Below are 72089 nucleotides of genomic sequence, written 5' to 3'. Positions count from 1 at the left end.
GAAAAACTACACAAGATTTGGAAATCACATCATTTGTGGAACTGACTTCATGCATTTAGTATTTTACTGACAGGAATTTGAAAACGAACCAATCAAAATCAAATGTCATCAATTTCTGCCTAAGACCAAGGGAATTTGCAAGGCAACCTGCTGTATTTGTGGACGATGTCCTTTTAGAGGAAACTAGATCCACGAAATTCCTGGGGATGTACATTGATCAAGGTCTGACCTGGGACGACCACGTTAACAATATATGTGCTAGAATTACTTCTGGCATATTTGCCTTGCGAAGCCTAGCTAAATACTGTTCCCCTGAAGTCTTAATGACGGCATATTTCGGTCTCATATATCCGCACTTTGCGTATGGCTTGAGACTGTGGGGGGGCTGTGCCAAACACAAGATGAAACGCGTTTTCAGGCTTCAAAAAAAGGCAATTAGAATTATTGCAAAGTTGAATTACAGAGAGTCGTGTAGGGACTCTTTTAGGGAGCTAGGTTTGCTGACATTGCCCTGTCTCTATATGTTTCATGTGATCCTGTACTGTCAATCGAAGTGCACTTTAGTCCGGGGCAGGGACTTTCATCAGTATGAAACTAGAGCCAGGGACAACTTTAGAGTCCATAGTCATAGACTGGCGGTATCTCAGCATTTACCGCATCAGGTTGGCGTCGGCTTAATCAACAAGCTCCCTGAAAGTGTAAAAAATGCAACTAATCAAATCCAATTCAAAACTCGTCTCAAATGCCTGTTGGTGTCAAAAGCATTTTATTCGCTAGAGGAGTTTATGATGAGTCGCTGGGATATCTAAAAATATCTTAAATTACCAAAATTTAAAATCTGGATCCAAAGATAGTGTGAATGAGTGAAATCTAAGTCTGACTGTGTGTGAGTGTGTAGAGTATTTGCTGTTTGAATATATGACGACTGCTATACAATGTTATATATTGTCTAAAAGCATTAAAGAAATGATTTGATTTGACAGTAGGTCAGGTTGCTGTGACAGCAGGTGTCAGGTCACTCACACTTGCACACCAGCTGTCTGTCTGTAGGCCTGCCATCTTCACTGTTAATGAGTTGGAGGAATTAATTATGTGTTGGCTTATGTGGTATGAGTTGGCTCTGACAGCACTTTTCTTGAGATATTTTTATAAAATGAAGTTTGTTATGACATATGTTTTTTGCTTTAGATGCCTTAAACAGTTTTAGTTACTATATTTTTTTGCTTGTAAAATTCTTGGATATATAAATATATATATATATATATATATATATATATATATATATAATATATATATATATATAATATATATATAAAATTATATATAATATATATATATATATATATATATATATATATATATATATATATATAATATATAATAATTACTTTTTGTGATTCAATGTTTATTGAAATTAAATTAGGCTATTGCCAGTTATACAAATTTAATGAATATAAATAGAAGTCATTTGGCAGGTATTTGGTCTTCCGACCATATGTTAGTTTGGTTATTTAAACACATATGTCACAGATACGGCCAAATACAAAATAATTGAATCGTAAAAAGTAAGGGTTCTGTGGTGTAATGGTAGCACATTCACCCGGCAAGTGAGACATCTGGGTTCGAGTCCCGGGGAAGCAAGTACTTTTTGTGAGATTCAATGCTTATTGAAATTAAATTAGGCTATTGCCACTTATACAAATTATATATATATTTATTTATTTAACTGAGCTTAATATTGAAGGTGTAAGATACTTGAGTGGTTGTGAATGTTATGAAAATATTTATATATTGTCTTCTTTGGTGAGTAAATCTTGCTTAATGACCTATGTTTAGAAAATCTCAACTATAAACACAAGTTTAGTTCTACAAGTATAGACAAAATACTCAGTCGGATTCTGAGATAAATTTTGAGGACTTAGTTCTATTTAGAATACAGAATAACATTTTGAACAATCTTATGCACAGAAAATAACAGTTTTCCTAGAGTAAAGAATTATGCTGAGAAATTTTTTAGACAGAAAAATCTATACTTTATTGTTTAATGCAAAATATATAAAATATCTGGAAACCAACATAAGATATAGTGTTTTATTCCAGAGAGATAATATTGTATGTTAAACTAATATCTTTACTTAAACCAACTAATCACGATGAAAACTTCAATAATAAACTTACTGAAAAACATACACAAAATTATGATTATCAGTCCATTTGTTTACTAGGAATATTATATACATGTACAGACTTTTCAATGTTTAAAGCACTATCTCCTAAAAATAATCATATTGGCAAACAAGGATGTGAAGTAACTGGGGGCCAGATCAGCTTTTTTCTTTGATGTTAATCCTGGATGAGTAAGTGAATGTGTGTGCTAATGAATTGTGTGAGGTGTGTAATATCGACACAACAAAGTTGATTCTTGATGACTATATCCAGGAGTGGGAGCTACATGCTTGGAATTAGCGTTCATATTGTTACCCGATCAAGAAAATTGTTGATCTTCTTCAGTCAAAACTATTTATTTAAATTCATAATAATCTACTTCCTTTCTAAGATATTCCTGACGCAATTTACCTTTTTGTTCTGCTCAAGAAAGCATGTACATACATTTATCTGAAAGGTCTACTTCAGCCAAAAAGCTACTACTCCCGGCCATTGTAATCTACTTCTGGTCTAAGGAATTTTAGATGCTGTAGTAGATTTTGCATTGTTGCCCTAATTAGGAAAATGTTAGGTCTGAAAAGTTTACTTTGGCCAAAAAACGTCTACTTCCGGCCATTATAATTTACTTCCTGTCTAAGGTAAGTTTGGTGTCATAGTAATGTTTGTTGCCCTAATCTAACAAATATATAAATAAATGGTCTGGTAAGTTTTTTCAGTAATAAATGTGCCTGCTTCCGATTATTGTTATCTTCTTCTAAGGTAGTTCTGGCACTGTGATAGTGTTTGCCTACTTATCCCAAACAAGAAAGACACACACTCACAAATCTGAAAAGTCTACTTCGGTCAAAAAACAACTGTTTCCAGAAAAAAGAATACAAGAAAGAAATTTAAAAAAAATAAAGAAGAACCTAGAGAAATGTTTGCAAAAAACATAAACAGCATACCAGAGGCTGCCAGGCTTTTAAGAGGGGTAACAGCAAGGAAATGTCCTCATATATGCCTATATTTCAAATCAAATCAAACTTTATTCACAATTTGTACATTAATAAACATATAAACATTGAATGGTGACATCACAGTTTTTGCTAATCATTATTTACAATAGACTATATTAACAATGCCTTAACTATCCTATGAAATTTCATTAGAAATCATCAAAATAATACAAAACCTTTTCAATAAGATATAGTTTCAATTCTTTCCTAAACGTAAAATCATTATTTATACCTACAATATGTAGTGGCAATTCTTTATAAAACTGTATACCTGCAACCAGTGTTTTTTTCTTGTAAATTGATATTTGGAGCTGCCAGTTGGTTCCAATTTCCTGTTAAGTAATTATGATAGGAGCCAAGTTTTGGTAATCTATCATTGGCTTCCCTTACTGCCACAATGGTTTCCATAAAGTAAATGCCATAAATTGTTAAAATACCTAAACTAGAAAAAAGATCTCTTACACTGTCTTATGGTTTTAGAGCTGAAATGATTTGAATAGCGCTCTTCTGCAATAATAGAATATTTGGCATATTTCTATTACTAGTCGAACCATAAAAAACTGCATCAAATGAGATGTGGGAGTGAGTATGAGAAAAGTGTACCATTATTAGTGTGTCTGTCTACTTGCGGAATTTCTATCATCGATTCCAATGGATGGTTTTAGTTTACATTTGTTTTGTTGAGTCTGGAATAAAATAAGTGCAAAGATACAATAGGAAAATCCAAGAGCTAGAGAATGAAAACAAAGAAAAATTTACGCACATGTCGATCTCTTATGTGCCAGAATCAACGGAGAAAATTAGAAGATAAGGCAGAAAATATAATATTAAAACCGCTTTTAGAACACAAAACATTATTAGAAAATGTCGTAAAAACAAAAAAAGACATATAAGACTCAAAAAAACTGTTTTTAGTATAACATGTTCTTGTAATAGGGAGTTTGGCATGGCAGAAAGACCACTAAATGTGAGAATTAAAGAAAACAAAAATAAAAAAATACAAAAAAGGACCAGTGAAAAAGTTTAAAACTGCTCAACATTGCTGGTCTGGACATCATCACGTGAAATGGGAAGAAGCCAACATAATACACTGCGAACCTAAAACTAGGAAACCTAAAAAGATTATAACAACTAAACAAACCTCAACCAACAAAATTCGTACATACTCCACGACACTAAGGTCTAGTACCAAAACATAGGGCTGGAAGCGGCTTGCCTTTACCTCTTCCCCCTTCTGACCATCGCCTTCCTGTCTCATTGTTTCAGATGACACGACAGGGTGCCAATGAAAGAGCCGAAATCAATATTCTTGTTAGTATCCCACTTCGCATGTATCGGTATGATGTGTGATTGTGATTCTCATACTCGTGACTTGTGCTCGGGATGCAATCTGTGCAGAGGAAATCAACAATTTTCATACATAAAAAAACTCCTCAGTCGGTAATATAAACAACCCTCAAAGTAAATCACTCCATCTCTATTCATAAGTCAGTTGGTAGGGGGTAGGACTTTTTCCCAGATACCCAGTATAACTGAAAGTTTTGAAACATCAGAAACATATATTTTTGAACAATACATTATTATACATGGTCATACTATGATGGGAACAGTGAAGAACCACACAGTCACTTTGGAACTGTTTCACAAGACAACTACGTACTTACAGGTGCTTGTCTTTCTCACTCTCACTTGGAGGCTTGTTTAGTTGTGTTGTCCTCAAAGAGTTAAATCTGCACACAGTCACTTTGGAACTGTTTCACAAGACAACTCTACAGGTGCTTGTCTTTCTCACTCTCACTTGGAGGCTTGTTTAGTTGTGTTGTCCTCAAAGAGTTAAATATGCACACAGTCACTTTGGAACTGTTTCACAAGACAACTCTACAGGTGCTTGTCTTTCTCACTCTCACTTGGAGGCTTGTTTAGTTGTGTTGTCCTCAAAGAGTTAAATATGCACACAGTCACTTTGGAACTGTTTCACAAGACAACTCTACAGGTGCTTGTCTTTCTCACTCTCACTTGGAGGCTTGTTTAGTTGTGTTGTCCTCAAAGAGTTAAATCTGCACACAGTCACTTTGGAACTGTTTCACAAGACAACTCTACAGGTGCTTGTCTTTCTCACTCTCACTTGGAGGCTTGTTTAGTTGTGTTGCCCTCAAAGAGTTAAATATGCACACAGTCACTTTGGAACTGTTTCACAAGACAACTCTACAGGAGCTTGTCTTTCTCACTCTCACCTGGAGGCTTGTTTAGTTGTGTTGTCCTCAAAGAGTTAAATCTGTGTTTAGAGCCCTAAAATTAAAAAATAAATGAACAAAAAAATAAACATAACAGATCTTCACAGAGTTAAGTTTACGCAGTAGATATTTTTTAAACATACATGCCTCACAATTTAGCTTCTACCTAGCTATTCGGTAATAACAACAAACTGCACATAAAGTAGCTATGGTGGGGAAGGTTGACTCAATGTGAATGTTCAGTTCCGCTCCATTTCTTCACTAAATTGTGTACCTGATGAGACACTGAGAATACCTCTTCACCTATATTACACTATATTTTGTAGTCTAAGTATATCTGATGTTGAAACATAGTAAACAGTTCGTTTGAGCTTCTTTGTCACTGACTTTTTTGGATCTCCTCAGATGAACGTGACTCCAGAAGACGAGTCTGTACCAACATCAGATTCTAGATGTTGCACTAAGAAGAAGGTGAACTGGAGCTCAACTCAACAACACCATACTATTTTAAGTATTAAAACTAAAGTTTGTTTTTGAAATGACAAAAAAAAATGTTGAGTGATTCTACTACTTTCAGTAACTATTAGTTCAATTGAAACTTAATGGAATAATTCATCTATATACAAACCACAGGCGTCGCCACCATAGGGGACATGAGGGCGCGTCCCCCCAATATTTGAAGTCAGTTTTGTCACCCCCCTAAATTTTATAACACTTTGGGGTTTTTTCAGTTCCAGTATACCTCCTTTAAGCAAGAGGTCAATTTGGATTGTTATACAGTAATGTACTGTAAAGAGAGACAAGTCTACAATTTTAAAGTTAATGTTTACGTTGTGATGTGATAGACCACATTTAATAATAGTAGTATGTGTAAAATAAAGCAAATTAAACCTGATAATAAGTTTTTATATAATACGGTACCTATATATTTTACTATGAGTTTTCAATTATATTTTTACACGTGTTTTCAGTAAAACATTGTTTCAATGAAGAACCTGCTTATAGAACTGTCATTTCAAAGTCAATATTTTTCAAAAATTTTCCTGGGAAGGACTCTCCACGTGTTCCCCCCTCCAAAGTTTTGATACTAATGACAAAGATTATATAAACTGCAATTGACATTTTTAATATAATGAATTTGAATTGAAATCTGTCAGATTACATGAATGGCGTATTTTCAATGATATTTTGCACATGGGTGTAGTTTAAAAATATTTCCAGAATGTTACTTTTTAACATTGTAAATGTTTTCAAGTTTTTGAGTTTGAAAATTATTATTTCAGCTTGAATATCAGAGAATAAATAAATACTATAAGCTCACATTCCTGTGATTTAGAACAATACATTGCACACTTATAAATTAGAATTCAGAAATTTACAAAACAATTGCATGAGTCAAGTAAATTGTTTGTCACAAGATGAAAACACCAAAGTTTTATCAAAGTATTTTTAATATTTTGTAAGTTGGTAATAAACAAATGATTTAAAATATGAATAAAATAAAAAAGTAATGGAGTATTACTGTGAATATGAACACTGATTTAAGAATAAGCATTGTGGAATACAAAACATTATGTATCTACTTACGTTTCATGATTGTGGCGGAATTACACATTTGTTCATACGATTGAAGAACGTACAAGGACAGTGATAACAGACTTTCTTGATAATGTTTTCCAGAATCAACCAATATTTGTTTAATATTACTAAAGTAGTGTATGCTAGTCATCTTGTTACCTAGTGAGCATAGTTCTATGGTTATACAAAATGTATTGTTCAACTCAACATTAATCAACATAAGAAGCAATTATTTTAGTTTATTACTTCACTGTCCACTGAAGTAACTATTTCTTCATATTTAAATAATGTAGTAATGATCAATCGGATGCAACTTATACTGAAAAATGATATTATTGTATTAAAGTAATTTTTCAAAAACGTGTTAACGATTTGCTTGCTTAATAGTTTTCATTTTTATTTATTAAGTTCAATAAATATTTATTTGATCTTAACAGACACACTTAACTACTTGTATTTCAGAATGACGTAACTGAATGCATCATCACAGTCAGTGTGATGTAATAAATGTAGTATTAGGTGACTTGGAGTAATTGGTGTGAAGATACAAGGTTGTATCTTGTATCTTGAAGATACAAGATACAACCTTGTATCTTCACACCAATTACTCCAAGTCACCTAAAGTACATTAAAGTAAGTTTTAAAGTACATTAAGTTTCTTTTAAAATTAACATCTGGTTCCCCTTACTGGAATTTTTATTATTTAAGCACTGCTCTAAAACCTAAATCAACGAACAAAAATGTGAATGTATCTTGATAAAAATCAGACTTTAAATTTTGCATGAAACTTTATTTCTACATAAGGCAAGAATAAGTTCCTATAATGGTGAATATCCACCCATGGAGTTTGGCTGACCTAATGGTATCGTGTGTTGAAGCCATTCTCTAGGTTGACACAATTTTGCATGAAACTTTATTTCTACATAAGGCAAGAATAAGTTCCTATAATGGTGAATATCCACCCATGGAGTTTGGCTGACCTAATGGTATCGTGTGTTGAAGCCACTCTCTAGGTTGACAAAATTTTCTTTTTTCTGCCAGGATGATGCAAAATTTCTCTTCGGTAGGATGTCTATCTGTCATCTCGAGAATGAAATGCTGTATGTAACGTTAGCAAAGCCTTTTATGCGACAAACGGTGTGGTAATAAATAATAATAGGTAAATCAAGAACAGGTTATTTTAAAGGGAAAATGTATACTAGGGCTTGGCCAAGAGAATCAACAATGCAAATGAACTGCTCGTGAGTGCATGATAAACTTTTGATTAGTTATATTAAATTAATTAGAAATACATTCAAATGTACATATAATTATTAAATTTACAAGAGATTTTCAGCTTAAATTGCAGGCCACTGAATAAGTACCATCTGCACAAAGAAATGCTGCTTAGTTTCACTATAATGAGGGATTTTGATTTGTTCGGGAAACATTATTTTTTCAAAGAGTCTTCAAGACGTTTTCATGAAACTTGGCAGATTTGTAAACCAGTGTTAGCAAACAAAGCTGGGACTGCTAAATTTCTATTAAAAAGTTGAAAAACTATTGTAAGTTGTAAATTTTTTAAAACCTACTAGTTTTTATTGGATTAAAGTTAAAATATTGAAATGGCTGTAACTGTAAAATAAAAAGGTAAATATTTTTGGATATTTTAGATACTTGGGTTAGTAAGATTTCTTCTGCTAAGCCTCATAAAAATATCTTGAAGGTTTTTGAAATCTTGGTTTTTAACAATACAAAATAGCTGATTATGAATAAACCAAGCCAAATTCAAAACAATTCTCTAAACATTTTTTACTATTTTCACCTGCAGAGTATTGTTCTGGATAGCCAACTAAGCTTTGTGTGTATATACTCGTAAAAGGACACCCACACCCACAAAACAATTCTCTAAACATTTTTTACTATTTTCACCTGCAGAGTATTGTTCTGGATAGCCAACTAAGCTTTGTGTGTATATACTTCGTAAAAGGACACCCACACCCACAAAACACTCACATATTAATAATAAAAACTATTTCTATTTTATATAGACCTTATTTTATGATTAAATAAAACTATGAAAAGGCAATAAATGATTTAAAATTGGCTAATAAGTGGTTCGTAGATATCACTTGCACAAAGAAGTGTGTACTAATCATTTTACTGTACCTTTCAGAAATGATTACGTAAAAATATTTTTAAAGTCAATTTCCAAATACAATACACACTTTGTCTAGAACTTGTATTGTACTGGGAAAAAGTCACACTATTCTTCAGCAATTCAGTCTCTGATAAGGAAATTAGATCAGTGTCTAAATTACGTAGATATGAATCGTAGACAAGTTATCTGTGACAGGTAATGTCGAACAGAATGGTTCCTCCACTCTTCAAAACCAAACCTCTCCGACACAAAGAATTACCTAATTAGGAACTGCATTATAAGAACAATAGCAAAATTATCGTTTATATTTGATTTACCTCTTATACTATATTAAACATTTCAAATATTTATTCGTACAATATCTAAACTAAAAGTAATAGATTATTGCAATACAAGTTTCAAAGATCTCTTTGTTCTAGCACTTTCCATAACTGTATATTAATAATAGAATAGAACAGTTTTTTAAAATGGAATGAGCAGTTCTATTCTACACTGCTAAGGCAGTACAATTGTCAATACAATTTGTAATAACATATTGTTGAACACAAAATTTTGTTTGATCAACAATTTGGTTTCAGACCAGGAAAATCAACTTTTGGAGCAATCACACAACTTGTAGATTTTATTGTAGAAGGCTTTGAGACTCATCAAAGAACACTCAGTGTCCTTGATCTCTCAAAGCATTTGATACTGTTAATCATGGCATATTACTATACAAGCTGGAATGCTGTGGTGTACGGGGGACAGCACACCAGTGGCTCCACTCATACTTGAGCAGCAGAAGTCAATGTATTCAGGTCCAGAATGCAGTATCAAGTAGTATTAAAATATACCAAGGAGTCCCACAGGGATCTATCTTAGGCCCTGTCCTTTTCTTGATCTATGTGAATAACATCCATGTGTCAGCTTTTTATGGGAAAATCATTCAATATGCAGATGACACGACTCTGTTTCCGGGCTGATTCTCTGACTTCTTTGGAAATTCAAACCTTCATTTATCTTAATTCCTGCATTCCAAATTTTCTGGTAAATAATCTCAAAACCAATCATAAAAAAACAGATTATATCAACTTCTGTATACGTGGGTTGAATGCTTATCAAACCCCAACAGTAACGGAGGATAACATTGTTCTGGAGGAAACTGATTATACTAAATTTCTAGGAATACACCTAGAAAAAAGGGTTGACTTGGAAAGTTCATATTGAAAGTGTATGGGCCAAATTGGCAACTGGAATTTCTGTACTTCAAAATTTATCAAAGCTTTGTACGTCTGATGTTTTAATGATAGCTTACTATGGATTAATATTTCCATACCTGTTGTATGAATTTCTCTGTGGGGCAGTTGTGTCATATCAAACTGCAAAAAAAAGCTGTTCGAATCATTGCAAAATTGATCAACAGAGAGTCATGTTGAAGTGCCTTCAGGAAGCTCAACTTGCTAACTCTAACCAGCTTGTATATTTTAGAGACTTCATTTAACTGTCAATTTCAGTGTATATTGACACAGGGCAGTGATATACACAGATACGAGACAAGAGCTCAGGAGCGCTTTCGAGCCCGACAGCATAGAACATCAGCATTTGAATGCCTCCCTTCTCAAGCTGGGATCAAATTCATTAACAGTCTTCCTAAAACACTAGATTTATAAACAAATCTAAAAAAATGTTAAACACTACCTGGTGTCTTGTGCTTTTTACTCAGTTGGTGAGTTCATGGAGCACACTTGAGATTGATATTCGGGGTGGTGTTGATCCCACGAATTTTGTTTCTTTGTATGTGTATGAATGTGTGTCTGCATGCAGCTGCATGGAAAGTCGAGTGAATGGATTTAGTTTTTAAGATAAATACAGTAAAAAATTGGTATTATTGACTATTGCAATACAATGTAATATGTATTGTAAACATAATAAATATATTCTATTCTATTGATATTAAACTCTTTGAAAATTAGTTTTGAATTATCAATGTATGTGTTTTGGAAGTCTGATACACAATAAAGTTCCTTTTCCAACAGAATATTTTTCATCTTGTTTTCAAAGTTCTTTTGTGGTAGATGTTTTATCCTTTCTGGTAGAAGGTTGAACAGTCATACTCCAATTTAGGAGTCAGTTGTCTGTGTCTTGGTGAGTCAGCAATGGGTCACATCTAAATTATTTCTTTGTCTGGTTTTGTAGCTATGTATTTCACTCCCGACTGTCAAAAATAATGGGTTTTCTTTTATATGGGTGATCAGGGTCAAAGTGTACAGGGAGGGAAGAGTAAGTGTCTCCACTCTTATGGCTCTCTATGACTCAAACCACATAAAATGTGTATTGCAGTTTCTTGGATATTAACTGTCTGTATATGGTGGAGATCCCCAGGCTGTGCAGTATGACAATCTGCTAGAGAAGCAGGCAAAGTAAACTGTGGGAAACACCTCATATGAGGTGGATCAGGCCAGTCTGACGCATAAAATTATCTTCTATATGTCCGCACCAGGAAAGACGATTATCAAGAGTAACATATTATGACAGACTCGACACCACCATTTATACAATACTAACATGTCTGTGGGAAGATGCTGTTCACTTACTTACCTAATACAACATTAATGGCACTAAACAATGAAAATTTGACCTTGATTTTCAAATCAGCACTATTTTTAGCATAAAATAATAACCAATATTCTACTCAATTCTCATTTAATATATAAAGAAGTGCACCAACTTTCTGAACACAAGAGGTTACGGCAAGTTTCTCATGAGTAATTTTTCTATTACTCGTTTTTCTTTGACGGAAAATCATTAAAAACCCCTATGATTAGCTATTTCTACTGTCTCTTAGCATACACTAATTTATATACTCTATATACAAAAATCTATATGCATAAAACACATCACAAGTACTGTACAATATGATGCAACATTTTCAATACGGCAAAGGTTGCATGTGAGCAAATTACTGTATGTAAATTTTTGTATTAAACATTTGTTTATAATATAAAGGAAAATGTATCTGATAAGATAATAAGTTGCAAACCTGAACTTGAATTTATTAAGTAATTGTTATCATAAAGTAAAATTTATTTTTGAGGAAATATTGATGAATAACTGAGTGCAGGAGATTAAACATTTCAAATTATATAAAAACAAAGTGGACAAAAAACCCAAAAGATATCAATGTCACATAAAAATATATAAGAGGAGATAAGACAAGCTTTAAAGCTGCTTATCATAATATTAGTAGATTCAGGAAATAGCGACAAACAACCTCTTGCATGCAAATTGTAACTGAAGTTGATTTATCTGATTGTTCACCCAATTTTCATCTTAGTTTCTACAGCCAAGAAGTATTGATTCATGATGGTGTTAAGTAAGTAAAATATACTATTAGTGAGATAAACAGGATGAAGATAGACACAAATATATATGATAAAACAATTGTGTTAAATAGAGACTTTAAACTGGTTCTTTTTAATTACAATCATCATCATCATAATCATTACTATCACCTTCACACCAGCCGTGGCTTGTTGCCATAATCATTAGTTTTACAATATTCATCAAAATCATAAATTTCTCCACTTTCATTGGAACTATCACATGAGCTTTCAGAGCTGGAACTACTGTCAGAGCAGTTACTGGATCCGGAACTGTTACTTTCAATGATCTCAGAACTGCTCTCTTCTTCAGCTTCGTCTTCATCGGAGCAGATCTCTTTGGATAGCCCTAATGTTGTTGTTGATGGCCTTGGTTCTACCACGAGAATGTGGATAAGTATGAGAATGAATACTGAAAATAAAAAATGTCTTATGATATATGAGTAGTTAAATTATAAAGCCATTCAGAGTTCAAGGCTTTTGGTCACAAACAAAATGGCTGACTGACTACAGTCAATGTGAAGTGGGTTCCAGTTTAAGTGTTCTAAAGTGTGTATTTTTACAACAGACATTTACTCACTCATGCAGAAACTAACCTAGAGTTATTGTAAATCCATTCAATAAAAAAAAAAAAAAATACAAGAATATTTATTTCTGGAAGTCAGGACTAAATATATACAGTACAGTAGATTTTTGACCTACTTAAGATAGGAATCCAGGACAATATATTTTATTGAATTTAGTCTTAGTAAGCACAAAACTTAGATGTCTCATGGTAGATAGACTAAAGTGAATATATTTTTCTACAACATGAACAAATTAAGTCATATTATTTTAAGCACTAATTACTGAAAATCACTAAATATGGTGTGATGTCATAGCCAACCCACTCAGATTTTATTCCAAGTCTACAGAGGATATATTTCTCAGGATATCTTGCCACATGATATATTGACACCTTTGTTCGTTAAGAAAGGTTTCACAGCAGTGTTCAAATAATAAAAGTTTCGGTGAGCTATGATTGTCTTGTTACTGACTTTCCGCTCTATTATTTTTCTTTTTACTCTATGAATAAAAAATGTCACGTATTATAATCTACAGACAAATGTATTTATTCTGCTATTTTCTCGCCGCTATCATGGTTATCCTTAAAACAAATGTAAAAATAATTGCAAACGCTCAGCTAAATGCCATGGAGTGACATGCAACATACAAATTAAGTGCATAAAGTCAGCTTGTTTTTAACATCTAGTGGACAGACGGATAGAACTTAAGTGATAGACTATCTAATTTTGTTAACTCACTGCTCATAAAAATGCTATATAAACGGTGTACAGCATGATTGAAGTGATCTAAGATTGTAAGGTGAGAGTTTTGACACTGCCAAAAACATATCATCAAGAGCAATCCCTATACCTCTGTCCATCAGTGCATGAACCAGATTGTGTGAAGGATAGTTCACTTACCTACATTTTCCCTTTATTGTCGGTAAGCATGAAATGCAATAGACAGTATTGTAACTAATACATAAATTATAAGTTTGTTCAGTCTACAGACTGTGCTAGGATCTGGCAGCACTTAACACATGTAGTGAAGTGAGAAGTGTACAGATCGAACGGTAGAAGACCAAGACAACTTCCCTGAGGTACTTAGGGAGGCAGATGTCTCACTCTCAACCTTGTAACCTGTAGTAAGTATTGTACTCGTAGAATCACAATTTTTACCCCAATTTAAATATAAGGAGGAAAGTTTTGTTTAAATTCTAAATTTGGGTAAAAATATTTGTATTATATGAAATAACCATATTCTTATTATGTTTATTTGATAGACTGTATCAACAACTTTTTAATAATTCTACAGGAAATTTTTATTTTATTTTAGCAAAAATATTAAACCTACATCATAAACACATTTGTATAGTTATCTCACAGACATATGGACAGTATAAAGCCGTTGTTATTAATAGAATAATTGTCTATCCAGAATAAATACATACAAAACAGTTTAGAAAAATAAAACTTTAATTAGTTATTATTTTGTTTATGAACCTGAAAATCTAATATTGTTGATACTCGTGTAAGAAACAATATGATTCATTTTAGTATATATTTGAATACCTATGTCAAAAATTTTATCGTTGAGTGTTAGCAAAGCCTATAACGCAGGGGACAGGAAACATTTTTTGTCTTGAGTACTAATTGAAGTTATATTTGAAATATACGATTCTTTACAAACAAGTAAATAAAGAGATTTGTCTATTGTCCTCTTCAGTCTCTCTGTCTTCCAATGGATATTTCAAGAATGAAGTATATACTCGAAATTTCGAATGAGACTTTAGAAACACATGGTCTGGTGTGCTCCTATTTTTTACACCTTAAAATGTATGTTTTCTAATAATGTCATGAGACAAAAGAGACTGACTACAGCTACTTGTCTTATTATACAGGGTGTACATAAAGTCCTGCACAGGTATAATATTTTCTGGACGATAACAGATAAATCAACAAGATTTGGTACATCAACACTACACCTAAAAATCTACTTTTTGAAGGAACTATCAGTTTTCTGTATCATCATGGGGACGTCCCGCAAGGAGTCAGAAGGAAATCTTAAATAGGAGCATAGGTCAATATGCACATCATTTTAAAGGGCTTATCTAGCAGAGTTTAATGCCGCAAACCGCACTCAAAAAGATTGATTCAGTACAAAATGGCGGCTGTTCAAAAGTTTTACTTGGTTACATTTTATTAGTAGCCATAACCCCAGTAAAGTAAAACTGCAACCAAACGAATACTGCACCTAAATACTACATTATGCTTGTCAGTTGTACAGAAGTGAATTATGATGTTAGTTATCCTCAAGGGTTACAAATTTGGTCCTAATATATTGATAACGGGGAAAACCTGATAACAGTAACAATTAGAAAGCTCTTATCTTTGGGTCCCAGTTTGGACTTTCCTATTAGCCAGTCTATTCATAGAAGCTATTCTAGTTTTCTTGTTTTAGTAGTGCTGTCCAACCTTTCTATCAGTGCGCTTTAGTACAAAAGAGTTTATCGTATTGCTTGTAGTTCTTCAACTACACTATATCGCTTGACGAACGTGAACATATAACACTTCTTATTATGGTTGGTTGGGGAAACAACAGACGATCACACGAGGAATCGCGGTTAGAGGCGAGGTTTAGTTATCTGTCGGTTGTTTTAGTCAATATATATCTGTTTGACCATTCAAAGTTCTCTGCTTGCTATCCTCTGTATCTATATTGTAATTAGACTGACTACAGCTACTTGTCTTATTATATATACAGATGAGATCTGTAAGGGTTAGAGGCGAGGTTTAGTTATCTGTCGGTTGTTTTAGTCAATATATATCTGTTTGACCATTCAAAGTTCTCTGCTTGCTATCCTCTGTACCTATATTGTAATTAGACTGATTCCAGGCATTATAATTTGTCATATTTAGACACATAAAATTAATATTGTGCAATATTAAGTATTTTGTTAGAAACCACGTTTAGTATAGAACTAAGAAAGCATGTTGTTCATACAATACACATTATTGTACATGTCACTGACATTTATTGCATGTTTGCAATAATTAATGACAATAAAGAATCTTATCTTAAAACCCCCATAAAATACACCTACACAGGGTTATGGTAAATAAGTACGCATTAAAAAAAAAATTTAATTCAGCTTCTACCAAATTATTCAGTAATTACACCAAACAATTTCAAATTTTAAAACTGGTTAATAATTTTTATATATATATATATATTTTTTTAATGGCTGAAATTAAAACTTGTATGATTACATATCTACTATCATCAATACTTATTTGTTCATTAGAAACTTAATGGCACAATCTCAATCTGTTAACATTTTTTAAGATATAAATTTGAATTAAATCCTTTCAGATTAAACGGATAGTGTATTTCTCATGAGACACTGCATGTGGGTGTAATTTAATAATAATTCCAGAGGAATGTTCCTTTTGACATTGTCAAAGGTTTCAGATTTTTAGATGTAGAAAATTATTATAAAAGCTTAAATACTACAGAATAGAGACTGTAAGCTTATATGTTTCAGAGATTTAGTAAGATTCATGGTGGCAATGGTAGTTTAGTATTAAGAAAATTCCAAGTGTAAATTGTTTAGTAAAAAGTTTTAAAATTCAAAGTATCTTTAAAACATTTCTAATATACTGTCAGTTGGTGAAAATAAATGTGATTTTATGAAAGAATAAAAATAAAAAAGTAGTATGATTTTTACTGTGAACATCAACATTGACTAAGGAATAAACATCATGGAACTCTGGAATTCTAAATGGGCCGACAGTCTGGGACAGTACAACTTCAGAGTATTTTAATAGAATATTTAGAATCAAAAGGCCATCAGAATTATTAGTAAAACATGTAATTGAAAATTGCAAACCTTCTTTAAAACCTTACAAAAGCATGACTTTACCAAGCACATATATTTTTGGGATCTGTAGGGTTTATTTAAAAAATAAACATACATTCCTTTTTTGGTTAGAAAATGATTTTGTTTATATTGTTAAGTCCACATTGTTTAATTTTAATATATTACTATATGCATGTTTCATTGTGTATGTTAATTTAAATTATGTATTATGCTATATTATGTATGTTGGTTTTTTTACATAATTTATTATTTGTATGACAATTCAGGATATGTTTTAGCCAAATAGGAAATACTAAATAGTTTAAAGTTCTAATTCTGTAATATAAAACATGATGTATCTACTTACACTTCATGACCATAACTGCATTACAATTGCTCGTAGGATTGAAGGAACACACAAGAAATTGATAACAGACTATCATGATAATTTTTCCAGAATAAATCAATATTTGTGAAATGTTATTAAAGTAGTCTTTCTCATATGCACGTTGGATATCTCACTAACCTAGTGAGCATGGTTCTATGGCCGTACAAAATGTATTGTACAAGTCTTTACTAAATCAACAGAAAGAACAGTTGTTGTGAATTCAGTTGATTATTTCACTAAGTAACTTTTTCTTCATATTTTAAATAATATATTATAGTAATGATCAGACACATTAAAAAAAATTAAGTACAGTGTGTTGGGAGTTTACTAGCATAATATTTTTTCTTTGTATTAAATTCAATAAATATTTATTTGATTAAGATATTCACTAAACCATACTTTCCAGTATTATTTAATATTAATTCATCTGGAAAATAAGAACATTTATAATTTAGTAGTTACATGTGTCTTAAGACTATTTAAATTAACATACATCTAGATTCTAATGGCATTACTAATACTTTGTCCACAGTTTTACATTAGCTTATATCCAATTTCTTAAATGGGAGTACTGCATTATGCCTATGCCGTGCTTATTAAGATAACATTTGATAACAAATGTAAGAAGACATCTATTACTTACGCCTTGTTGGTCCTATTTCTCTTAATACCGTCCATTATTTTATACAGGGGTACCAGATCACATAACAAGTGAAGATGGAAAATTCGATGAAATTATTTTGAAAACCAAAAACTAAAAGGCATTATTGAAAGATTTTTAAATGTTAAAAAATGAAAAGTAACAAATATTATAGTTAAAATGTTTGTTTAATTGTTCAAGCATATTTTTATACCATGATTATCTTTACATTCCTCTAAAACAATAATGTATTACACATGTAGGCTTAAAATATAAATTTATTTTCACAACATTTTTAAATATGGGTGCAAAAAATTAAAAAAATAACCTGCCAACTGGGCAAAAAATGACTACCAGTTCCATGATTGTCATATTTTGATTCAATCTTCTATAATAATTATGTAAAAAATACATTCTGTTCCCTTTTATTTATTTAAAACTAACAAATAATTTGTATTTGCAAAATAATAGGCTATTTATATTACATTGACAGTTTTGGATGTTTACACAATCTTACAAGGGGCAAGAAAATAAAAATAGCAGTTAAACAGTTAATAATAATTTTAATTAAAAAGAAAAGTTAAAGAATTTGAAAAAATAAATTAAGTGAACATATTAAACATCAGTGTTTAAATTGAGTTAACTACAAGATCAGTTAGCTAGCAAAAGTTATGAGAGTATTTAATGCATTACAAACTACTAAAGCCACTTCTGAATTCGACTTTCTTCAGGGATCTCTTTCCAGTTGGGAGACGGCACATTGAAAGTTAACCAATTAAAGTCATCGATCTCACACCATTTGTTCACTCTCCAGTCCAGCCCAGAGATACTAAAATGCTCTTTTATTCCAATATAATCCAGGTTGTACGGGGCAAACTGCACCCCTGAGGAGTCCTCGATAATGGCCTTGCTGGTGACGTGGATGTAGAAGTTGGAGTCTAGCGTAGAATGGATCCTCAGCTGTTGACAGGCCACTACGAGATCACTATCTTTACAATTCTCTACGAACACAGATGTTGACACAGGCCCACAGAGTATCTTACACCTCGATACATTACTGATGTGAACGGTAATTGGATTGCCAAACAGAAGGACAGTGCAGTTTTCTAAACCGGTCAATTCTATATCCTTCTTGGTGATTTCTTCACTATCTAACTTTAAAGTCTTATCTATTTCATTGGAGAATCCACATGAAACTGTTGAAAATGAAATCACTTTTTTTACCACTGCATCCACCACATCTATTGACTCTTTAACTTTGTCTTTATTACTTGTATTAACAGTTTTTGCCTTTTGTGCTTTGAATCCAAATTTTTTCCTCGGAAATAACTCGGCTTCCAGATTTTTAATTTTGTTCTCAACCTCTTCTACAGTTTTTAGTCCCCTCCTGACACTAAAGTTATTTAGAAATTTTGTTGAGGTTGACAAATGCCTGTTCAGAGCCTGAATATCTTTGTTGATATCATTAAAATAGTTTAATAAACATTCTTGCTTAATTTTTCCTTCTTCTACTAGTTTAATTTTTTCTAAGATATTCTGGTGCTGATTTTCAAACGAGTCATTAAAAATCTGTGTTTGGTTTGGCTCTGACAACTGTTTTTCTTCCTTCAGATTTTTAATCTTTTCTTTCCTATCTTGGTCTCTTTGAATGAGGATATCTCTCAAATTATCTCTACTATCTTGTACTACTTTGTCCATAATTTCTTGTCTCTCCACTAGAATTAAGTAATAGAATATAACATTAAGTAGTGAAACCTATCAAAAGACTACCTATACACGGTTTTAATCTTTCTTTGGAGCTTCTCCACGTAGAACTCTGTACAACTCTTCTGTTTTTTTCTGTGATTCTTGATATTGTGCCTTGGTCTGAAAAATTAGAGAATTATTTGTTAACTTGATTTAGTAAACTTTTATCACAATAGAACAACACAATACATTTGTATAATTTATTTTTATATCTATGAAAATATTTGGTAAATAAAGATTTATTTGTATATTTGATTCCACGTTATATATTAAATTAAATAACTATAAGGAAGGTACTAAAACTGGCTACAGTAAAATAAAAAAAAATTGCTGTAATGTATTCTTTTTCTTGTTTAAAAACATTTTTATTGGTTGTTTTGGAAACAAATCAAAAATATGTTTGTACGTCATCGTTGGAATATTCTAAAAACCTACACTTAAAAAAATAACTGTGTTAACATTGGCGATTCCACTTTTGTGTTCAATTGTCATACTTGTGTTAACATGTTCAAATAAAATAAATTACAGTGTTGTTTTTCAAAATAACTAAGTCAAACATTTAAAACTCACACAAACATCAGCACATACATATACATTCACAGAGTAGTACAAATAAAATAGCTAATACATTTAAAGAAAACATTTATTTAGGAGTAAAAAACACTCTTCCTCCAAAGTAAGTCTATAGGTCAACCACTATTAAAGAAACCTGCAAATTTCTGAGCAGTACCGCGCAGGAGGGGCCCTCCCTCCCGGAGTTGGGATGGGGAGTGGGACCAGCACCTTCTTGTATCTGTTTATCAGCTGTGTGGATCGTGTCTCGCTCTCACAGTCTTGTTTACACTGCAGCTACTTTACCTGTTCTATAACTATATATTTTTTTGTGTATGCATATGTGTCGCAGTCTAAGCGTAAATTATTAATTGAACAGATTAATGTAGCTATAGATGTATCCATGAAGCTTGCACTTTGTTTTGAGGTTAGCTGTGCAGTGGCAGTGGCCATTAGAGATTTGTCGTTCAATTTGAACAGGTCAGTCAAGTGAACAAATAATCCATATCAGTGTTTCAAAAGACCCGTTCACCTAGAACGATTTCTTTTCGACTTTTTCCTGCCAACTGAATAAGTTTGATACTTTTTTCAAACCAAATATGTTACTTTTAATGATCGTTAAAACTTATAATATTATTATTAAGTTCATTTAAAAACTCTTATCCATGAAAAATAGCCTAACATTATATGGAACTAACTAAAACTATAGAGTTTATGCATTAGGTTACACTAGGTCCTCAAAATTTTTTAGTCGTTACTTTCGTTCACTGCTAACCGATTAAGAATAAAACCGTAATCGTATAACTCAACAGGGGGACTAGGGAGTCTCCCCATTTGTTGGGAATAACCTTACTTATGATAAATCAAAGGCATATCAATTAACCGAGTCCAGTGATTATAAGTATTAAACATTTAAAATATTTAGCAATGTAACTTACAATTACATTTTTAAATATGTTTTAATAGATATATTTGCATTTACTAGATTCCTGAAATAATACATTTATTGTTATATATCTATCCATTCACTGAACGATATGCTGTTTCTTCCTCTATTCGAATACTATTTTATAGCATATTCTTTCGTTCACTCGGTCATTACATCCAGTCGTTCATTTTGTTCAGTCAAACACGATGACCGGTAAAACACGCTCTAGCGGGAAGGCTTGTAACTCTGTACTGACCGATTTAACTGAACAGGTCGCAGCAGTGAACGATACCGACTGAGCCAGATTAGTCAGCTGATGAAATAGAGTGAGCGCCGAGCACTGGTGGGGATGCTTGGAGGGGTGGCAAAGGGGTATTTACCCCACCTTGCGTGAACTCAAATCAACCCAGGTCTTTTTATAAGCGGTTTACCTATAAGATTGTATTTGTACAAGGCGTATCCATACGCGACTATGAGGGACTTTGTTGTATATCTGGGGGCCAAAGTATCCAAATCCATTCCTCCCCATCTCTAGCCTGTCCTGAGCACCTCATGACATCCTGCTGAGTGCGACAGTCCCTAATCTCAGTACAGGTCTGTAGCATCTCCCTGAGATAAGGTTTTCATGTCAGCGACACCTTGTGAACAAAGCAAGCTACCTGAAGCCTGAAAATATACTTCACCGGAAGGTTCCTAACTGCACTGCAATACTGGGCGACATGATCAAATTTTCTCAGATTGTTCACAAAACCATATCGTGACTCTGTATTGGTTTATTACAAATATCTAATTTGTTTGATACTTTTGATTTTCTTTTTAGTTTATTTTTCAGAATTTGCAACCAAAGCGGCCTAATCTCGACTGATTGGTTGGTCTGCCAATTTAATGTATGTATCCTCGATTAATTTCCTTTTAAAGAAATGAGGTTCCCGATGTATTATGTTATCCCAATTCATATGATGGTCTTCGGACCAACGATGGTATGCAATTTTTTACTTTTCTGTTAGACCCTTTCTTGTGTTTTCTTTATGTTTTTTTATCCTTTAGTTTAATGGTCTTTTTGTTTTGCCTATGTATTTCCTATTGCAACTACATTTTATATTGTTAACACAGTTTTTGGAATCCTGTGGGCCCTTTTTTGTGGTTTTGCTTTTATAAGACTTTTTATAAGAGATTTGTGTGGTTTAAACGTGGTTCTAATGTTGTACTTTCTACCTACTCTTCTAATTTTCTCTGATAATCCCGGCACATAAGGAATTGATATAAACACAAATTTATCATGTTCTGTTTTTCTGACTCAGGAATCATTCTTCTGGTTGCACTTATTTATTACTAATTGAGAGTACCCATTGCATCTAAGATCCGATTCAACTTTCTTAAATTCCTCTTTTAATCCATCTTTATCTGAGTATAAGCATTTGCTCTCCAAAAACAACGAGTAGGCCACTCCTTCTTTGACAGATTTTTGATGATTTGACTGATAATTTAAATATTTTCCTGTGTACGTTTTCTTTCAAAAAACTGAAGTCTTAAAGACATCCTTATCTCTTAATACACACACATCCAAAAAAGGAAGCTTGTTTTCAACTTCCACTTCCATTGTGAGGCGGATAGAAGGAGAAATACTATTAATGTGATTTAAAAATTCATTCAACTCAGTGTCTTCATGAGGAAATAGAATAAAGGTATCATCCACATACCTCCACCAAATCTTCAGTTGGAACTGAGCTGAAGCCAAGGGTTTTTGCTCAAATTCCTCCATAAAGATATAGGTGAAAATAGGAGACAGTGGAGAACCCATTGCCATCCCCTCATCTTGATGGTAAATTTGACCCTCTAACTCAAAATAATTGCATTGAGTCCATAGTTCTAACAGTTCCATAATTACTGGCATGGGAAGTTTAGTTCTTTCCTCTATAATGTTCGGTCTTATTTGAGATGTGATTCAATGATTTCGCGAGTTTCTGAAACTGGTACATTTGTGAATAGACTTTCAATGTCAATACTTACTAGTTTGTCAGTTTCAGTCAACTTCAGGGATTTTGACTTCTCTGCAAAATCCCTGGAATTTTTGATAAAATTAGTTATGATATTTTTGATGTTAGTTAAGTGTTAAAATGTCCAAAAGGACTTTAGACAATTCCCTGCAAGGTTGTCAAATTGGGCTTTGTGGGAGGAATTTTCCCGAGCAAAATGAAAGAACTAAACTTCCCGTGCCAGTAATTATGGAACTATTACAACTATGCACTCAATGCAATTATTTTAAGTTAGAGGATCAAATTTACCGCCAAGATGAGGTATATACATGCTGTTTCATCCAGTTGACATTTTCCAACACAAGGCCCTAACTTACCTTGACCGGTTCCACGCCTCTGGCTTCTGGGGTGATAGTGTACAGCAGAACAACTCCAAGGCTTACGACTAAAATACTTTGGACTACTGTCTTTCCCCAAGTATATACCATATTAAATATCTCCCTTCTCTTTCCAAACTGACTGGTCGAAGTCTCTTATGAAAGTGTCACCAGATATCGCTTCACCTGATTTATAATAACCTGCAACACCAAAATGTATGGATTAATTTCATAGACAATAAAGTCCCATTAATCCAATGAAATTGGCACCAAGCGTAATTGGATTTAAGTTCTGTGGAAAAATGTAAACTGACAGAGTAATTAGAATTGTTATAATTATACCATCGTGGTTACAACTATACCACAGAAAAAGTTTGGTTTTTATATCTACTATAATATGACACAAAGTTCTTTTAACACCAGTACAAGGCCAATTTTAAACAATAAAATTGCAATTCTTATGTTTCCAGAATGATCTAGGCTATTTATTCTCAGTAATCAGAACAAAGAGAATCAGAGGGCTAGAGTTAGAGAATATACTGTTTATGGTCCTGTTGATATAGCTGTCTAATCACCTCTCAAATCCATACTATTATCAGTTCAATCATATAAAATAGTTTAGTTCTTGCTTTCAAATGCTACTACAGGAATATGGACTTTAAACTCACCTGAACCTCAGAGTCAGAATCAGAATCATTTTTATTGTCATTTATCTTTACAGATTGGACAAAGTCAGTATATATAGACATAAATACAGTTCTCAGCAAATATCACTTTACAAATTAATTAAGTTAAAACAAACAGTAAAACTTAGCCCAACTGACAAATAAATATATAAATATATCCTATTTAAATAAAATTTCTATGAGTTTAAGAATTCTTCTACTGAATAAAAAGCTTGGCTTATCATCCATTTAGCCACTTTTGTTTTAAACTCTTTAATGTTTAACAGTCTCCATGCTTCTGGTAACTTATTAAAAAATTTTATCTGTAGATATTTATGGCTCTTAGCATATTTCTCCAACCTTACAACAGGTAAAACTAAATCTTTGGCATGTCTAGTGTGATAATTATGTACATCTGTAAATTTAATAAAGTTTGTAACATTTTCTCTGACATAAATTAAATTCTGAAATATAAAAATGCAAGGAACAGTCATTATATTGTAGCTGGTAAAGTAATTTCTGCAACTTTCCCTGTAGCCTAATCCAAACATGATTCTTAAAGCTCTTTTCTGCCATATAAAAATTCTGTCAGCACCCACACTATTTCCCCATAACATATTGGCATACAATAAATGTGAGTGAAAAAAACTAAAATATGCAGTCTTCATTAACTCTTTACTAACACAGGACTTTAATTTTTTTAGTAAGAAACACATTCTTGACAGTTTTGATATTAAATTATTAGTATGTTCATCCCAAACAAGTTTGTGATCTAACGAGACACCAAGAAGCTTTACTGGTTTGGAAATGTCATCCTCTATTTCAAAATTTCTCAATGAAAATAGTATGAGTTCAGTCTGACTTTCATTAATTCTTAAACCTAAGGAAGGCAATGAACATAATTCCAAGAATAACATGTTTAATTTATAATTTTTTGTATTATTAGACAATTGAGAAGTATTTAGTTAATATGTGTCAAATAGTTTGTCATACTAATTAAAACAAATGTTTTAAATGAAAGAACTTTTGTTGTCCTTGGGCCATCATTATTTTACACTGAGCTTTACCACGATTTTGGAGTTCAGATTATTGAGACTCAAATATATAAATAGTTCACACTAGAAAACAAATGTAACATAGTGGTAGTAACATTTATTATGTTGTCATACAAACTATTGTCTATTGTCTGTTGTCAAATATTGATGTTAATAAATTGTAAAATGAGAGGATTATAATTTTTTTTACACAAATGTTTTTAAAAAGTGACAATTTTTTTCTGTATAAAGATGAAAGGAGAATATTATCTAACACATGTGTAAGGTTTTGTAGTTTGGTTTAGTTTAAGATTAAGGTTGTGACATATTATGAGCAAGGGTTGCTGTGAGAGGATTTAATAATAGGTTAGATTAGCAGTACAATACCCTCAAATGAACCAAAACATATTTTATTTTGTGACAACATCTCATTAAATTGATTAAAAATTTTAATTAACAATTGATTGGGTCAACCGATATATTAAGTACAAATTTTAATACCTTAATACTTTGAAGACATATTTAATATTAAATTACTCATTACAATTTATTTTAAATTTAATTCATTATAACATTTATTAGTAATTTTGTAGTGTTGCAATAATTATGAGTTCATGGACTAACGTGAGAAACTTTCTTTTAAATAGCTAAACATTTACATGAATTTACATTTTCGAAACTGTGAACATTTAAATAGATATGGAATTGAAAATGATTAATGAACCCTAAAATATACTAAGTTCTTAAAATTACTTACATTTTATTCCACTTCACACCTATTACGCCTAGAGATATTTTTCCGCACACGAACACCAACACTAGCACTCCCGAACCTCGCTTTTCGACTTCCCGTCTTCGACCTCCTTGTTCTTCAGTTTTGATGTTGTTCTCCCGCCAGCTCATTGACCACGCCTCTGCCAAATCTCTCCATCATAATTGGTGAGTACCAATTTTTCATATCAGCATGACTGCCCCTTACATCGTCGCACGGTTTTTTTTTATATATAAGCATTTCCGCTGCTTAAGCAAGCATTTCCTGTTTGTTCACCATCGGCGTCTAGGCGGATGTGCGTATCCACTTACATCCGGAGGATGTTTGTCTCGAATTGTAATACAAGACTTCCTTTCCAGCAACTATCTGTACATCGATTCTATGAATTTTATTTTACTAATAATTACATATGTCTTACATTCCCCTGGCTTAATGACGATTCTACCTACGAATCGTACTTATTGTCTAATTTAATAATAGGTTAGATTAGCAGTACAATACCCTCAAATGAACCAAAACATATTTTATTTTGTGACAACATCTCATTAAATTGATTAAAAATTTTAATTAACAATTGATTGGGTCAACCGATATATTAAGTACAAATTTTAATACCTTAATACTTTGAAGACATATTTAATATTAAATTACTCATTACAATTTATTTTAAATTTAATTCATTATAACATTTATTAGTAATTTTGTAGTGTTGCAATAATTATGAGTTCATGGACTAACGTGAGAAACTTTCTTTTAAATAGCTAAACATTTACATGAATTTACATTTTCGAAATTGTGAACATTTAAATAGATATGGAATTGAAAATGATTAATGAACCCTAAAATATACTAAGTTCTTAAAATTACTTACATTTTATTCCACTTCACACCTATTACGCCTAGAGATATTTTTCCGCACACGAACACCAACACTAGCACTCCCGAACCTCGCTTTTCGACTTCCCGTCTTCGACCTCCTTGTTCTTCAGTTTTGATGTTGTTCTCCCGCCAGCTCATTGACCACGCCTCTGCCAAATCTCTCCATCATAATTGGTGAGTACCAATTTTTCATATCAGCATGACTGCCCCTTACATCGTCGCACGGTTTTTTTTATATATAAGCATTTCCGCTGCTTAAGCAAGCATTTCCTGTTTGTTCACCATCGGCGTCTAGGCGGATGTGCGTATCCACTTACATCCGGAGGATGTTTGTCTCGAATTGTAATACAAGACTTCCTTTCCAGCAACTATCTGTACATCGATTCTATGAATTTTATTTTACTAATAATTACATATGTCTTACATTCCCCTGGCTTAATGACGATTCTACCTACGAATCGTACTTATTGTCTAATTTAATAATAGGTTAGATTAGCAGTACAATACCCTCAAATGAACCAAAACATATTTTATTTTGTGACAACATCTCATTAAATTGATTAAAAATTTTAATTAACAATTGATTGGGTCAACCGATATATTAAGTACAAATTTTAATACCTTAATACTTTGAAGACATATTTAATATTAAATTACTCATTACAATTTATTTTAAATTTAATTCATTATAACATTTATTAGTAATTTTGTAGTGTTGCAATAATTATGAGTTCATGGACTAACGTGAGAAACTTTCTTTTAAATAGCTAAACATTTACATGAATTTACATTTTCGAAATTGTGAACATTTAAATAGATATGGAATTGAAAATGATTAATGAACCCTAAAATATACTAAGTTCTTAAAATTACTTACATTTTATTCCACTTCACACCTATTACGCCTAGAGATATTTTTCCGCACACGAACACCAACACTAGCACTCCCGAACCTCGCTTTTCGACTTCCCGTCTTCGACCTCCTTGTTCTTCAGTTTTGATGTTGTTCTCCCGCCAGCTCATTGACCACGCCTCTGCCAAATCTCTCCATCATAATTGGTGAGTACCAATTTTTCATATCAGCATGACTGCCCCTTACATCGTCGCACGGTTTTTTTTATATATAAGCATTTCCGCTGCTTAAGCAAGCATTTCCTGTTTGTTCACCATCGGCGTCTAGGCGGATGTGCGTATCCACTTACATCCGGAGGATGTTTGTCTCGAATTGTAATACAAGACTTCCTTTCCAGCAACTATCTGTACATCGATTCTATGAATTTTATTTTACTAATAATTACATATGTCTTACATTCCCCTGGCTTAATGACGATTCTACCTACGAATCGTACTTATTGTCTAATTAAGGTTATCCATTGGATAGTCACGTTCATGTACTGTAGGCTTCAGGAATTTTATTTTGATGTTGTTAATGTGGATGAAGTAGAGGTCTATAAAAAGAAGTTGTGTTAATATAGAAGTCCAGGCTAATAAAATGTACAAAATGAGTTCCGTGTTGTTTACTATGTTTTTGTCGTCGTGATTTAGCTGGATGTGGTGTTGTTCTTGTAGATTGTGAACGTAGTAGGTGAATGCTCAGATAGCTCGGAGAGTAGGTAGTGTTGTTTTGTTGAGAATGCTGTGTAGACATCTTCCTCGTTGTCTGCCAAGTCATGTATTTGGTGTTCTGTCGCAATGTCACAACACCGTTCGAAGAAATCTCCGTCGAACGTGAGCGATCTTCTGTTTCTATCTGGTTGTTGTCTTTGGATGAATAATGGGAGGTGTTCTGCTACCATTTGTTGATGTATGAGGGTTTGTAATGTGGAAAGGTTGTTCTGTATCTTGCAATAGGTTTGTGAGTTGTTGAGGTTTTTAGGGCAGAAATTTAAAGAGGGTTCGTTTTTAGGTAAATTTTGCTGTGTGTTGAAAGGAATTTTGTATATTATAGGTATGGAACTGATATAAGGTAGTGTCTGAGGCATTGGAGTAAAGTACGCTCCTGTGAAGATTTGTACTAGAGGCTTATTGGGTTCTTCTGTGTTGTGGGTTGATGTGCTGGCAAAGGTGGTCAAAAGAGGCATGGCATGGGATCGGTTAGAGTGCTGTAGACTGGTGTCTTGTAGATTGGTGTCTTGTAGACTGGTGTCTCAGGTTGTAGTTGGTTTTTCTGGTGTCATAATTCTAAAACTTAATATCTACAGGTTACATATACATTTTAGGTTAATATTTTATAATTAATACATATTTATGCCTAAAGTTTTTATTTACAGAAATCTTTTATTCGCCTCTCGATGTTGTGTCGTATTTCCTAAGCTCTATGTACGAGTAATAATTTTTACTAAGCATCTTAATCTCTAGTGTTCTTAAATAAGGTTCGAAATTATGTTAACTTGTTATATTACAAAACGATACTACGCACCTTTGTTTCTGAGGAATATGTAATATCCCTTCTTTGTGCTTATTGTCCATAGTCATTATTATGATCATAATATATGTTGCCAAATCAAGGCTGTATAGTTTGTTAATGAGCAATATTGCCGTGCTAATACATGATATGTTAGATGTACAAGTATGTTACTTTCCTTCAATGTTATATTAGCTATGTAATATTTAAACATGTCCTATAAGTTATTTACATAGTATTATGTTTACCCATGAAAGATATTATTTCTTTAGAGATCAACCTATTTTTAAAAAAGTAACTGCACACGTTTTTTATACAAAGCTGTGTAACATAAGTTTTGGGTAAAAGTTAGGATAACTATATATTTTTGGAATCAGCACAAAGTTTAGAATAAGATATACATAAGGCGATAAATTTGGGGAGAAGTCTTCACCTAGGCAAACTGAACTGTCCTATCAACATTCAATAAACTATACTGATGCTTATGACAAATAGTTTGTATAGTAAAACTGTTTCCAATCTCTAAAGCAGAAACTAGTGATTTCACAGCATCAACAAATGTTGACAAAATTTGTCAGTTTAATACTCAAAACTGTTCTATGTCAAAATTGTTTTGTTTCTTTAATACTCAGCTATTCATTTCTACAGTAATGGCTGACAATATCTCAATTAACTGAAACATAAAACTGACCATGCATGTGTAAGACATACGTAATTATTAGTAAAATAAAATTCATAGAATCGATGTACAGATAGTTGCTGGAAAGGAAGTCTTGTATTACAATTCGAGACAAACATCCTCCGGATGTAAGTGGATACGCACATCCGCCTAGACGCCGATGGTGAACAAACAGGAAATGCTTGCTTAAGCAGCGGAAATGCTTATATATAAAAAAAAAACCGTGCGACGATGTAAGGGGCAGCCATGCTCATATGAAAAATTGGTACTCACCAATTATGATGAAGAGATTTGGAAGAGGCGTGGTCAATGAGCTGGCGAGAGAACAACATCAAAACTGAAGAACAAGGAGGTCGAAGACGGGAAGTCGAAAAGCGAGTGCTAGTGTTGGTGTTTGGGAATGGTTTTGTCTTCTCCTATCACTGAAGGTAACGTGTTTAATCATAGGTGGCCTTTGGGTTTGTTTGGGGTAGTTTGGGCTTTCCATATGTCTATTCTGGTGAGGACTAGGTGTTCTATCATATCTTGGCTTATATTTTGAGTTTTCATACGGGGATGGAGACCTTTCGTACCTGTGGTTATGATTTGAAATTTGGTTTGTAGTTAGGGTAGCTACTAAATTGGTTAGGGTGTTAACTTCTGTTTGTAGTTTATGGATGATGTTTTGTTCATATAAGGGTGTACTATAGGGTTTGTTTGCTGCAACCCTATTGTACCTTTCTTTGTTTTTCATTTGTGTTAGAACTAGCTGTTCTGTAATTTTTAAATTATTCTCTAGATCACTTAAGGTGTCGTTTTTCAGGCCTATAACTCGTTCACAGATTTCTGGTTTTAGTCCCTGTATGATAAAATGTATAATTTGCTTGTCCTGTATTGTAGGGTCATATCTTCGGCATGTTGTTAATATATCTAAAAAATAGGTTAGTGTTGGCTCGTTCTCTCCCTGTATTTTGTGTTCTAAAATCATTTGTAGACTCTGGGTTTGTGCTAATGGAGTGAAGGCCTCTATGAAACTTTTAGCAAGTTGATCCCATTGTATGGCTTCCCCTCGTTGTTTTTGCTTGTAGTATTTGAACCAAGTTAGTGCTGTGCCTGATAAATGCGCTGGGAATAAATTAACTTTAGTGTTATCTGTTCATCTGTTTGAAGTTGCTGCCACTAGGAATTTGTCTAAAAAATCTTGTGGATTTTCGCTCTGGAGACCTGTGTAAGTCCCAGCTGATATTAGCGGTATGTTTTCCCCCATGGTTGCTGTGTTAGTTCTGTCAGGTAGTGTGAGTGGCTCGTAATGTTGTGCTAAGGTTGAGGGTGCTTGTGTCTTGATGTCCGCCTCAGGGTTATGTACTGTGTCATATAAATTAGTTCTCTGCGCTAGAAAATCCTCGATTGTAGCTAGATCCTTATAGTTTTCCCTGTCCTCTTCACTAAGGTGAGTCTTTCGTGTAGTTAAATTATTAAAGATGGTTTTAATATTAGGGTGACTTGCGCTTATACGTGTTAAGTTCTTAAGTGCCGCTAGGATAGGTCTGAGGTCAGCTACAGTGTCTGTGTCTCTAGATTGTATTCCATTTTTATTTAATATCTTTACTATGTCACTTTTGGAAGTCCTGTATGTGTCTAATGGTATTAAATCTTCATGAAGTATGGTTTCCATTTAATTATACATGTCCATTGACGTACCTAGTTAGTTTACTTGGCGTTACTCTAAATACGGGTTTGAAAATATTTTTGAGTTATTGGAAATTTAATTTATCTTTTAGGTAAAAGAAACTAAATACAAAAAAGTGTAAATTTCTCTACAAAAGTGTAAACATTTTAGGACACGAGGTATCAGGGGAAGGCATTTTATCCCAAAAACAGTCAGTAGAAGCTATCACCGAATTTAAGAGACCAACTTGTGTAAGGCAAGTGAGACAATTTTTAGGATGCTCAGGATTCTTCCGCAGATTCATCCAAAATTATGCCAAAATAGCACAACCCCTTACTGAGATAATAAAAGATTCAAATAAAAACATGGCATTTAAATGGACGGATCTATGTGAACAGGCTTTTATAAAAATCAAACAAATTTTGACAAACCCACCATTACTATCACATTGGAAGGACAACAGGGAAGCACATGTAGATAGCAGTCTGATAGGATGCGGAGCAGCGTTAGTACAGTTAGATGAAGAAAATAATAGAATGTACCCAATTTATTACATGTCAAAAAAATATTCAAATACCCAAATGCGTTACAGCAATGCTGAACGTGAAATGCTAGCGCTAACCTATGCTGTGAACTACTTCAGAGAATTCACGCTTGGTAGACAAACAACAGTTTATACGGACTGTGCCGCATTACAGTTTTATAAAAATTTTAAGCACACTTCCACTAGATTAAACAGATTAGCACTGTCATTAACAGACTACGACATTGTAGTAAAACATAAACGTGGCGCTACAAACGTGTTAGCAGACGCCTTAAGCAGAAATCCTTTAGAACAACCTTTGGATGAAGAATTCACGGACGTGTGTTTAACCGTCAATACTTTAATACAGACAAATCTACCCCTACTACAAGCTCAAGACAGTTATTTGAAACAAATACGCCTTGCGATGACCTCACCTGAGGCGGTAAATAAAAAAATCAGACGGGCCTCAAGACATTACGAAGAAATAGATGGATTGTTATATTTCAAAACTTTCAACGGACAAGAAACTAGAAACTTATTGGCTATACCCCAAAAACAAACACAAGAAATATTAAAAATATTCCATGACAACCCCTACACGGGTGGACACTTATCACATTACAAAACAGCTTCAAAAATAAAATTACGATATCACTGGCCGAATATGTACCGTGATATCCTCCAATATACAAAATCTTGTGAAGAATGTCAATTACGTAGGCCAAAAACGAACAAAAATTACGGCCTACTACAACCTATTGCACCCTCCATAAAACCCTTTGACAGAATAACAATAGACTTTGTAGGTAATATTACACAAAGTAATGGTTACAAATATATCCTAGTTGCAACCGATGCCTGCACTAGAATGGCATTTGCAACCCCTTGTAGAAATGCAGATGCGAACACGGTAGCGCAAAAATTATTAAATCTATTCTGCACTTTTGGATTTCCTAGAATTATTAATCATGACAGAGGAACACACTTTATGAATTCTGTAATTTCACAGTTACTAAATGCACTCGGGATTGAACAAAGGCCAGGCGCTGCTTATATGTCACAAGTACAAGGTGCGGTTGAAAAATACAACCACACGCTAATAAAGGCAATATCTCATTACGTTGTGGAAAAACCCCAAACTTGGTCAAAATATGTACAAATAGTTACATTTGCCTACAACACGTCTGTAAACATTTCAACAGGCTACACAGTGCACTACCTCATGTTTGGTTACGAAGCAAACTTACCATCTGATTGTATATATTTACAGGTTAATCCCGAAAAAATGGTGTTGGAAAATATAGAAATTTTAGAGCAAATACGCAAAGATATGCCGAAAATCATGAAAAAAGCCCAGGAAGCGCAAAAGAAATACTTTGACCGTGACAAAACTCATTTGGATAACTCGGCGATGAAGTCTTGGTCCATTTCCCGAAAGACCACACAAAAAAATATAGTAAATTTCAAACACCATTTAGAGGTCTTTTCGTTGTCAAAAAAAAATTAACGAAGTGACGTATGCAGTAGAAATTTACCACAGGGGAAGGTTAACAGAACAACCAATACATGTTGCTAGAATGAAATTATTCTATAAGAGAATATAAAACAAATATGAAGGGACTTTAGCAATAATAAAATATTCAAGAATAAAATATACAATATTTCTCATGAAAATCATTGTGCACTCACTGCCTTGTAGTAAAATTTTGAAGAGAGTGAAAAGTATCTTCGCAATACTTTCATAATATATGAGGTTAAAAAGCTACCACATAGTCACGCAAGAATCGCTTTAAAGAATAGGTATTATACTCCAGGAGTTGAGAGACAGGTTAACTTGATTACGGTTTGAATGATTCATTATAACGTTATATAACCTTGAGAGTCACTGAAGTAAGTGTAACAGAAATAAAAATGTATATAAAAATCTCGATGTTGTGTCGGAAAACGATAGAGAATAAAGACATAAAAGATTTAGAAAATTAAAACACCTGACTTTGTATTTTAAAGTAATTTTAGTGTAATTTAGTGATTAAGTGATAGGTTAGACGTACCAAAGATATTGGTATAGATAATCCCAATACACAGGACACTAACACAGCACACACGACACGACACGAGCAGAGCCTGTAACCCACGGTAACCGTACTTAGACTGGCTAGTAAGACTTGACCGTGACTCTGGTATGTCTCCCAGGCAGATAAGTTTTCTGCTAACTCAACTAACTTCCCACGCTATACTACACCGACTGTGTTGTGACTATGACTAGGGGGCATTGCCTTGTACCAGCGGTCTGGGTCGCCAAGGGCCCTGGTGGTTCAGACAGCTTAGTATGCAAGTAATGTTTTCCACGTACTCGTTTACTACAATAACAAAGCGTACTCTAACTTGACACAACATACATATTAGACTTACCTGAGGGATCTGTGTATATATGAGGTGGTGAGAGTCAAAGTGGTATATCTCACTTTACTACAACTTTTCAGGACAGAGTGTTTTATCCCATCAGGTCCCAAAAAATTAGGTTTCATGTGAGAAATTTTTTAATTGCTGGATGATGTTAACAAAAGTCTATTTTAACTAATGGAACAGTTGAAATTGTTAATTTTTTAACAGATAACCGTAATGATAGTGTTCAAATGAGTTATACCACTTTTACTCTAAATAAAACTCACCAAATGTAACAGGTACAAATAAGTTTTAACTACTAAACCTGTTTAATTTATATTTAGCTGATTGTATTTACATGAAAAATTGAAACAAAAATTACAGAAAATATTTTACAATAGAAGAAAACTTATTGGCTTCACTGCAAATTTTCTTTCTCCTCTGGAGTGTCCTCTTCGACATTCAGAAAATTGGTGTCTTCCGCTGTGTTCGAACTTTTTATGTTCCTGAAGTAGGCATGGTGGATTGGAGGAATATACTTTAGGAGGAAGATCATGTCTCTTTTTTTCACAGCATTAATTATTCTGGGTTCCTTGTAAAGTTGGTCTTCATCGGGCAAGAGAGACCTAGGACGACCCTTAGCTGACGTATTAGGGCGTACGTTCAAAGTACTAAAAGGTTCGTCATCATCTAGTCTTGTCTTGTACAAGATCTCAAAAGGTTTACTTTTGTCATACCGAATCCACTGAAACGATAGCCAATTAAATTTATCTCCAGCTGTGTTTTTAGTCCTCCTAACAATGGCCTTTTCTAAATTTTCAGTGGAAAGAAAATCTGGTGCTGCCATCTGAACTACTATAAAACTATTTTTTTTTTCTTTCTGACGCCATTGCGCTGTACCAATCATCAGGAACGTAGATGGATTTCATTTTTGCACATTGTTCAATGAGACCAAAATTAGAATCATTGGGCAAATAGGAGTGTCCTGATACAAGAAATTTTGTTCTACTATATTAAAAGAGGGGCTGTCTTGAACAAACTTCATCAGAGCCAGGGCAACCTTTATGTTCCGATTCTGTCCAGTGCAAGTGTCACTGTAAATTATTATATGATTTTGGTTGCTAACATGCAAAGATAAGTGTTTTAAAATTGCAGAAGTTAAGCTATTTCTTGAGATACTCGAGAAGCTGTAGCCTACATTCATCCCAAACATACATTGCAGCATTATTGTTGGCAAGGTCATGCACACCTAAGTTATAACAATACATGTTTCGCCTGTAGTACGCATCAGACACTGTCAGCTTAGGAAAGGGAAGAGCTTTCTGGAGATCTATACTTAATGCTAACAGTTCATCTTTTTTTCTTTTGCCGTGTCTCCTTCATTCTTCATTGCAGATCTAGCCTTTTCAGCTTTATGCAAATGGATTTCATGCTGAATAAGATAAATGGATTTCATTTACCTGCAGAATAAGAGCTGCTATCACTGTAGTTTGGTTGATATTCTTTATCCTTATCACTATCATATTTTTCTTCACTTGTATCTTCCATTATCAGAATATCTTTCAAATTTTTATCAACATTAAAGCTGATGGGACATTAAAGCTGATGGGATTTGCCATAAAACCGCCCAAAAGTTAGTCAGAGTGGGATAAGTCTGAGTTATACCACTTTGTTTCTAACTAAAACTAGGTTTTGTAAGTGTAAACAAACAGTGCTGCTGTCTTTATTAGAAATCATGAACGAGAATTTATCCCACTTTTACACTAAACAGAAAACATGTTTTGGGGTTGAAAACAGCTGTTAAGTGAAATTTAGAAAAAATGGAGTTATACCACTTTGACTCTCACCACCTCATATATAGCCTAGTAATAAGGAATATAAAATATGATAAAGTGTACTACATATATCATATTTATTTAAGTTAGTAGATAACAATGTAAACATAATATACCCTACAAGGACTCAATTTTCCTGAGATGCATCTCAAAGAAAGAGACATACATGTTCTATATTATATAATCCTAGGATAAACAAATACTTCAATATATGACATGTATTTATACTCATGTATAACAGTTAAAACCAAAATAAAATAAAATACTAAATTTGAATCCTGTCTTATTTACATATGTACAATATATAACAAGTTTCATCTTTCACTCAGTCACAGGATTCCACCCTGTCATAGTGTGGAGCAGATGGTAGCTCTTAGGATGAACTCCACAATTACATTCAGGACATAACAAATTGGTTTTCTTTTTCTAGTTTTTACAATCACATACAGCACACAAGTGACAGTTGTGAATAGTAACTGACAATCTTAAAATAAACTTGGTCATCACTAGAAAGAGGATGATGCAAAGCGAGCCCTCTTAGATCACATGATTTTTCTCTGAAGTTTTCACCCATAATGAAGTAATAAAATTGGTAAAAAGAACTTCTGTTTAGTCTCCAACGCCTCGGCGTGACTATAATACACATAAAACAATTATCACTGACAAACACAATTTCACATTTTATGAAATGAAAACTGATTATATGGGAAAAAGATTTCTAAATTATTTACCTGAGGAAATCAAAAAAGAAACTAATTATAACAAATTTGAAATAAAAATTAAGGAGTATCTTACAAACAAAGCAATTTATTCTATTAATGAATTGGTAGATGAGGCCAGAAAATAATTGAGGCAATAGTTTTAATGCAATAAAAGTATTAAAAATGTAAATATTAGTTTTAGAAATTATATTTCAGTATTAGTATTGATGCTATTCATATACATTTAGTGTATTGTATATTTTATGGAATAAAGATGATTCTGTCTCTCTCACTTGTTTTTCTTGTTTGTATTAATAGGAGACATCTAGTTAAATTTTAAGTACTTTTATTTTACCCACACGGATTTTTGTCTAAGTACAACTGCTTTGGTCAAACAAAAAGCAGCAACTCTGTCCATGAAAGATTTGTGATAGTTTGAAAGAAAACTAAAAATTTTACCTGTATATATGGTAGAAGTTATGTCAATATTTACCTTCTAAGATCCAGTTATGATTCTTGTACATATAAAGGCGAAAATCTGTAACAGAAAAAACATTAATGAAGTTTTATTTACCTTATTGGCATATTAAAATTCCTGCACAAGTCTTCCATTGAAAAATGCCCAAAAATGGAACAGTTTGATCTCAATTAATTTTCAATACACTTTCTCACAATTGAATACTCAGTATATACATAAAATAATACACATAGATTATTTTAGATAATGAAAGAGTTGTTAACATTAACCTCATAACCAAATAATGTCCCACCCATTCAAGATTACAGCAACACATATATAGTGCAGCTTCCTTCTATTTGTGCTTGAATGGATATTTAAAAATTAACCAAGTTGATAGAAAGAGAAAAAGATAAGTCAAATTACGAAAGTGACTAAAACAAAGAATACAGAAATGTCTAATATTAATGAATATTAACTCAACAAATAATAAATAATAATAATGAATATTTATGTGCCATATTACTTTGCTTCTTCACTCATATTGTTAAGTCCAATATTGTATCTCTCCTGGCATGGCGAAGAGACAAAATACCAATATGTCTTAACTCGTCTCAGACTGAAGTTCAAAGTTATTTTCAACTTAAATGGCAGTAAGCCTTGTTTCTGAAATTTTTTCTTACATTATTGTTTACTAAATCATTTTAAAATGAAGGATATGTCATGCAGTATTAAAATATAGTTAGTTCTCTACATATAACGTAGCTCTGGTGGGAAGGGTTGATTCAATATGAATGCCGAGTTGCTTCATCTTGCATAGAGATGCCTAAATTTGTTTATGATTTCTTCATTACCATCATGGTTACCCACGAGACCAATATAAAAATGTTCGCTAAAGCTCAGCCAAATCCCATGGAATAACATGGACTATCATAGAATTGATATTTCTTATGCACAGTCAATAATGAACAATAAAAATATTTCATATAAATCTGAATACAAACTATGGAAAATTGCATGTATTTTAATTTATCACCACTTATGTATTGGTTAATCATTTGTTTGGAGTTTCATCTACAGTTGGCTGGAGTAAGTTATATTAGTTATTATCACACTGATGTTGGAGCGTTCACTAACATGGTCTGAGCTTGAACTCAAGTAGGCCTGCTACCTCGAGGGATAAGTGCAGTATTGCACCAAGTTATTATCACACTGATGTTGGAGCGTTCACTAACATGGTCTGAGCTTGAACTCAAGTAGGCCTGCTACCTCGAGGGATAAGTGCAGTATTGCACCAAGTTATTATCACACTGATGTTGGAGTGTTCGCTAACATGGTCTGAGCTTGAACTCAAGTAGGCCTGCTACCTCGAGGGATAAGTGCAGTATTGCACCAAGTTATTATCACACTGATGTTGGAGCGTTCACTAACATGGTCTGAGCTTGAACTCAAGTAGGCCTGCTACCTCGAGGGATAAGTGCAGTATTGCACCAAAGTCCACATCGATGGCCATGGGCATAAATTGTGTTTGGTGTGACTTTTCTGTGCCCTGCCCATCAGCGCAGGCTACAGTGAGGCCTTCGGCTCCAACCTGCGCTTATGATGAAAAACTTAAAAATCCCTCGAGACAGTATATAATAAATCAAGTTAAGATCATGTGAGCAACTCACCTCTCTTTGCTATGCCTGTGTCTCAACTTAGCTTTCTGTCATTTTATATTTATTCCTTTACTTTTATATAAGAAACAACATGTTACAGTTATTATATAAACTAAATATGGAATAGTTTAAAATCATATAGTTGAATTAGTAGATGAACATCTTGGCAGATATATCTTAGGTTCGTATATAATTCATTCCATTTAATTCATCTTTGTGACACTTAAAATCATATTAAGTATAATACAATACAAAAAACTTTAACTTTATAATATTTTCATAAAGTAAGTAAAATAATCAAAGTTAAAATAGTTATTAATTATAGACAATTACAGTAATAAAAAAATAAAATAAAATCCATGCTTTCTTTAGTTTGACAGTCAACTTTTCCATACACTTTTAAATGAAAAAAATGTAAAAAACAGATAAAAGTTTCTGGAAAAAGCTTATTAATTAGCATCTGAAGCGCAGCTCAAGCTCTTCCACGGAACCAAGTGAAGAGACCTAAGCGCCAGACCTAGTTAGCAACAGCTAGGAAAGGGTCTGCACATGGCCATTAGGCTAGTGCAGGGTGTAACAGTAGCTTGGATTAGCTGTAACTATGACAATTGATAAATAACTCAGACTGAAACGATGGATTATAAAACTTAATTTGATTTGTGATAAATAAACTTACTTTATATGTTTCTGTAATCCCTCCTAAAAAAACTTTGTTGTATAGTTACTTGTAAATGTATGCATGAAAGGCTTATACCAATACAGCTGTGGATTTTATATTTTTATGGCTTATTTTAGACTTTAAGATATAGATTGAGTATTATTATTACAAGGTAGGAGTACACCACACTGTGTGTTGTATAGTTACTTGTAAATTTGAGCATGAACGGCTTATACCAATACAGCAGTGGATTTTATATTGTTATGGCTTATTTTAGGCTTTAAGATATAGATTGAGTATTATTATTACAAGGTAGGAGTACACCACACTGTGTGTTGTATAGTTACTTGTAAATGTATGCTTGAACGGCTTATACCAATACAGCAGTGGATTTTATATTGTTATGGCTTATTTTAGACTTTAAGATATAGATTGAGTATTATTATTACAAGGTAGGAATACAAAACACTGTGTGTTGTATAGTTACTTGTAAATGTGAGCATGAACGGCTTATACCAATACAGCAGTGGATTTTATATTGTTACGGCTTATTTTAGGCTTTAAGATATAGATTGAGTATTATTATTATTACAAGGTAGGAGTACACCACTCTGTGTGTTGTATAGTTACTTGTAAATGTATGCATGAACGGCTTATACCAATACAGCAGTGGATTTTATATTGTTATGGCTTATTTTAGGCTTTAAGATATAGATTGAGTATTATTATTACAAAGTAGGAGTACACCACACTGTGTGTTGTATAGTTACTTGTAAATGTGAGCATGAACGGCTTATACCAATACAGCAGTGGATTTTATATTTTTATGGCTTATTTTAGGCTTTAAGATATAGATTAAGAGTATTATTATTACAAGGTAGGAGTACACCACACTGTGTTGTATAGTTACTTGTAAATGTATGCTTGAACGGCTTATACCAATACAGCAGTGGATTTTATATTTCTATGGCTTATTTTAGGCTTTAAGATATAGATTGAGTATTATTATTACAAGGTAGGAGTACACCACACTGTGTGTTGTATAGTTACTTGTAAATATATGCATGAACGGCTTATACCAATACAGCAGTGGATTTTATATTGTTATGGCTTATTTTAGGCTTTAAGATATAGATTGACTATTATTATTACAAGGTAGGAGTACACCACACTGTGTGTTGTATAGTTACTTGTAAATGTATGCTTGAACGGCTTATACCAATACAGCAGTGGATTTTATATTGTTATGGCTTATTTTAGGCTTTAAGATATAGATTGAGTATTATTATTACAAGGTAGGAGTACACCACACTGTGTGTTGTATAGTTACTTGTAAATGTATGCTTGAACGGCTTATACCAATACAGCAGTGGATTTTATATTGTTATGGCTTATTTTAGGCTTTAAGATATAGATTGAGTATTATTATTACAAGGTAGGAGTACACCACACTGTGTGTTGTATAGTTACTTGTAAATGTATGCTTGAACGGCTTATACCAATACAGCAGTGGATTTTATATTGTTATGGCTTATTTTAGGCTTTAAGATATAGATTGAGTATTATTATTACAAGGTAGGAGTACACCACACTGTGTGTTGTATAGTTACTTGTAAATGTATGCTTGAACGGCTTATACCAATACAGCAGTGGATTTTATATTGTTATGGCTTATTTTAGGCTTTAAGATATAGATTGAGTATTATTATTACAAGGTAGGAGTACACCACACTGTGTGTTGTATAGTTACTTGTAAATGTATGCTTGAACAGCTTATACCAATACAGCAGTGGATTTTATATCGTTATGGCTTATTTTAGGCTTTAAGATATAGATTGAGTATTATTATTACAAGGTAGGAGTACACCACACTGTGTGTTGTATAGTTACTTGTAAATGTATGCATGAACGGCTTATACCAATACAGCAGTGGATTTTATATTGTTATGGCTTATTTTAGGCTTTAAGATATAGATTGAGTATTATTATTACAAGGTAGGAGTACACCACACTGTGTGTTGTATAGTTACTTGTAAATGTATGCTTGAACGGCTTATACCAATACAGCAGTGGATTTTATATTGTTATGGCTTATTTTAGGCTTTAAGATATAGATTGACTATTATTATTACAAGGTAGGAGTACACCACACTGTGTGTTGTATAGTTACTTGTAAATGTATGCTTGAACGGCTTATACCAATACAGCAGTGGATTTTATATTGTTATGGCTTATTTTAGGCTTTAAGTTATAGATTGAGTATTATTATTACAAGGTAGGAGTACACCACACTGTGTGTTGTATAGTTACTTGTAAATGTATGCTTGAACAGCTTATACCAATACAGCAGTGGATTTTATATTGTTATGGCTTATTTTAGGCTTTAAGTTATAGATTGAGTATTATTATTACAAGGTAGGAGTACACCACACTGTGTGTTGTATAGTTACTTGTAAATGTATGCTTGAACGGCTTATACCAATACAGCAGTGGATTTTATATTGTTATGGCTTATTTTAGGCTTTAAGATATAGATTGAGTATTATTATTACAAGGTAGGAGTACACCACACTGTGTGTTGTATAGTTACTTGTAAATGTATGCTTGAACGGCTTATACCAATACAGCAGTGGATTTTATATTGTTATGGCTTATTTTAGGCTTTAAGATATAGATTGAGTATTATTATTACAAGGTAGGAGTACACCACACTGTGTGTTGTATAGTTACTTGTAAATGTATGCTTGAACGGCTTATACCAATACAGCAGTGGATTTTATATTGTTATGGCTTATTTTAGGCTTTAAGATATAGATTGAGTATTATTATTACAAGGTAGGAGTACACCACACTGTGTGTTGCATAAGAGGTGTCACTAAGAATGCATGCAAAATTTCATGACTATAATAGCTAATTTTATTCTCAAGATATCATGTGGTCAGATAGACAGAAATATATAATGCAGGAAAGAAATTTTTACATTTCCCCCATCAGACAAAAAGAAATTGCATCAGCCTACCAAGTGTTTCAATGCTAAAATACAGAATAGGTCGGGTTTGTACTGTATTATAAAAAAACTCATTCTTGTCTATGAAAGATCATTTTCACTGTCAAAACTTAATATCTCTTTGCACTTTGTAATTTCCAAACGCACAGAATACTTGTTTCTGTTAAGATACCTATAAAAATGTAGAAATATTGGGAGGTCACTAACAAACAACTATACAGCTAGGCTAGCATGCCCTGGACCGGACTGAACAAATTTATAAGCAGTGGCTAACCTCAAAGGCTAGAAGTTTCATTTCATTCACTTTATTTCCAAGCAATAACTAGGGTGTCCAGAACAACTTAGCTACAACTAGGTCTAGTTAGAGCAAGCCAATTATAACTACACAAATTTTAACAGTTGCGTAGTAGAACTTCAATTCTAGCAGGTGCTAGATTTTGTTCACTTCATCTAATTTTCTATAGTTTACTACCATGAATTTTTAAGCTCTCAAAACCATATATCGCATAAAAATTAATAATATATTTCAAGAAGTATTCCTATCTAGGACATATCTTTTAATTCTAAGCACCTTTTCCGCAAATCCTCTACGGTCTATTCATTGATTATTTAGAGTTATATCCCACCCACAATGCGACGAGCGAGTTAAGTGAAATTAATGGATGGAGTTGCCGTTCGTAATTTTAACGTTATTAGCTATTCCGCTCATCCTCCTAAACAAAACATATGTGGTTTCAGGGAGTAGAGATAACAAATATCAATGGATTTTAAATATCAGAAATGGAAATGTCATTTTATGGTTATTATGTGTAATATGATTCTTGTTTTTCGTAATCATCTGTGTCCAATAACTTATCTGAGAGTTCTGTAGTCAATACAATATCAAGAACCTCTTATCTTTCTGTGTCTTCTAGATAATCATAGTGTCCATTACACAATATCTTGCATTCAACTCTAAAACATTGTTTGGTTAGAAAAATTATCTATATCGGTTACAGTGTAGATTACGTAATGGTTAAAACTTTACATTGCCGTCTATTTATGTATTAAATGTTTTGTTATATGTCAGAGATAATTTATCATTATTTATTAATCAATGTGATGTTCATAGTTATAGTACTCGTAATAGAAATAATGTAGTTGTACCAAAATGTAACTTTGCTAGCACTCAAGTCAGTTTTAGATATCAGGGAATCAAATATTACAATGCTTTGCCCAATCATATCAAGGTATTAAACAGATCAAACTTTAAAAATGTTGTAAAGAAAATGTTAGTAGATTCATGTTTGTACACTGTTGATGAATTTTTAACTGTGATAAGAAGTAAGGCTATTTAAAGTAAGCTATAGATTATTTATAATATGACGTTGTTATATACATATTTTGTATTCTGACAATAAACCATTTGAATTTGAATTTACATCAGCCCAATATGTACTTGTATTCCCTGAAGGTTATTGTGATGACAAAATTGTCTTTCTTTTGAGCCAAAAGCCTCTTGAATTCACTACATATTACTGTGATTTTAGAGTCACAACAAAATCACGTTATGAGGTAGTGCAGATGTAGAACAAGGACAAATATAGGTTTCATTCAGAGAATGATTAGGCTACATTAGGTCAACAAGCCTAATAGTGAAGCAATTAATTTTCCAAGTCTGACCATGAAGTGCCAGCCGATTTTAACTGAATATGTACTGGTGTTTGAGAAAACACTTGTAGAATCTTTATTTTCATAGATATTCTACACAAGTCACTTCTTTTTTGTTTTGTAGATAAATAGTTGGAGTACTGTGTTGTACAACTATAAAAATACATTTACACGTATGTTTCAGTATAGGAAAACAATTTTTTAAATAAGCTTTGAACACTATACACACCAATTGTGAATTTATTTATATCCTTTTCGGTGATTAATAATATAAAAACAAGAAAAATAGTGCTTGATTATTGCATCAAGTATTAAGTTCCATGTATAAAAACAAAAGAAATAACTATCACCAAAAGTGAAAAATGGCTAATCTCACATCTAAAAACTCCAATGAACAATCTTCGCATCCATTTCTTATAAATGATTAACAATCACAATGTTTGTGAACAAAGAAGGCTTGTGTAAAGAGGTTAAGTTTTAATGTTTAGTAGCCTACATTGTCATTCAATAGGCTAGGGGAATGGAATGTCATAAGTAAAATTGACAATGCTACAAAGTTATTTTATGCACAAACATTTGAACTCGCTAAACACAAAACAAATCTGAGCATTAGTATTCACTAAAATCGTGCCTTGAATCTGTTGGATGATCACATCACTGGTTTTTGAAAAATGGTATAAAAGATAAAAACGACCAAAACCAATATAGAACTATTCTCTGATGTCTTTGGCTCAAGCCTTCATAAAAAAGCCAGTAAAAAATAAGATGTAACGTAAATATCTCAATCTCATCTCAATAAGTGACGGCAGCATTTTCTGTTCAAACCTATAATCTCAAATAGTGATGCTGAAAGGGTTAATAACATGAAATTCTTAGTTTGCCATTCTGGCTGTTAATGTCATATTCACCTTGGGAGCTTCTGAGGTGACTGGTTGGCAAGGCAAACTTGGGAAGGTCCCAGTTAGTATATACTGAGCGGAATCTTAGAATTTGGTGTACAGAGTTCATAGCTAATCACTTTCATCATCTTGATTTGTCATACAAAATGAACAACCTCTAGGATAATGGAAGTTTATTTATTTATTTAAGGATTTTATGTAATAACAATGAGAACACCTCTTTAACTAAATGACACTATATTTTGTAGTCTGGATGTCCCTCATATAGAAACAATATTAGATTGTAATGATATTATACCAAATTCAAACCCAGCCAATATTGTAAATGTAGACAAAATGCTAGAAACAACACATGTTAACATTGTAAATAATTTTAAATGGAATGATGTAACTGTACTTGATGTAGAAAGATGTATTAAAAAACTCAGTAGTTCAAAGTCCGAAGATTTTTATGGTTTATCAAACTATGTATTAAAGCAATGTTACAGTGTTTTGCTATGTCCTCTGGCCTATTTGATAAACTGGATGTTTTTTGAGGGTATCTATCCTAAGTGTCTGAAAATTACCATTACAATACCTGTTTTTAAGAAAGGAGATATTTACTCTCAAAGTAATTATCGTCCAATATCACTAGTCCCAGTTATGTCAAAAGTTGTAGAAGCTATAATTAAGGAACAACTCAATAAGTACTTTGAAATAAATAGATTTCTATCATCAAGTCAATATGGTTTTAGGAAAGGTCTTTCTACCATCAATGCTATAGAAAATATAGTGTCCTATGTATTTCAAGGATTCGAAGAAAAAAATTATACTCATGCAACCTTGTTGGACCTAAGTAAAGCGTTTGACATTGTGTCTCACGATATTCTTATGACAAAACTTGAATTTTACGGTATTGTGCAAAATGAGCTAAATCTATTAAGGTCGTACTTGATGGATAGATATCAAATGGTTAAAACTGGTGAACAACAATCAAGCCTGCAAAAAGTATTAAACGGGGTTCCCCAGGGCTCAGTACTTGGGCCATTTCTTTTTATTATCTTTACTAATGACCTCCCAAGTTTCTTATCCAGTAATTGTGCTTTATATGCTGATGACACAACATTGTTAAATGCAGGAAAAGATCTTAATATATTACTCGAAGACAGTGAAACCACATTTAAAAAGTCTTGCATATGGCTTGAAAATAATAAATTATTACTTAATAAAAATAAGACTGAAAGAATTGTTTTTGGGCTCAAAAACACTGAAAATAGATCTGTTAAACTCCTAGGAATAAATCTAGACTGCAACCTTAGTTGGAATGAACATACAAATCAATTGTGTAAAAAATTGGCTAAAGTTCTTTTCTTATTAAGGAAACTAAAAACATGTACCAGTAGGGAACTTATTTTAAATGCTTACTACTCTTTTTTTCACTGTCACCTATTATACGGTACAACTCTTTGGGGAAACTCCTCTGGGGCTCAACAGGTTTTTATATGGCAAAAGAAGGCGATTAGATGTATAGTGGGAATTGGGGACACTGAATCATGTAGACCGCATTTTATTGATCTGAGTATTCTAACGTTACCCTGTGTGTTCATGTTTCAATCAATTATGTATGTTAAAGACCATTATGCAGAATTTAATTTACGAAGCAGTAAACATGTATATAACACCAGAAATAAAAACCTTATTGATGAAGAATTTGTACGTCTAAGTAAGACAAAAAGTAATTACATACATATTGGCATAAAGCTTTTTAACAAATTACCTCTAAATGTAAAGTCTTTGTCTGTAAATAGTTTTAAATTAGTTCTTAAGAAATGGTTTTAAAAAAAAGCTTTTTATAGTTTAGACGAATGCTACAATGTTTCATTAGATGACATAATATTTTAGGTGTAATATTTATATATCATAATTTATTCTCATATTTTGTAATTTTGTATTATTTGTTGTATTTATTGATTGTTAATTTTATTAATTGTTATGTTTGTTAATTGTTATATTTGTTCATTGTTATATATTGTTAATTGTTATATTTAGATTAAGACTTAAGACACATTGACAAACAACAAGCTATCTTACATCAAATTTTCACTGAAGTCAAATGTCTGCTATTTTATTTGTATCATTGTGCTACCATTTAATTGACTAATGTGACAAAGCCTATTGTAACATATGTTATTTAACGGCAATAAACGAATTGAATTGAATTGATTCCAGACGCTGCCACGAAGACGAAGGTGATTTGGAGCTAAGCTCAGCATTCACATTGAATCCCTTCCCCATAGCAATGTTACCTATAGATTTTTGATCCGTTACTGATAGGTAGGCTATGTTCTCGAGGATTGTTTTTGTTTATCACCGCTAGTGCAGGGTAGCATTTAAGTCTGTACTAATGATCATGCATTCGTCCAACTACTAGTTTCTTCTTCCAGGTGTTAAAAAAGTGTTGTTATTGCTTTCCTCACTCTAATTGTCACTTTGTTTCTCTATTCACTTTCTAAACATTTTCCATTCCGAAAAAAATATTGTCAGGTGGGTAAAGTAAAAAGTAATTACAATATGTAGGCTATTTTTTTTAAAATCAATCAAACAATTCAATGAAAAAAGGATTTTTTATATTGCAATGATAGAGAGTAAATGTATTATTAACCACTATTCATTTGTGCAACTTCATCTCATGGCCATGTTGATGTTACCTTTAATTACTTGAGAATAAACTAGACTAGAAGTGTAACACACATAACTGGGAGTATACTGGTTACTTGTCTATTCTGGTTGTATCAGTCACTGCTGTCATACTTTCGTATATCAAGCATTGTATTAATTTAACTTAATATGTTTTTGTAACTATATCTAGAGCTGATAGGCTAGTCTAAGTTCTTCACTTAAGCCATTAGATATGAATATAACAATTGTGATATTACTGTACATGTAACTTTAAATATAAAGATATATATTTTAATGTTTCTAACCTTGATTTGTGTTTAGACGTCTCCAGAAGGCATAAGACAAGAGAACTGAGCCAACTTCAAAAATAAGAATGGCCTTGACACTTTTGAAGAAAAATCCTGTGAATTTTATTCTTGATTCTTCCTTAACCATTTTAGCATGTTCAAAACAATTGAGGGCTTATATGCAGTTGTAAGTTAATTAAATTTGATATAAAAAATATGTCTACCAACCCGAGCAACTACAAAGCAATCCAATCGTTACGTTATCCATATCCTACTTTTTTTAACTCGTTAGTCCTTACTCGTTAGACGCTATTACCTAGAGAGAGATGCGACGGTATTCCAGTAGTCGCTAGTACTTTGTAACGGTTACTGTGATCCAGTACAGTATCTGAAACGGATACTGCGATCCACGAATACTGATAACTATCTAGTTTGTATCTAGTATCACACAACGGTTATAAGATTTTTCTCTCGTACCGATTACTTTACTAGTCTTAAAACATTCTTCACTGATACTGAAAAACTAATTTATAGTTGCAAAAATTAAGTGGTTTTTATGTATTTATATAACGTATTACGTAAAAACTCTTTGTTTTCAAAATTATAAATGTTAGCTAAATTAATGTAATAGGTACTTTTTGTAACTACAATAATACATTGTGCCTTTACATATTTATGCATATAGTATTCAGTTTGTATGATATATTGTGTTAAAATTATTTAGTTGTGTAAAATATTATAAGATATTTTATAATGTTTTTACTTCAAGTGAGAGCTTGATTGATTGTCGAAAGAGTAGCAACACATACACGTTCATTTTTCTCTGGGAAAATCGTTTAATATTACTTGTTTGATTTTATTTATGTTGTATATATTTGTGTTTTGATTTGTTAAAGCGGGATTAATTAATCATGTAAGCCTTTTGTTTAAGCGCATGCCCTGATAATTTACTTCCGTTACTTGGGGGTGGGGATGCATGCACGTTATTCAATGTAACTGGAGGACAAAAATTTTGATTTAACGTAAACGTTAAGTGAGCAGATTTATTTTCGTTAATTCTGATTCACCATGTCTTAAACCAATTAGAAATTGCACCTAAGCTCTGTTGTAAGTAATGAGATGCTCTAAAACAATCTTTATGGAGTGACAACATTGCAGTATCATCTGCGAAATTCTGTATAATAGACCATTATGCTACACCTTATCAAACGCTTGACTGACATCTAAAAAGGTAGCCGAGTAATAACTTATATTTTCTAAGCACTTCCGTATCATTTCAACTATTCTATGGACTTGTATTGTGCCATGTTTTCGCCTAAACCCAAATTGATGAGCAGGTAAAACAGAACCTTCATCGATTAATGATTGTAGTCTTCTCAGAAGAAGCTTTTCAAACAGTTTTGAAATAATAGGTATGAGGCTTATTGATCTGTATGAGGTCAGCTGGATGAGGGGCTTCCCTGGCTTTGGGATGACAATTAACTGGGCTCTTTAAAATTGAACGGGTCTGTGTTCTAGTCTCAGTATGGCGTTTAATAAGAATGGTAAGAATATAATGGCTTTTATTGGAAGTTCTTTCAGTATTTTTGAAAAATACATAGCTCAAAAATATTTGTTGTGATGTTGTAATTTGGCAAGAATATTTATCGTAACAAATTATTATTGCTTAAGCGATAGTTATAAAATTGAGTTAGAGCCATATGGTATGTAACATATCTTATATTTCTTTGTCTTAACTAATTAATCGAAAGGTACCCGATTAGAAACCGATCATAACCATTATACTAACACTTTGGATACTGTTATTATGTTTTTAGTGTTTCTATTTTGATAAAGACAATATTGTCTCGTACATAGGCTATGGCATCTTTTCTCATGTGTCAATGGAATTTATTTTGACAATTATTTTGTTTTTTACTACATAAATTAGTATTATAAACGTAATAGATATATTTTCTATGAATCTGTAAATTAAGGAAATAAATATATACGTACAATGTTCAAGCTTACTACGCTTAAGAATAGACCGCTAGCAGGAAGTGGACTGAATGTCACAAATTGGGTGAAATGAGAATCAATAAATGTTGTCGTTTTTCTCTCATTTTTTGTCTTGTCTTGTAGTTAAGTAAACTTTATCTATAAATGACGTGTTCTGCATAAATGTTTACCGTGAATATAGTATTTTTATATTATTACTAAATACATACAATATTACTGTGTATTGTTAATGTTACTATGTACTAATATAAGTTCAGGTCTAGTATACTAAATAGGTATCTGAACGTCCGGCCGTTAAACAATAACTGTATTCCTCCTTCAAGTATACATGTTATTTATGGAAAATTAAAAAAATCTGATACTTAAAATTTGTATAGGTACAGAAATTGTTTTAACTAAAACCAAAAGGTATTCACATGGCCTACACGTAGTGCAAAATAGCATGCTAACAATAATAAAATTATGCATGTGCGAGTATTATGACTAATTTTCAAGCGATTAAACTTCAGTATACAATATGCAAAATTATAATGACACAAAGCTGATGCGTGCGGAAAATACAAAATTACAATCATTTGGTGATAATTAATACTTGTTCTACTATTATTTAAATAACAATGGCAATATATTTTTAAACTTTATAAATACAGAAATACGCACAGAAGTTAATTTACAAAAACGTGATTCTTTGCAGGATTACCACATAATAGGTTTTAAAATATCGATTCAAACAAATAGAAACAATTTTGCCTGGTTATTGCGGGAATTATAACGTGGGTTACCCCTCCAGCGGGTGCTTCCCCACTCACCAGCGTATTGGCACTATGAGCTGTGGCGCTGTGAGCATGGATCCGATTGTTTATTCGGTTGTGTTGGCGCTGTGAGCACTCGACACTCTGTGGCGCTGTGAGCATGGATGCGATTATTTATTCGGTTGTGTTGGCGCCGTGAGCACTCGACAAACTCTGTGGTACTATGAACTTAGGCACTATGAACTGTGGCGCTGTGAGCATGGATGCAATTATGTATTCGGTTGTGTTGGCGCTGTGAGCACTTGGCCAATTCTGTACTGTAGCGCTATGAGTTTAAGCACATTGAGTTGTGGCGCTGAAGCATAGATCCGATTATTTATTCGGTTGTGTTGGCGCTCTGAGCACTTGGCCAATTCTGTAGCGCTATGAGTTTAAGCACATTGAGTTGTGGCGCTGAAGCATGGATCCGATTATTTATTCGGCTGTGTTGGCGCTGTGAGCACTTGGCCAATTCTGTAGCGCTATGAGTTTAGGCACTATGCGCTGTGAGCAAACCGTTGGCGCTATGAGCCACCACCATTCCCAACATTCGGTACAACATGCAACACAATATTTACAGTAAACGCAATTGGCCGATTTAGAGTAAGCTAACCAGGTAAATCGTTTCAACCAGTTTCCTTGGAAGCATAGGGTAGAGTCGGGTAAGAATGCGCGGTCGGATAAGAATGCGCATAGCTATATTTTTAAGTTGGCAAGCCTGATCAGAGAGAATCTGCTTCCCGCCAATTGGACAGATCACACATACGCCATTCACAGTGAATAGCTTCAGTTTGCCTGGTTTGTGACAGGTAAGAAATTAGTTTTCGTATTTTCATTGTAATAATATTGTTTTGTTTCTTAGCTATTTGTGTCATTCAGACTAACTAATGATGACTTTCATTACACACATTGTGAAGGCCATGTATTCAGCTCTTAAATGATGTAATTTGGAGAGTTACACTCAAAGTGGGCTGTGAAATTTTGTAGGTTATTTTCATTTTGTGCTGTGCGGGTAAGTTTGCGCATTAATGGGGTGGCCAAGACTGCGCTCACCAAATAGACTTAACCTCCAACTTATTGTACCTTCATATTATTTGATTTATTATACTGAATAGGTTTATATGATACTAATCGTGGGTTTTTAGTTCCAGATATAAAGAATGGGGAAATACACCAGGAAAACTAAGAGAACATTATTCTTCACAGAAGACAATTTGAATGAAATAAGGACAAGGATTGCCAATGGGGAAAGTAAAAGACAAGTGGCTAAATCCCTTGGTATTTTGGAATCTACTCTTCGAAACCGCCTTAAGAAGGTAAAATGTTGATAAATTGACATACATTTCGGAATGGATTTATTTGTTATGTTGTATTTACATATAATTAATGATTTATGGATGGCTAAGTTTGATTCCTAAATGCATTCCGAAATGGACAAAGCTATTATTTATCATATTTGGGTTTAGATTTTTAGGTAATTGTATAATACATTTCATTAATAGATCTTTTTCCTTTTCAGACTTAAATAACAAAAAAAAAATGTTTAGGAGCTATAAGCTGTTTATTTGTTTCAGGGAAATGTTCCAACAAGTCTCGAAGATACAATAATGTTTTTACGGACGAAATGGAAGAGGAATTGGCAAATGTATGTAAAGATTTAGATATGCGTTTCTATGGATTGACTAGGAAGAGAATCATGCAAATTTCCTATCAGTTTGCTGAATTGAATGGTTTGAGTGACAGATTTAATTCTGAAAAGAAGTTAGCCGGAAAAGACTGGGTTAAAGGATTTCTCAAAAGGCACAAGCTGTCCACAAGAAAGCCTAGAGATTGCAGTCTGGGAAGAGCGATAGGGTTTAAAGAGACTCAAGTTACTAGGTTTTTCCAAAATTTGAAAGCAGTCTACGAGGAAATAAAATTCCCTCCCCACAGAATATTTAACTGTGACGAATCGGGGCTTTCCACAGTCCCCAACAAAACTCCTAAAGTGATATCACCAGTTGGTAAAAAAGAAGTTAGTAAGGTGACATCTGGTGAAAGAGGTCAAAATGTTACAGTTGTAGCTTGCTTTAGAGCTACAGGCATCTACGTACCACCAGCTATAATATTTCCTAGAAAACGGATGAAACCAGAGCTTTACGTTGAAGCCCCTGTAGGCACTCTTCCTCTAATCTCTGATAGTGGCTAAATGAACTCAAATATTTTTATAGACTGGCTGAAGCACTTCGCTCGCCATACAAAACCCACTGAAGATGACCCTGTTCTATTGCTTCTCGACAACCACTCAACTCATATATCTCTTGAAGGTGTAAATTTCTGTAGAGATAACTTCATAACAATGCTGCCCTTGCCACCCCACGCTAGTAACAAAATTCAACCCCTAGATAAAAGTTTTTTTGGCCCTCTCAAGACAGCTTATTCTGTTGAAGTTGAAAAATGGATGGTAAGTAACCCTGGACAATGTGTAACCGCTTATCAAATTAGTGGATTGTTTAGAGAGGCGTATAACAGAGTGTCAACTATTGAGAAAGCTATGAAAGGCTTTAGAGCAACTGGTATCTATCCGTATAATCCAGATGTTTTTAGTGATTTGATGAAGATATTTTGCCTTCCTCAGTCACGGATAGGCCCCAACCAGAAATTGATCATCAAGAGGTTTTAGAGGAAGTTGAAAATGAAGAAGGTGGTGATGAGTCCGTTAATGAAACAACAGTTGAAAATTATATATCTCAACCAGGGCCATCTTCCACACTAACAAGCATCGAAGCAGCCATTGAGATGAAAATGAAACAGAATGAATTGAACGTCACATCTAATGAAAGACAATTAACAAAGGCATCTAGTAATATTGTTTCTTTAACTGATTTAACCGAGAATTCAGATAATAAAACTATTATCGGCCAACAACTTCTGAAAATTCATCCGTTGCCTAAATGCAAAGTAGTAAAAAGACAAGTGCAAGCCAAAAAATCTGAAATAATATCGGGATCACCGTTAAAAATTTCTAGAGGAAAAAAGGTAAAAAAGGAGCAGGAGTTGCGTGAAAAAGAAGAGAGGCGGAGAATAAAAGAGGAAAAGAAATTAAAAGGTAAATGTGTGAAGAGAAACCTGGATTTGGATGGAGAGCCAAAAACTGCAAAAACTAAGAAAACAGAAGGAAATCGAGAAATGGTAAACGGAAAAGAAGAAGATACATTTTGTGCAGGTTGTGTTGAAAGCTTTGAAAACTGTTGGGTTCAGTGTGGGCAGTGCGAACAGTGGTAGCATGAGGCGTGTTCAGATTACGTAGGGTCAGGATCTTACACATTTGACCATTGCTAGGCCAGGCCACGCACTCTTACCCTCCATTCAGCGCAGTCTTACCCAACCATGCGGTCAAGACTGCGCACATGTAAGGATATACAAAACACTTGTTTTTTATATTAACATAAAGTTTCAAGTTTTTACTTGATTTATATGTTTGCCCATAAGGCATAGAAAAAAGTAATGTATTTTTTATTTTTGTTACTGTTTAATTGCATTTATAACAAAAAAGTTGTTAAGTGCGCATTCTTACCCGCCCCTACCCTAACTGTTTTTTTTGTACCTACCAATTTAGTAGGGAATACGAAGTTATCATTTGGTTAACCTACTACAAATAAAACTATGATATTTAGCTCTTGCACCTGTTTACTAGCAAACTCAAGACTACAAGTGACGAGTACAACATAGGCATTTGTAAATTTTACTATTATCATCACTTATTATTTTTGTATTTCCCGGATATTCGATTTGAGTGGAGGTTGATGAAGTGCATGGTGCTCATACGTCTTCAACGGTTAATTAATTCTGACAAATTGTTAATATTATATAGGCCTACATCATGTTTTCCACGTTTAATGAACAAGTCAATAGGTAGTTTTACAAAGCTCCATTACGAAAAACTGTACATTGTTCACTCTCATTGTATTAAACACAATTAATACACCTTCATTTATTGCTGATAGAATAACTAAAGAACTAACGAAACACATATAGAGCTACCGCCCTACAATGCTACTGAGCAATGAGTAAAATGAGCAAGCGCTAGTCGCTGGACAAAGACAGACAATCGTGAAACAATAGTTGGCGCGTTTGAAGTTTGGTTGCGCCACTACTTACGCATCGCCCTCTACACATCTGACGCTGTTGACATTGAACGAGCTCCTCACGTGTTAGATTTAATGGGGTGATCAACCGAGGCGGAGAGAAAGAGTGGGGATGGAGGGGCCCCTCCTGCCAACTACAGATAGCCCGTGTGAGGAGCTCGTGTCAGTTTTGGATCCATCAGTATAAACATAAACATAACCTAAATGTGATAGTGACATTTTTTCTAACCACAATTGTTTTAGAGTTTCTTTACTCGTATTCTTTTTACTTACTTCTAAATTTGTTAATCTAGTATCGCCTTTTATACTATTTTCTTCCATAAATAAAGGCAATTCAAAATCCCAGTCATTTTTAAATCCTTCAGTTTCCATGATGTTAGGCATCATTTCAGTTACATTATTAAATGACTTTGGTAAATCTTAAGACCAGCGGCACGTAATTTCACCGAAAAAACTAGTCCCGATTATCGCCGTAGCCGTTTACTCCCCCCCCAAAAAAATTTTTGAAAAAATAAAATTTGAAAAACCTGACTGACAATGTATTTATTTGTTTTTTTGGTGTTATTATTTCGTAGGGCAGTAGTCCAGGTACTACTTCTAGTATAAACTCGTCTTATCTTATCAGTCATAAACGCGCGCCGGTTACCTTTTGCCTGTAATGAAACCTGCGTTAGTTCTGTCTGAGTGTTGTGTGTGTAAGCAGTCATGGCGTGATCTGGGCTTGGACTTTGCAAGCTCGAGTTAATTTTTTTTCTAAAAGAGCAAGCAGCGCAAAGCGCTGCGCAGCGGGCAAGCATCGCGTGATCTGAGTTTTGAATACGCAAGCTAGGGTCTTTTTAGCGTGTGACAAAAACCATCGCACGCCATTTCAATAACTTCACTAATTATTCCTTTCCTTGTCCATGTGGGTTTGTTTGTTTACGTCTGGCGGTCAATCGAAGCCGTCCTATAGGTCACGTGACCCTCTCGGCCAATCGGAAACTTTCCTGTTTGTCACGTGACTACTGTCAACTCATCAAAACGACCATGGTCGGCCATTGTTTTTAGTTTGATAGTCGTAAATCTTGTTATTTATGTGTTTTGTATTGCCAACATTTTACTGCTGAAAAACTGGTTGTTATATGTTAAGATTTACCATGACTTTATAAATAAGGGTAACTTTTTGGAGTTATAAAGAAAGTTCAATATTAATATAATTAATTCGATATAATTTCTGTGTTTTGCAGATATGTTCGTGTAAAGTGTCTTTGGAGTTATAAAGAAAGTTCTATATTAATATAATTAATTCGATATAATTTCTATGTTTTGCAGATATGTTCGGATATAAAACGACTCATTAATTCGGATATAAAACGACTCATTAATTGGTAAGATAATAGAAATCAGAACCGTTCCGAACTGAGGTCGCTATTAGCCGCATGTACAGAGTTTGTCAGGAATTTTCGGGATTTATCGGTACTGCTCGGCTCTGCTCGGCTCTGTCCCCACTCTTTCTCTCCGCCTCGGTTGATCACCCCATTAAATCTAACACGTGAGGAGCTCGTTGACATTGACGGTCAGAGTCAGTACTCCCCGCTCTGTGATCAATGCGCATTTTCATGTCGTAACGCGAATATAGAGCACGTAAAGACAGAATATCTCAATGTTTTAAAAAATTGAGGTTTTTGAAGCAAGTTTTAACAATCCTTCGAAGTTCAAAGTTAATGCTACAGTTTTTGTCAATATTTTGATATAATTGTTTTTATCATTCTTTAAGGGCCCTTCTGCAATCAAGTTTTTCCTATTTAGAACAAAAGACTTTGCAAACAAGATATTTGTAGATTATGAACTAAATTAAGTTTTTCAACAAACATGTTTTATTCCGGAGATTTCGTTGTCTTACAGTTATAACGGGAAAGTAATTTTTAACCAGATTCATTATTTAGTAGTATAAACCTATTCTGGAAATACTTCCGATATATTGTCCGAGAGTTATTGTACTATTATTGTTATAAATGCGAAAGTTCGCGTATAATGATGATGAATATATGTTTGGATGTTTCATAATCAATCACACAAAATGTAGTGGGAAAATTAAAATGAAATTTGGCAAGTTTATAGGAATAAAACATAGAAATATATTTATTCCAAAATACTATTTATTATTAAATAACTTTTCCAGTTTTTTGGAATTTGGATGGACCATCTGCCGCTGTGTGTTACAAATAATTGTAAAAATAGTATTATCAAAATTTTATTATAGAGGAAGTAGTGACGAATTCAAACCATTTTGTTTCGTATACTTAAAATTAGTTATCTTATCCATTGAAGGACGGTGTATTTACTGTAGCAGGTGTGGGCACTGATATGGCTCCACGAACCGTTCGCTTGGAGACTGCAATCGTGACAGCACACGGGGGCAGTGCTTCCGTGAGCCTACAATTATGTTGATTGTTTTGGAGTCGTTTTATTATTTACATTTTAAGTTGTTTCGTAAGAGAACTACAAGTAATATTCAATATTGCACAATTTCAAATATTAGTTTTTGTGAGTGTTATAATGCGTCTAGTACAGTTATTACTTTATATACGGTACAATAAAAAATTGAATAAAAATTATTAGCGAACCTTAAGATGACGCTCTCATTCTTGATTTTTATTTTACGTAATTTTTACACAAATTCTAAATTACGTTAGAATAAACAATAGGTTTTCAGCAGACAAATGATGTTTACTATGGTGCATTGTTATATTACACGGTGTATTAATAGCAAAGTGTAACATGTGTAAGCGATCGGCTTAAAATAGGTACAATAGAAAAGTTAAAAAATAAAAAGTAAATTTTTTCATTTCTTTGTTTGCAACTTTGTTGCTGATTAAACAGTTTTGTGTACTTATACTCCCTCACATCAATGTGAAATACTTTAGAATCTGTAAAATAAAACAATTGTAGGTGTAATTTAATTAAAACAATATTTATTTACATTCAGATTTATTCCCTACTGTGGTGTGGTGTGCTCTTCAAACAGATTCATGACCCCCCAAAGCTAAGTTCTAGTTACTAGTTACGCCACTGAACTGCTGTATTCACGTGTAGCTCAGCAGTATAAAAATACAAGTATCAAGGATGTTTTACCATCAGTTTATTTAGTACGAGTCAGTGTGAGTCATTGAATCAGAACGTAAGTGCTCATAGTAGCGCAGAAACTGCTATTCATTGTTTATGGACTTTCTACACTGTATTATAAATGCGAGATCCACACTATAGCTGCAGAATGACTTATCATAGAGTTCCAGTGTGTTCACAGAGTTATTGATGGTTTCAAGTGTTCAGTCTGTACTACATAGCTTACCACAGCAGTGTTCAATGACTTATCATAGAGTTCCAGTGTGTTCACAGAGTTATTGATGGTTTCAAGTGTTCAGTCTGTACTACATAGCTTACCACAGCAGTGTTCAATGACTTATCATAGAGTTCCAGTGTGTTCACAGAGTTATTGATGGTTTCAAGTGTTCAGTCTGTACTACATAGCTTACCACAGCAGTGTTCAATGACTTATCATAGAGTTCCAGTGTGTTCACAGAGTTATTGATGGTTTCAAGTGTTCAGTCTGTACTACATAGCTTACCACAGCAGTGTTCAATGACTTATCATAGAGTTCCAGTGTGTTCACAGAGTTATTGATGGTTTCAAGTGTTCAGTCTGTACTACATAGCTTACCACAGCAGTGTTCAATGACTTATCATAGAGTTCCAGTGTGTTCACAGAGTTATTGATGGTTTCAAGTGTTCAGTCTGTACTACATAGCTTACCACAGCAGTGTTCAATGACTTATCATAGAGTTCCAGTGTGTTCACAGAGTTATTGATGGTTTCAAGTGTTCAGTCTGTACTACATAGCTTACCACAGCAGTGTTAATAAAATAAGTAATCACCGTTGATTATTTAGGTTATACAAACAAAGTAACAATAATATAAAATACCATAAAGGTCCAGTGTGTTCACAGAGTTATTAATGTTTCAAGTGTTCAGTCTGTACTACATAGCTTACCACAGCAGTGTTAATAAAATAAGTAATCACCGTTGATTATTTAGGTTATACAAACAAAGTAACAATAATATAAAATACCATAAAGGTCCAGTGTGTTCACAGAGTTATTAATGTTTCAAGTGTTCAGTCTGTACTACATAGCTTACCACAGCAGTGTTAATAAAATAAGTAATCACCGTTGATTATTTAGGTTATACAAACAAAGTAACAATAATATAAAATACCATAAAGGTCCAGTGTGTTCACAGAGTTATTAATGTTTCAAGTGTTCAGTCTGTACTACATAGCTTACCACAGCAGTGTTAATAAAATAAGTAATCACCGTTGATTATTTAGGTTATACAAACAAAGTAACAATAATCTAAAATACCATAAAACCTTTATTTCTTTATTGCCAACGCAAAGCCAATGTAACCTTGTGATCGATGAGAAAAATTGGTTTATTAAAGTGTTTTTTAACGCTGAATACAACGATTCTAGTGTGAAAACAACGATTGATTGAACGATGGAAAAGTTTAAATTTTGTAAGTAAATTGTAGAAATTTTGAATATAGTTACTTAATTAGAATTTTCAATAAATTATAGTTTATTTAGACATTTGTTTTATGTACACAAGAGATTTTTTTCTAATATTAAATGACCTAGTGTCTCTAGTAGATGGATTTCTTAAAAACAAGAAATAGTTTTCTCTTGTACTATATATAAAGTAGATTAAACCAGTTTAATATTTAATAGCGTAAAGGCTAAGAATAATCGGTCTGACTACTAGGTAACGAGAGTGGTCGAAGTCCAGACTTCTTTACCAAATTCTCAATCAATTAAGTCTACTTCCCAGAAACGTTGGTGGAAGTCGAGCTTCAACGAATCTCATTAAGAACTTTGATGAGATTCACATATAAATGATTCTAATTGTTAGAAAATTCCAAAGTGACATAACGGTTTCTATAAGTGCTCATTCAATATGACAACAGAACACGGAACATAAAATGTGTTTCCATAAGTTAACCTAACCTTACGCCGCCGAGGTCGTGTGCATTATGGCCCACTCCTTTTAATACAATCATTTCTTTATATAACAGTATTAAAGTATTATTTAAATGTAATGAATTTGTCAATTTTAGTTCTTAACCTCACGCGACCGGACAATTTTAGTTCTTAACGGCCGGACTTTCTGTTCATGGCACATGACTTTCCATAACGAAACGAAATATTGAGTAATTTCTCGATTGTTCCATGTTTGAGATGAACCTTCCACTGAGTGTAGTGTTACAATAGGTATATAGGTAAACTCCATGACGGCCGGACTCTCTGTTCATGGCACATGACTTTCCATAACGAAACCGAAATATTGAGTAATTTCTCGATTGTTCCATGTTTGAGATGAACCTTCCACTGAGTGTAGTGTTACAATAGGTATATAGGTAAACTCCATGACGGCCGGACTCTCTGTTCATGGCACATGACTTTCCATAACGAAACGAAATATTGAGTAATTTCTCGATTGTTCCATGTTTGAGATGAACCTTCCACTGAGTGTAGTGTTACAATAGGTATATAGGTAAACTCCACGACGGTAAAGAGGAAAACATCTGTTTATTCCGCAAGTAGAACATGTCATACTTTGTGAATATATTTGTAACTCATTTCACTAGGCGAGCGATGTGAATCTCAAAATAAACTTTCTCTCTTCTTATTTTATGGTTCTTATCAAAAGGAGAAAACAAACACTAAGACGCCAATCCCCATAGGGCTATAGGTAGTCAGCGGTACCAAGGACAAAAAAACCAAATAATATAAAATTTTAAACTCCTATAGTTTTATAAGGGCGTTTTGACACTTTTCTTATATTATTCAGTATTGTTTGACCCTTAAGTTCTGTATATACTAATGCATAAGAGATAGCTATCTGTTTATTATTATTACTAATTTAAATATAAAATACCTAGTTTAAATTTTCACAAGTAAAGACATTTGCGATGAAGATTAAATTTTTTCACTAAATACGTTTTTTAATATAATATAAGTTTCCAACCCCCTTATAAAAATCTATGAATAAAATATGAAGAACCGTGAACAAATCTTCTAAAGGCAAATTTGCATTTAATTAAAAGTTTACGGAGTACCAAGATAACGACTCTGAACTTCCAACGTTCTATTCGAGAGAAATCGTGAAGGTAATTAGAGGGTAATTGAAGACCAAACAGTCAATAGCAGAGCTGCATTGCCGATATTAAGGTAACGAGCTACAGCGAATGTTCTAAAGATTTCTCGCAAATTTGTCATAAGAGTTCTTGTCTCAACATTCAATATCGAGCGAGCCAACTTGTTAATGACAAATCAATATTAAGGTAACGAGCTACAGCGAATGTTCTAAAGATTTCTCGCAAATTTGTCATAAGAGTTCTTGTCTCAACATTCAATATCGAGCGAGCCAACTTGTTAATGACAAATCAATATTAAGGTAACGAGCTACAGCGAATGTTCTAAAGATTTCTCGCAAATTTGTCATAAGAGTTCTTGTCTCAACATTCAATATCGAGCGAGCCAACTTGTTAATGACAAATCAATATTAAGGTAACGAGCTACAGCGAATGTTCTAAAGATTTCTCGCAAATTTGTCATAAGAGTTCTTGTCTCAACATTCAATATCGAGCGAGCCAACTTGTTAATGACAAATCGATATTAAGGTAACGAGCTACAGCGAATGTTCTAAAGATTTCTCGCAAATTTGTCATAAGAGTTCTTGTCTCAACATTCAATATCGAGCGAGCCAACTTGTTAATGACAAATCAATATTAAGGTAACGAGCTACAGCGAATGTTCTAAAGATTTCTCGCAAATTTGTCATAAGAGTTCTTGTCTCAACATTCAATATCGAGCGAGCCAACTTGTTAATGACAAATCAATATTAAGGTAACGAGCTACAGCGAATGTTCTAAAGATTTCTCGCAAATTTGTCATAAGAGTTCTTGTCTCAACATTCAATATCGAGCGAGCCAACTTGTTAATGACAAATCGATATTAAGGTAACGAGCTACAGCGAATGTTCTAAAGATTTCTCGCAAATTTGTCATAAGAGTTCTTGTCTCAACATTCAATATCGAGCGAGCCAACTTGTTAATGACAAATCAATATTAAGGTAACGAGCTACAGCGAATGTTCTAAAGATTTCTCGCAAATTTGTCATAAGAGTTCTTGTCTCAACATTCAATATCGAGCGAGCCAACTTGTTAATGACAAATCGATATTAAGGTAACGAGCTACAGCGAATGTTCTAAAGATTTCTCGCAAATTTGTCATAAGAGTTCTTGTCTCAACATTCAATATCGAGCGAGCCAACTTGTTAATGACAAATCAATATTAAGGTAACGAGCTACAGCGAATGTTCTAAAGATTTCTCGCAAATTTGTCATAAGAGTTCTTGTCTCAACATTCAATATCGAGCGAGCCAACTTGTTAATGACAAATCGATATTAAGGTAACGAGCTACAGCGAATGTTCTAAAGATTTCTCGCAAATTTGTCATAAGAGTTCTTGTCTCAACATTCAATATCGAGCGAGCCAACTTGTTAATGACAAATCAATATTAAGGTAACGAGCTACAGCGAATGTTCTAAAGATTTCTCGCAAATTTGTCATAAGAGTTCTTGTCTCAACATTCAATATCGAGCGAGCCAACTTGTTAATGACAAATCAATATTAAGGTAACGAGCTACAGCGAATGTTCTAAAGATTTCTCGCAAATTTGTCATAAGAGTTCTTGTCTCAACATTCAATATCGAGCGAGCCAACTTGTTAATGACAAATCGATATTAAGGTAACGAGCTACAGCGAATGTTCTAAAGATTTCTCGCAAATTTGTCATAAGAGTTCTTGTCTCAACATTCAATATCGGGCGAGCCAACTTGTTAATGACAAATCGATATTAAGGTAACGAGCTACAGCGAATGTTCTAAAGATTTCTCGCAAATTTGTCATAAGAGTTCTTGTCTCAACATTCAATATCGAGCGAGCCAACTTGTTAATGACAAATCGATATGACCGAGATCGGTTTGGGTAATTAACGTCATTCTGCTGTTATGCACGTAACTATGAAACATTATAACTTGAGTTGTCCTTTGTTATGCATTTTGAATAACAAAAAATATAAATTTTGTACAAATTTTAAGTATTTTCATGTTTGAGACGTCCTGCGGACAGACATTGGTACAGAAAATAAATCTCTACGTCACACAGTCACACCTTCGTTACATCCCTATACATTAAGTACTTTGGTGTTTAAATACGCTTCGATGGCAGCTTTTGGCATTATTTTTACTGGCAAATGTTCCTCGGAACAGACTTTGATAATTCCAGAGTGTTTATATCGACTTGTGCCTTTGTGATTGGTGATTAGGAACCATTCTATAAAGGTGCACTTTTGGTTTCCAAAAATCCTGCATGTAGGCTATATCTGGCCAAGAAAAAATCGGTTTGTTAAGGGATCAACGGAATTCTTTTAGCTCAAAAAATATGAAAGACAATGAAATGGCGAGTTTGTGGAGCAAATTATTAATTATTGGTGAAAAGAATATTAAAATATCTTTTACACTTAGCTTCACAGTATTTGATATATATAGAATAATGAAAAACTTGACGATACTCACACTGCACAGTATAAAACTTTGCTAGTCTCAATATACATAGAAATTATCTGTACACATTTGACATTATGGCTATTTTTGTGAAAACGTTAGCCTCAGACGAGAGTAGGTAACTCAGCTAATAAAAATAAAACTTTACAAACAATTGTTTAAATTTATGTCTGTTTCAAAGACCTGCGATCAATAATAGAGTAGCTATAATAAATTAGAAGTGTGCCATGACTGTATGGACACACTGTATAAATAAATCACATTTATATTTGTTCCTTATTGTAGTAAAATCAAAGATGTCAGAAGATTGATCTTTCTCCCAATATACAAATTACAACACCGCAGCTATTGTGGGGACATGTCTCGTCAACATTTCATTTTGAAACAAACGCGAGCACATACACTCACTATGTGTCTACAATTCATGTGAATGCAGTCATTAGATTAGTCTCCCGTCTGGCCCAGTTTTACTTTTCAAGAACCGTCTAACCTCGACTGGGCTAGTGCCATTCATCTATGTCTATCTTGGCGCGCTAGACACACGAGTAGATCACTTGGTGCCAGAAGTCTATATGTGTCCGCTGATTGAACAAGTCACAGGACTTCCTTGGAAATCTTCCACAATTAACTAAATGAGGAGCGTAGAGAGGTTTCCAGATCAGTCCTCGGGACGTGGAAGACTTAGGTCAAGAGGTACATCAACAGCTGATGTTATTTTGGTAAACCTTTTTAGTAATGTCTCCTCCAACATATTTCAAGAGGATTTAATTTTAAAATTTCTGGGAATCATAAAATAATTGACTAATTTGTTTATTTTATCAGGTGGATAATAGTGGCCATGAGGACTATCCACATATAACCATTCAGCTGTAAAAGATGAATCAACAATGGGATATCCGGCTGATATCCATCCTCGACTTTGACCTTGACTTCTGATTTGTGGATATTGTTTTTATATACGATTGACCGGTATATGGAATTCTCTAGTAATGAAAACTGTATTACAAATATCAATGATTTTTCTATTTAGAGTTTAAAAATAATATTTAGCTATAAAATACTGTTAATTTAATGAGACGAATTTTCAAACAATGCAATAAAAACAATAAAACAGTTGTCTTTGAAATACTTTTTATTTAAGCTTGTTGATGCTCGGTTCAAAAATCATGAAATCATGTGGTTTAATCTTCCTGTAATGTTGGATTAATGTTTGTTTGTAGAATAAATAAGGACCGTATTCTGAGTTAAAGAATATTTACAAATAACTAATGATTTTGTAACCAATTAATTTAAAGTGAATGAACTAGAGTTAAAAGCATTTGATTGAAACTTCTATTGACGTTTGGGAAATGCTGATTAGATGATTAAGAATTCAAATTCTCTGTTGATTTAATTTAAATAGGAACTTTGTGAGAACGGTAAAGTTTTTATTGTATTTTCTGAAATATGCATAAGGGGACTATTAGAATAATTTGGTTACTAATTAATAATACTCTTAGTTTCCAAATATTTATATAATATATTTTTAGGAATATTTAAAAATAGGAATTTATTTAAAATCGATTAAAAAAGAAAACAAAATATAAAATGTAACCGTCTAGGTGAAAATGTGTACTATTCACAAAGTAATAACACAAATAAGTTGAATTTTTGTTACGAAACGAATTTAATTGAAATAATTTGGCTTCATCAAAGTTTTTTAAGGAATGGAATAAAGTGAAAAGAAAGTAGTGAAAATAAATGGGATTAATTGATTTTTACTAATCTTAAGTTCATTCTAAGTGTTATAATGTAACGATTCTGAATAGTGTATCACCGAACGGCATATTGTATTTTTACAAAATCTTTGGCAAAATTAGTTGTGATAACTTTAATCGACATAATTATTAATTGGATTCATAATGTTGGAATCAAATAAGGTCTTATAAGGAATCTAATAAGGTATATTGCAGTTATGAATATTGCAATAAGTTTAAAGTATTAAAACGTAGAAATTAAAATAATTGCATAGCTTCTATTATATTCCGTTTTAGAAGTGCTCTTCTTGCAATGATATTGACTGAATTGGTGTGGGGTGGAGTTAATATAGTTATTATTTTAATAAAGTTTATAAATAGTTTATGAAGCCGTCAACTACTACTATGAATAAGACTTTCTGAATTATCCGTCATATTTTGATTTTTCGCACGTTATTTTAACCAGCTATTTTTAATACGTTCCGGAGAACTTGCATAGTTCGTTTATAGATTCATAAAAAATATTATAAGTTTAACGTTTAGTTCGAGTTATAACAATAAAATGGAACACTTAGACAGCGAGTTTATAATTGGCGTGCATCAATAAATTGTTGATATTTGCAGTGAAACGAAATGGAGAAATCACAGCCAGGTGCAAACGCAGACAGTCCAAACATGTAATAACGGAAATATTCAGTGCTGTGATACACGATGGAATGTAGCGATGATATATTACCACCAGAATGTTGTAACAGAATGCCAGACAATTCCAGTAATGCCGGGTTCCCAACTACCTGAACAGTGAACACTGCTTGCCCTCGTCGCTGAATCGTTATTCATTTTGTTATGTTCTCTGCCATTAGCAGTGTTTAAGGAAAAATTAAAGTGAGATTTACATTTTTATTTTAAATTACAGACTTTATTGTAATTGGCTGAGCTTTAGAGAAGCCTATTGGTCGTGGAGCTGGAGAGATTGCGTCTGTCTGTCCGCAAGATATCTCGAAAACAAACTGACATGAAATTTTTCATGAAGTTTATTTTGTATAGGAGGAACACTAAGATCGATGATGGTACATGCAACTCCATGGAATTTAGCTGAGCTTCAGATAGGTATTATGACAGAAACGTGAAAAAGCTGACTAAATATATTTGTAAATAAACTGTTTTCAATTGTATGAGGTTTTAACCTTTAGATAAGTCTTATGATAGAAACGTGAAAAAGCTGACTAAATATATTTGTACTCGTAAATAAACTGTTTTCAATTGTATGAGGTTTTAACCTTTAGATAAGTCTTATGATAGAAACGTGAAAAAGCTGACTAAATATATTTGTAAATAAACTGTTTTCAATTGTATGAGGTTTTAACCTTTAGATAAGTCTTATGATAGAAACGTGAAAAAGCTGACTAAATATATTTGTAAATAAACTGTTTTCAATTGTATGAGGTTTTAACCTTTAGATAAGTCTTATGATAGAAACGTGAAAAAGCTGACTAAATATATTTGTAAATAAACTGTTTTCAATTGTATGAGGTTTTAACCTTTAGATAAGTCTTATGATAGAAACGTGAAAAAGCTGACTAAATATATTTGTAAATAAACTGTTTTCAATTGTATGAGGTTTTAACCTTTAGATAAGTCTTATGATAGAAACGTGAAAAAGCTGACTAAATATATTTGTAAATAAACTGTTTTCAATTGTATGAGGTTTTAACCTTTAGATAAGTCTTATGATAGAAACGTGAAAAAGCTGACTAAATATATTTGTAAATAAACTGTTTTCAATTGTATGAGGTTTTAACCTTTAGATAAGTCTTATGATAGAAACGTGAAAAAGCTGACTAAATATATTTGTAAATAAACTGTTTTCAATTGTATGAGGTTTTAACCTTTAGATAAGTCTTATGATAGAAACGTGAAAAAGCTGACTAAATATATTTGTAAATAAACTGTTTTCAATTGTATGAGGTTTTAACCTTTAGATAAGTCTTATGATAGTAACGTGAAAAAGCTGACTAAATATATTTGTAAATAAACTGTTTTCCATTGTATGAGGTTTTAACCTTTAGATAAGTCTTATGATAGAAACGTGAAAAAGCTGACTAAATATATTTGTAAATAAACTGTTTTCAATTGTATGAGGTTTTAACCTTTAGATAAGTCTTGTGATAGAAACGTGAAAAAGCTGACTAAATATATTTGTAAATAAACCGTTTTCAATTGTATGAGGTTTTAACCTTTAGATAAGTCTTATGATAGAAACGTGAAAAAGCTGACTAAATATATTTGTAAATAAACCGTTTTCAATTGTATGAGGTTTTAACCTTTAGATAAGTCTTATGATAGAAACGTGAAAAAGCTGACTAAATATATTTGTAAATAAACTGTTTTCAATTGTATGAGGTTTTAACCTTTAGATAAGTCTTATGATAGAAACGTGAAAAAGCTGACTAAATATATTTGTAAATAAACTGTTTTCAATTGTATGAGGTTTTAACCTTTAGATAAGTCTTATGATAGAAACGTGAAAAAGCTGACTAAATATATTTGTAAATAAACTGTTTTCAATTGTATGAGGTTTTAACCTTTAGATAAGTCTTATGATAGAAACGTGAAAAAGCTGACTAAATATATTTGTAAATAAACTGTTTTCAATTGTATGAGGTTTTAACCTTTAGATAAGTCTTATGATAGAAACGTGAAAAAGCTGACTAAATATATTTGTAAATAAACTGTTTTCAATTGTGTGAGGTTTTAACCTTTAGATAGGTCTTATGATAGAAAAAGCTGACTAAATATATTTGTAAATAAACCGTTTTCAATTGTATGAGGTTTTAACCAGCGGGGCTTTTATTCATAGATAAAAGAGATAATATATAAGACTGGAGTCAATGTTAGAACTCGGTGATAATATATAAGACTGGAGTCAATGTTAGAACTCGGTGATAATATTTTTCTTCAGTGCACTTTCATTTATGTTGGTGTACCCTCGCTTACCGGAACTTTGATTTGAACACTACTCTAAAACCCAACTTACTGAAGAAAAATGTGTATACAGGGCGTCCCACGAGTAACCCGACAAACTTCTCAGGTGGTTTCCTCTCATGAAAATAACGAAAAAATTTCATATAAACATGTGTTCGGAAACGCTTTGTTAGTGAGCTACGGCTAGTGAAAGTTTTCGCCCGATTTTCTAGGAAAGGACGGTAATGAAATTGATATTTTAGTAATATATTCTTTTTTTATTTTGTGTTAAATGAACTGAAAAATTAAATAAAATAAGTCACAGACCTGTAAGACCACCCTTTTATGAGATATCAGTCAAAATGTGCAAAATTCGGTCCCGAAAAACATGCTTTGTGTAGATTTGAAATACATTAACTTTATTAAGTGGGTAATAAACACGCAAACTTTTTAACCAATACTCTCAAAGAATTTAATCCCGAATGGAATAATGTAAAATAGGCTAATAATAAACAAACACAAATCAAAAGAATTAATGATTAATTGATTCAACACATACGAAAAATGAGACAAAAAATGAAATATTTGTTTATTAAATGAACGTTCTTCATTAAAACAAAACATTTTGATTACTGATCTTTGCTAATCTTTTATTCAAATTTTCATACCTTACAAATGGTGTTCAAAATCATTTACTTGATAATTTATGCACAATATAGTTCGTTTAACGAAACCACGTGTAGCTTTTCTGATAGCATCTCGGTCGTTCTTAAGTAGTTCACAAGCGTTAAAAATTCGCTTCAATAAAGTCCAATAAATCTTTTTTGGAATTAAATGATTCTGCGTATACAAGTTGCTTTAAATTACCCTAAAGGTAATAATCCAAGGGATTTAAATCAGATGACCTAGGAGTCCAATTAATCGGTCCACCTCGACCGATTCATCTGCCTGGAAAATTATCTGCAAGTGCTCTCTAACATTTTGTAAATAATGTGCCGGTGTGCCATCATGTTGGAATATCATTTGATGTCTTCTTTCAAGTGGTACATCTTCAAGTAGAACTGGCAGTTGATTCTCTAAAAGGTCTTTATACACTAGACCAGTAAGGCGGTTTTAAAAAACAAACGGGCCAATTAACTGGTCACCAACTATACCACACCATACATTTGATCGAAAATCGAATTTGAAAGTTCGACAACAACTGCTTTTGGATTTTCAGTTGACCACTGGTGACTATTTTTCAAATTTAGAATTCCGTATCTGGTTAACATCGATTGGTCCATAAATAAAGTCAACTTACATAATTTATATTTTCTAACACCCATTGAAACAATTGTAATCTGAATGCAATGGCACCTGGATGAAGATTTTGAATTCTTTGTAAGTTATATGGGTATAAGTTGTTTTCTTTCAATGTTCTCCAGACTGTACTACAAGATATGCTTAATCTATTTGAAAGTCGGCGAGTGCTAAGTAGAGGACTTCGTTGTATCATGTCAATGATATTACCTTGTTCGCGGACAGGCTGTAGTACATGACGTTCTCTCAAACAATTAGCGGTTAAAAAGATCCATTTGTTCTTAAGTTGCTGAAAACTGATGCAAATGTTACGTAAGTGTTCTTCTATTCGGAAATCGTCTTTCATATTTACGTTTAGCTGCACGACTATTTCCATTGGCAAAACCATAGACGAAAACAATATGTACTACCGACAATGTTTCTGACACGGTATAATTTGTGTAATATAAAGGATTATATGTAGTAGTTAAAAAATTAACTGAAATCATCGAAGGAAGATTTTGTTTTTGACTAAACCAATATTTTCCTTAGATGAATCCTAAAAATAAAAATAAAAATATGACCATCTAGGAATTTACATGTTACACCTATGTGATGTTCCGTAATTGTACATAAATATATCTGTGATCTATTTTGTTACCTCATGACTCCACATCTTATACTAGTCTTTGTATAAACAACTACTGAATACCAGATAAACTAAACAAATCTATTGTTACCTCATATGTGCTCTACATTGTTACCTCATGACTCCACATCTTATACTAGTCTTTGTATAAACAACTACTGAATACCAGATAAACTAAACAAATCTATTGTTACCTCATATGTGCTCTACATTGTTACCTCATGACTCCACATCTTATACTAGTCTTTGTATAAACAACTACTGAATACCAGATAAACTAAACAAATCTATTGTTACCTCATATGTGCTCTACATTGTTACCTCATGACTCCACATCTTATACTAGTCTTTGTATAAACAACTACTGAATACCAGATAAACTAAACAAATCTATTGTTACCTCATATGTGCTCTACATTGTTACCTCATGACTCCACATCTTATACTAGTCTTTGTATAAACAACTACTGAATACCAGATAAACTAAACAAATCTATTGTTACCTCATATGTGCTCTACATTGTTACCTCATGACTCCACATCTTATACTAGTCTTTGTATAAACAACTACTGAATACCAGATAAACTAAACAAATCTATTGTTACCTCATATGTGCTCTACATTGTTACCTCATGACTCCACATCTTATACTAGTCTTTGTATAAACAACTACTGAATACCAGATAAACTAAACAAATCTATTGTTACCTCATATGTGCTCTACATTGTTACCTCATGACTCCACATCTTATACTAGTCTTTGTATAAATAACTAATGAATCTCAGATAAAATTAAACCAATGCCATTGTTACCTCACATATTTTGTCACCTCAGCCCCCCTATTTTACTAGTCATTGTTTAACTACTATTTAACCAAAGATAAAACTAAACCAAAGCCATACCTATGAGTCAAAAACCTCGTTGTACGCTCTATTTTGTTTCCTCATGACTATCCTACTATTCTTTGTACAAAAAACTACTGATTATCATAAATAATTGAAGCAATTATCATTGTGCATATAAATCCATTCTCTTGGTATAGTAGTTGTGTGAAAAACCAATTAATCAAAAAACTACTGAATGAAATGCCATAATATTTTAACACTGATGTTGATGCAGCGCTATAAGAGACCAATAATAATGTTTATAAATATTGTGAACGATTTATAGAAGAGAGATAAATATTGTTTATTAAAATTAATTGCAGGATTTTTTACTGGCCTTTGTTTAAAAACAATTGACACCTCATTAATTTCTAATACTGAACTAAATGTCTTAATTTGTTACACAATTTGTCATACAACTTCCAGATTTAATTGCTCATTGTTATTATATCAATTAGTATAAGAGTATTGCTAATTTAACAGTAAAATTAACTGTCGACAACTAACGTAATATTACGTAGATTTCTCTGAAATACCTTAGGCTAGACATTATAAGCTAAATTTGATTGTTAAATTAAATATCTCAATACAGATGCCATTACAACGATTGTAAAACTATACGAGTACATACAAAAATAACAATTTTAAACGTCAAGTAATTTAAATGAACGTTGTTCCAAATATTGATAAATATTTCCTTAGGGTTCAACA

General features: G+C 32.9%; 3 protein-coding genes across 3 annotated transcripts in view; all 3 read right to left on the bottom strand.

The window, feature by feature from the left end:
• The window catches only part of LOC124356535 (suppressor protein SRP40-like), a 16906-nt gene extending 9711 nt beyond the window's left edge, over positions 1-7195 (bottom strand). The window contains exon 1 of the mRNA XM_046807591.1: positions 6983-7195. Within this exon, the coding sequence (XP_046663547.1) occupies positions 6983-7193 (211 nt within the window). The 5' untranslated portion in view covers positions 7194-7195. The remainder of the gene's footprint in view (positions 1-6982) is intronic.
• Positions 7196-12520: 5325 nt separating this feature from the next.
• On the bottom strand, positions 12521-18299 carry LOC124356534. The gene is made up of 2 exons (XM_046807590.1): positions 17245-18299; positions 12521-12884 (listed from the first exon to the last, which is right to left on the bottom strand). The coding sequence occupies exons 1-2, from the start codon at positions 17318-17320 to the stop codon at positions 12607-12609; spliced, it is 354 nt and encodes a 117-aa protein (XP_046663546.1). The 5' UTR covers positions 17321-18299; the 3' UTR covers positions 12521-12606.
• Positions 18300-18448: 149 nt separating this feature from the next.
• On the bottom strand, positions 18449-48612 carry LOC124356533 (tubulin-specific chaperone C). Its single transcript, XM_046807589.1, has 4 exons — positions 48305-48612; positions 37506-37550; positions 23485-23685; positions 18449-19771 (listed from the first exon to the last, which is right to left on the bottom strand). The coding sequence occupies exon 4, from the start codon at positions 19601-19603 to the stop codon at positions 18605-18607; it is 999 nt and encodes a 332-aa protein (XP_046663545.1). The 5' UTR covers positions 19604-19771; positions 23485-23685; positions 37506-37550; positions 48305-48612; the 3' UTR covers positions 18449-18604.
• Between the last annotated feature and the right edge of the window lie 23477 nt (positions 48613-72089).

The sequence above is a fragment of the Homalodisca vitripennis genome, chromosome 3 (assembly GCF_021130785.1).
Source record: "Homalodisca vitripennis isolate AUS2020 chromosome 3, UT_GWSS_2.1, whole genome shotgun sequence".
Lineage (NCBI taxonomy): Eukaryota > Metazoa > Arthropoda > Insecta > Hemiptera > Cicadellidae > Homalodisca > Homalodisca vitripennis.
This window is presented reverse-complemented; position numbering and strand designations above follow the sequence as displayed.

Coding starts and splice junctions, on each gene's coding strand:
- LOC124356534 (XM_046807590.1), bottom strand. CDS start 17,320: ATGATAGTCTGTTATCAATTTCTTGTGTGTTCCTTCAATCCTACGAGC. Junction 12,885..17,244: donor TGCAGTTATGGTCATGAAGT/GTAAGTAGATAC, acceptor TTTTATTTTCAG/TATTCATTCTCATACTTATC.
- LOC124356533 (XM_046807589.1), bottom strand. CDS start 19,603: ATGGACAAAGTAGTACAAGATAGTAGAGATAATTTGAGAGATATCCTC.